Source organism: Macaca fascicularis, chromosome 5 (genome assembly GCF_037993035.2).
Source record: "Macaca fascicularis isolate 582-1 chromosome 5, T2T-MFA8v1.1".
Lineage (NCBI taxonomy): Eukaryota > Metazoa > Chordata > Mammalia > Primates > Cercopithecidae > Macaca > Macaca fascicularis.
The window spans coordinates 168,073,067-168,145,155 of NC_088379.1; the positions used below are offsets into that span (position 1 = coordinate 168,073,067).

The window sequence follows — 72,089 nt, forward strand, 5'->3', positions numbered from 1 at the left end:
ATTCGATATTCTTTGCCCCAAAACAATGGAGAACTGTACACAGGCACCATGGTAATTACTTACATCTTCCCTATGTCCCACTAATACATACTAATAATTTAGTTTCTATTACTAGTCACTTACCTACACGAAGAAATTGATACATTTTGGAATTTATATGACTTAGCTACATGGCTTTTAAGAAGTATCCTACTATGGTTTGACAGTCCCCTCCAGAACTCATGTTGCAATTTAGCTGCCACTGTAACAATATTAAGGGAAGGGACCTTTAACAGGTGAGTAGACCATGAGGGCTCCACCCTCACTGGGGACTTGTATTATAAGGGTGAGTTCAGCCACTCTTGTCCTCTCTTACCCTCTTGCCTTCACCATGTGATGACACAGCAAGAAGGCCCTCACAAGATGCCATGCCTTGATATTGGACTTCCCAGACTCCAGAACTGTGAGCCAATAAATTTCTGTTCATTATACATTACCCAGTCTGTGATATTCTGTTATAACAGCACAAAACAGAACATGTCCTTTGGTAAGTTATGAAATTGCACTCTATTCCAGGTTTCCCCTAGCCAGTCTGTAACAGTCTGTTTTATATTGCTATAAAGAAATGCCTGAAGCTGAGTACTTCATTAAGAAAAGAGGTTTATTTAGCTCACAGTTCTACAGATTGTAAAAGAAACAAGACACCAACATCTGCTTCTGGTTAGAGCCTCAGGAAGCTTTCAATCACAGGGAAGTTGAACTGGCAGCACTTATGTCACATGGTGAGTGTGAGCAAGAGAGGTGCCATGCTCTTTTAAACAGCAGCTCTTGTGTGAACTAATAGAGTGAGAACTCACACATTACCATGAGGACAGCACCAAACCATTCATGAGGGTTCCATCCCATGACTGAAACACCTCCACCAGGATCACATTTCAACACAAGATTTGGAGGGGACAAAGGTCCAAACTATATCATAGTCTCAACCCAGTTATTTCAATTGTCTACTTCTAATAAGTAAACAAGCCATCCAGTTTCCATGGTGTGATCACAGCTCATTGGAGCCTCAACCTCCTGGGTTCAAGTGATCTTTCTGCCTCAGTCACTTGACTAGTTGAAACTACAGGCATGTGGAACCATGCCTGGCTAATTTTTGTATTTTTTGTAGATGAGGTTTCACCATGTTGCCCAGGTTGGTGGTCTTGAACTCCTGGGCTCTAGCAATCTTCCTGCCTCAGCATCCCAAAGTGTTGGGATTACAAGTGTGAGCCACCCTACCCAGCCTACAGCTACTCACCTTAATAAAACAAATATATTCGCTTAGGCAATGATTTTAATTTAATTCTATATTTGCAACTGTAGACATGCAAAGGGGTTACCCATACACAATCATGTGAATGTCAGCCTACCTTATTATATAGTAAAAGGTTAATACAAAGAATTCTCCATGGAAACTGAGAAACTGTCAGTAGAACATCTTAAGTCTTTGCATTTACATCAGTTTAAAGATCTAGGGACACAATTTTAAAGATGCGCTGTAAGATTAAGGTGAGGATGACGACAACTGCATTATTTCTCTCTTCCAAATAAGAGACAGTTGGTGACTTAGTCCTTTTGTGCTGCTGTAACAAAATACCACAGGCTGAGAAATTTATAAAAACAACAGAAATTTATGCTGGGCATGGTGGCTTGTACCTGTAATCTCAGCTACTCAAAAGGCTGAGACAAAGGGATTGCTTGAGGCCAGGTGTTCGAGACCAGCTAAGACAACATAGCAAGACCCTGTCTCTAAAATAAATAAGTATGCCTTACAGTTCTGGATGCTGGAGAAGTAAAGATGAAGGCATTAGTAGGTTTGGTGTCTGGTGAGGGTTGCTCTCTGCTTACAAGACGGCACCCTGTTGCCACATTCTCCGGAGGGAAGAATACTGAGTCTTCTTCACATGGTGGATGAGACTGGGGAGCAAAATGGATCTAAGCCGGTTCCTTCCAGCCCTTTTTATAAGGCACTAATCCATACATAAGTGCAAAGCCCTCATGACTTAATCATTTCCCAATACTTTAAACAATTTCTCTAGATTATTTTATAATGCCTAATACAATGTAAAAACTTTATATAGTTATACTCTATTGTTTAGGGAATAATCACAAGAAAAAAAAGTCTACCATGTTCAGTACAGTTGCAACCATACATTTTATTTTTTTCTATATATTTGTGATTCACAATTGGTTGAACCCACAGATGCTGAACCCACAGACAGAGAGGGCCGATTTGTATAGAGAGGAAGGCAATTGGACCTAAGTGGTTAAGATATCAACTTAATTTAAAGCAAAGATCAAATGGTACAATTCAGATGTTTCTGTAGATAGTAAATATCCACTGTCAGATAATACTATAGGCACACACTGTTTTATTGTACTTCATTGTACTATACTTCATATACATTGCACTTTTTACAAATCGAAGGTTTGTAGCAATCCCACACCTAGCAAGTGTATCAACTCCATTTTTCCCAACAGCCTATGCTCACTTCATGTATACTGTCACATTCTGGTAATTCTCCCAATATTCTGAACTTTTTCATAATTGTTATTTGTGTTATAGTGATCTCAATCAGTGATCTTTGATGTTACTATTGTTTTGGAGGCACCACGAACTATGCCCATATAATATAGTGAACTTAATGGATACATGTGTATGTTCTGACTGCTCCACACATCTGCTGTTTCCTTTTCTCTCTCCTCAGGCCTTCCTATTTCGTGAAACAACAACACTGGAATAAAACCAATTACTGGCCATAAAATGACCTCTAAGTGTTCAAGTGAAAGGAAGAGTTGTACGTCTCTCACTTTACAACAAAAGTTAGAAATGATTAAGCTTCCTGAGGACAGCATGTTGAAAGCTGAGGCAAACTAAAAGCTAGGCCTCTTGTGCCAAACAGCCAAATTGTGAATGCGAAGAAAAAGTTCTTAAAAGAAACTAAAAGTACTACTCCAGTGAACACAGGAGTAAGAAAGCAAAACAGCTTTACAGCAGATATGCAATAAGTTTAAGTGGTCTGGATAAAAGATCAAACCAGTTACAACATTCCCTTAAGCCAAAGCCTAATCCAGAGCGGGCCCTAACTCTCTTCAGTTCTATGAAGGCTGAGAAAAACTGCAGTTTCTCTCCCAGTGGGAAGCTAGCAGAGGTTGGCTCATGAGGTTTAAGGAAATAAGCCATCTCCATAACATAAAAGTACAAAATGAAGCTGCAAGTTATCCAGAAGATCTAGATAAGGATACACTAAACACCAAACAACAGATTTTTCAGTGTACATAAAATAGCCTTATATTCAAAGAAGATGCCATCTAGGATTTTCATAGCTGCAGAGCGGGAATCAATGCCTGGCTTCTAAACTTCAAAGGACAGGCTATCTTGTTAGGGGTATTGCAGCTGGTAATTTTAAGTTGAAGCCAATGCTCATTTACAATTCCAAAAATCCTAGGGTCCTTAAGAATTTTGCTACATCTACTCTGCCTGTGCTCTACAGATACAAAAACTATGCCTGGATGACAGCACATCTTTTAATATCATGGTTTACTAAAGATTTTCAGTCCACCATTCAGTAAAAGATTTCTTTCGAAATGTTGCTGATCATTAACAATGCACCTGGTCACCCAAGAACTCCAATGGAGATGTAAAAGGAGTTGAATTTTTTTAATGCCTGCTAACACATCTATTCCATAGCCCATGGATCAAGGAATAGTTTTGACTTTCAAGTCTTACTATATAAGCATATTTTTTGTAAGGCTATAGCTGTCATAGTGATTCCTCTGATGGATTTGGGCAAAGTAAACTGGAAATCTTCTTGAAAGGATTCACCATTTAAGATGTCATTAACTACATTGATGATTCATGAGGGGGGTCAAAATATCAATATTAACAGGAGTGTGGGAGAAGTTGATTCCAACCCTCATAAATAATTTTGAGGTGTTTAAGACTTCATGGGAGGAAGTAACTGAAGATGTGGTAGAAATAGGAAGAGAACTAGAATTAGAAGTGGAACCTAAAGACGTGACTGAATTGCTGCAATCTCATGAAAAAACTTGAACAGATGAGGAGTTACTTCTTATGCATGAATAAAAATGAGGTTTCTCAAGTAAAAGCTACTCATGGTGAAGATGCTATGAACACTGTTGAAATGATAACAAAGGACTTAGAATGTTACATAACCTTCTTAGTTGATAAGGCAGTAGCAGAGTTTGAGAGGACTTGATCCCAAATTTCAAAGTTTTACAGAGAATAAAATGCTATCAAGTAGCATCACATACTACACAGAAATCTTTGGTGAAAGGAAGAGCTAATTAACATAGCAAACTTCACTGCTGTCTATTAGGAGAAACTGCCACCTTTAGCAACCACTACCCTGATCAGTCAGCGGCCAACAACACTTGAGGCCAGACCCTCCACCAGCTAAAAGATTATGACTCACTGCAGGCTCAGAGGGTCATTATTATTTTTTGAGCAGTAAAGTACTCTTAAATTGAGATATGCACATTGGTTTTTTTAGGCACAATGCTATTGTATACTTAATAAACGACAGTAGCGTGTATACATAACTTTTATATGCATTTGGAAACCAAAAACTTTGTGTGACTTATTTGACCGCAGTGGTCTGGATCTGAGGCCACAGTATCTGTGAGATATACCTGTACCTGAGGTAAAGAAATGGACAGATTTTTACTTTGAGATGGAGTCTTGCTCTGCCACCCAGGCTGCAGTGCAATGGTGTGATCTCGGCTTACTGCAACCTCTGCCTCCCAGGTTCAAACAATTCTCCTGTCTCAGCCTCCCGAGTGCTGGGATTACAGGCATGTGCCACCAAGCCCGGCTGATTTTTGTATTTTTAGTAGAGGCGTGGTTTCACCATGTTGGCCAGGCTGGTCTCAAACTTCTGACCTCAGGTGATCCACCCACCTTGGCCTCCCGAAGTGCTGGGATTACAGGCATGAGCCACTGCACCCAGCCGAAATGGACAGGTTTTTAAATGCCATGATGATCAGAACAGCTTGATGACTAAAAATAACATGTTACTATTCCCATTCTTGTGGAAAAGGATTTGGGTTTTTCTTTTAGTGCTTTTAGATATAATCTCATAAACTCTTAACAATATTCTAACAATCATAAAAAGACTGTGCTATAACCTGCGAAGGTAACTCCTGAAGAGAAGTTGCAAAAATATTTTAAAAAATAATGAAGAAAGTATTCACATGACAAAGTTAATGTGTACCAAGGCAAAGCCTCTCAACTTGTGTACAAAGAATGCTGAAAGAGTCCCCTCAGCTCATGAGAAAGAAAAGTGGGGCCTCAGTGCAACCAGAGTGCATGGGCTTGTGTTAAGTGGTTTCCAGATTACTCCAATGTGCCATATCAACACTGTTTCCTAAGTGTGTAAAGGAATGTAAGATTGGGAAACATCTAATTAGTGGAAATTGCTAATCAGAAAACCAGAAGAACTAGGTTCAACTCCTTGTCAACTCACTAGCTGAGTGATCTTAAATTACTTTAACCTCTTTGGGACACTTAGACTCCTCATTTAGTAAATGAAAACTAGAGTATTTCAATGGTCTCTTCTAGTTCTAAAACCCGTAATTTCCCTTAAGTTGACACTTCATAATATAAAGCAGTAGTCATTACTCATTTAATTAAAAACTCTATATTCAGATATTCAATAAATATTTGTTATTTACTGAACCTAGTCTGCATGTGAGGATCTGGAAAACAAATATGGAAGACAAAATCCCTAAATAGATCTTATTGTGAATAATCTTTACATCCCTTTTAGGAGGTTAAATAGTAAAGTCTTCTGAATAGTGCCCAAATAAAGGAAATATTTTGCACAGATAATGGTAGCTTGCCTATGCATAATAAATATTTTTTACTTTAGCTATAATCAGAGCTTCTACCAATATATAAGAATTTTCTCCTCTATACCCTTCAACTGTTTTAAAAAGAAAAATTATGGTCATTTAAATTTACTCACAAATTACATTTGTAATTAAAATTGATTTCCAAAGTATAAATTTATAAAAATAGTTTAAAGACTCTCAAAAGGACTTCAACATCTTATATTCATATTACAGCAAGAAAATCAACGTGCTCCATATATTTTACCCATGATGAAACTTGTCCCATATCCATTACTATATACATAGTTTAATTGGGTGGGGTTGGGAGGGAGAGGCATGAATTCAAAATTTTAATTAAATATTACATAATTTAATGTTCCCCCAAGAATCTGAGCTGACATTTTCATATGAATACAATTTCACAAAGGTTACAAATATATATCAACTTACAATAGAAGGAATCATTTAGTATTTTACAGTTTTTCTAAAAATCTAGCTCCATAATCACTCTTTAAAAAAACAAAAAAATCCTTACCACATAATATGAAAAGTCCACATTTCTCTGGAAATGCATAGTCATCTAATAGTAAGGTCCAAAATGAGAATTACTATCTCCAGAGGAGGGTGGAGGAGCCAGCGGTGGAGGGGGAGGGGGTGGGGGTAGGGAGTATGGTAAGTTAAGTAATGGATGAGCTGCCATGTTTGGTGTAGCCCAACTCATGTTTACAGGTGGGGGTGGTGGTGGGGGTGGAGAGCGGAGTGGAAAATTATGCACATCAAACATTGGAAGAGGAAAGGGGTATTGTGGCATAATGGGATTATCTTGTCTCTGAGAAGGAAATCCTGAAGTCTCCTGAGATACCATATGTTCTGAATTATAGAAATGCTGAGGTGGAGGCCTGCCATGGCAAGATCGAGGGTATCTGCCCCTGGAAAATCCTCGTGTGAATTCTCTGTTACGATATCCTTTTGCATGCTCTGAAGTAGAGTGAGCATTCCAATTCTGATGTACTTCAGCAAAATCTTCACCTTTGAGTGAGGGGAGGGAAAACAAAACAACAAAAGTAAGTTTAATATATCAAAAAGCACTGTTTGAAATTTCAATTATGAATTTTCTTTATTATCCGGTATATCTTATGGCAGTTAAAAAAGTTTAAAACATAAAATGGTAAATTTTAAATGAATTTGAAAAGACAAAACCTAATGCCAAAGAAAGATAATCGAGCAAGTCAGAAAACACTTAGACGATAACCATTCTACTCCAGCCAAACACCACAGAAGAAAATGTGTCACCATCTCTACACACTCTCAAAGGCTGAGTATGGATCCTAGACTTCTATCCTTGACAGGCAGTAATGAGGTACTCCAACCCTTCCACCGCAGTAGCATCAGGAACAGGCTGAACAGGGTGCCAGTAACAAGCCTCCCCGCAGTGACCATGAACATCACATGGGGAACCTGAACTTCCACCTCCACTGGCAGCAACACAGTGTTCTTCCCTCTTTTACACTGTGACAACGTCAGAGAAGACTGAGTAGAGTTAGGATTTTTGTCCCCATCCAGTGATAATGAGGCCATCCTCCACTGGCGTCAGTGCATGCCATATGGGGAGGAATGACAAAGTACTCCTGTCCCTACCGGGCATAAGAAAATACCTCGTGGGGTGTCAGAACTTCTACCCTCATCCAGCACCCCTTGGCCAAAGGTGTCAACAGAGGCTAAGAGGAATACCTAGACTTCAATCTACCCCATTCTTCTTGCTGCCAGAGAAGCATTTTTAAAAAGACAAGGAAACAATTACAACAAACCCAGCTAAATCAGAAGATTTACATAAGATCCATGGTCTTGTAATATAATACTCAATATCCCAAGTTTCAATAAAAGAAAATTGCTCATCACAAAAAGAACCAGGAAGATTTAAAATTCAATGAAAAAAAAAATTAACCAAGGGTGTCACAAAGATGTTAGAATTATGAAAGGTATTAAAGCAGTCATAAAAATGCTTCAACAAGATATTATGAACATTCTAAAAAATTAAAATTACAAAGTTTTAGCAAAAAAAGGATATAAAATAAAGAATAAATTGAAATTTTAGAACTGAACATTACAATAACCAAAATAAAAAACTCAATGGAACAATATTGAAGGAGAAGAACAAAGGACGGAAACTACCCAACTTCAAGACGTATTATAAAGTTTAAGTAATCACAGCAGTGTGGTACTGGTGAAACAACGGACAAATAAATCAATGGGACAAAACAGAAGGTACAAAAATAGATCCCCATAAACATAATAAACTGATATTTAACAAAGGAGCAAAGGCAATACAACAGAGCAAAAGTAGTGTTTTTAACAAATGGGGCTGGAAAACCTGGACACCCATAGGCAAAAAAATAAATAAATAAATCTAGACAATAATCTTACACCGTTCACAATAATTAATTCAAAATGGATCACAGACCTCAATGTAAAATGCGGAATTATAAAATTCCTAAAAGATAACATAGAAGAAAATTTAGATGACCTTGGGTTGATACTGACTTTTCTTTAGAGATGGAGTCTCGCTCTGCAGGCCTGGCTGGAGTGCAGTGGCACAATCTCAGCTCACTGCAACCTCCACCGCCCGGGTCCCGGCTCAAGCAATTATCCAGACTCAGCCTCCCAAGTAGGAATGCGCCACCATGCCCAGCTAATTTTTGTATTTTTAGTAGAGACGGGGTTTCACCATGTTGGCCAGGCTGGTCTTGAACTCCTGACCTCCTGATCTGCCCACCTTGGCCTCCCCACGTGCTGGGATTACAGGTATGAGCCACTGTGCTCGGCCAATAATGACTTTTTAGATAATGACTTTTTAGATAGGACATCAAAGGCATGATCCATGAAAGAAATGATCAATATGCTGAATTTCATTAACTTAAAAATTTCTGCTCCATGAAAGATACTGTCAGGAGAATGAAAGAAAAAAAGCTCAGAAGTTCAAGGTTACAGTGAGCTATGATTGTAACACTGCATTCTAGCCTGGGCAACAGAGTAAGAAGATCTCAAAAAACAGACAAAGAAAAAAAAAAGAAAAAAAAACCCCTCAGCAAGACATTTGTTGATGTAGATAAGATTCTAAAATTTACACTGAAAGGTAAAGGACCTAGAATACCGATTATAATTTTGAAAAAGAAAAATAAAGTAGGAGTTATCACTCTACGCAATTTCAAGACTAACCTCACATTCCATACAAAATTTAATTCAAAATGAATCACAAGTGTACAATTTAAAACAGACTACAAAACTTTTAGGGAAAAAAAACAGAAGAAAATCATTAGGATCTAAAGCTAAGCAGGAAGTTATCAGATTCCATAAACAAAATTGATAGTTTTCCTCAAAACTAAAAAACTTTGGTCTTGCAAAAGGCCCTCTTAAAAGAGGGAAAAGACTACAGACTAGACAAATCATGAACAAACCACATATTTGACAGAAAGCGAGCATCTAAAATACACATTTTTAAATTCTCGTAACTAAACAGTAAAAATTCAGAAATACAATTTAAAAGTGGCAAAAGATAATGAACTGACATATCACTGAAGATAGAGACGGTAAATGAGCACATGGAAAGATGTTCAATGCCATTAGCCATTAGGAAAATGCAAATTAAAACCACAATTATATTTGCACTACAAACCTAGCAAAATGGCCAAAATTAAAAAGAGTGATAACACCAAATGCGGGAGAAAATGCAAAGAAATTGTCACTCATCCATTGCTGATAAAAATGTAAAATGGGGGCCGGGCGCGGTGGCTCACGCCTGTAATCCCAGCACTTTGGGAGGCCGAGGCGGGCGGATCACAAGGTCAGGAGATCAAGACCATCCTGGCGAACACGGTGAAACCCCGTCTCTACTAAAAATACAAAAAAATTAGCCGGGCGTGGTGGCGGGCACCTGTAGTCCCAGCTTCTAGGGAGGCTGAGGCAGGAGAATGGCGTGAACCTGGGAGGCAGTGGAGCTTGCAGCGAGCCAAGATCGCGCCACTGCACTCCAGCCTGGGCGACAAAGCGAGACTCTGTCTCAAAAAAAAAAAAAAAAAAAAAAAAAAAAAAAAAAAAAAAAAGTAAAATGGTACAGCCATGCTGAAAAACAATATGGCAATTTCTTAGGAAACTAAACATACAATGCAACTATTATACAACCAAGCTATTGTACTCTTGGGCATTTCTTCCAGAAAAATAAAAATCTGTTTTCACAAAAAAACTGTACATAAATATTTATAGCTGCTTTATTCCTAATAACCCCAAAATGGAAACAACCTAGATGTCCTTCAGTGGATGAATGGTTAGGTAATCTGGTAAATTCATGCCATGAAATGTTACTCTGTAATGAAGAGGAACAAACTATTATTGATACATGCAGTAATGTGGGTGGATGCACAGATTTTTTTTTTTTTTATACTTTAAGTTCTAGGGTACACATGCACAACGTGCAGGTTTGTTACATATGTATACATGTGCCATGTTGGTGTGCTGCACCCATTAACTCCTCATTTACATTAGGTATATCTCCTAATGCTATCCCTCCCCTGGTCCCCTCCCCACAATATAGGCCCCGGTGTGTGATGTTCCCCTTCCTGTGTCCAAGTGATCTCATTGTTCCATTCCCACTCATTGTTCTCACTATGAGTGAGAACATGCGGTGTTCGGTTTTCTGTTCTTGTGATAGTTTGCTGAGAATGATGGTTTCCAGCAGACGCACAGATATTATGCTCAGTGGCAAAAGCCTTTCCCTAAGCATACTATATTGTATAACTTCACTTATATAATTTTCTGGATATGACAAAATATATGAAAATGGAGAATGGATTAATGTTGCCATGAGTAAAGGAGGGGCTGAGTGGTAAGGACGTGGCTGTGACTATAAAAAGGCAACTGGGTAGCTCTCTGGTGATGGAAATGTTGTATAGCTTCATTGTATCCTGTCGATACCCTGGCTGGGATAGTGTTCCATATATAGTTATGCAAGATGTTGCAACTGGGGGAAATTGAATAAAGGGCATACAACAACACCTCTCCTATTATTTTTACAACTGTATGTGAATCTACGGTTATCTCAGAAAGTTTAACTTTTTAAAAAAGGTAAAGGGAATGCATGTTTATAAATAAGATACTGTGATTTAGGGGTTCATCAAGTACTTGATCATGGAAGCAAACAGGTATCTTAAGAAAAAAGTGCTGACAAGCACAAGTAACAAAGTTTAGTCTGTCTGTTACCTCAGGAAGCCATTTTTACTGCTTAAGTTCATAAAACTACCACACCTCCTGCTATGTAAGGGCTCTAAATGTTAGCAGGATGCTAGGAGGTAAACAGAGAAAACCTAGATGTTTCCCTTGGTTTTATTATTGATAAACTTATATAGATGCAAATGAAGATAAAAAAACGACTATATATATTGTATTCACTCACCTGGCTCATTAAATTCAGATTTGAGTTTTTTCCGGCCTTGAATCTGAGATTTTTTCCTCTGTTTGGCTTCTTTTTCTTTTTCATCATCACTGAAATCTAAGGCCTTGCAGAGAAAAGTATATAGTAAGTTTATGTTACATGGATTTGCCAATTCAATAGTACATACTTGGAGGTGAAGAAAACAAGCCTATTACTAATCATTGACTAAAAAAAGTTGCCTTTTTGATACTTAATATTTTCTATATCTGAATTAGACATGGTAGAAAAATATTTTTTGATAAATGCTTAATGACTCTTTAATTAACACAGGTCAGTAATCAACCTTCAGATATGAGTCTGACTTCCAGTTTAGACTTAAGATTCATCATAGTATCAGATGCAAAAGAGTGCCAAAGGTAAGAGTATCAAGGACTAAGTAAATTATATACATTATCAGAGCCAATAAAAAATGGAAGACAATGTTCCATAATTCATTCATTCAAAATACACATCCAAGCACTGTTCTAAACATTTCACAGGTTCATTCTTTACAGGTTTACCATCTTATTTTTTAAATATAATTTTAAGTATATAGCAAGAACTATAAATAAATGAGGGAAAATAAGGGTACACAAATCATGAGGAAGCTATTTAGATAGGACCATAGGCAAAGGCTTTTTTTTTTTTTTTTTTTTTTTGGCGCAGTGGCACGATCTCAGCTCACTGCAACCTCTGACTCCCAAGTTCAAGCGATTCTCCTGCCTCAGTCTCCTGAGTAGCTGGGGTTACAGACGCACGCCAACCTGACCAACATGGCAAAGGCTTTTATAAGCAGATACATGAATGATCCAACTCCTAAGAGGAAATTATTTAAAAATTAAAGGTGGTAAAACTCATATGCAACTAAGAATTAGGATTCATTCTTATAATCTACCGAGGAAACCAAGATTTATGAGCTATATATCTTATGACTGCCATGGTATCTACATTCCTACGTTCAGGCATTTTATTATTCTATTATTAACACCAGAAAACTTTTATTATGTTTCATACAAAAAATATATGAAAGCAGGCCCACTATGTATGGATGGATACACATTTAAAAAGAAGAAATAAAATGTATATGAAAGTCTTTGTATGTAATTTTCAGTATGGCTTCACTGGAATACATTCTAGATCAAATCCTCCATCAACAGGAATCCATACACTTCAGATTCTGAAATCTAATTTGAAAACATGAAATAATTGTATGCCTTCTAATGCACTATTTCTCATTACTGATCTTAAAGGGATAAAATTTTAAAACTCAGGTTAAATCTGGTATCTGACAGACACTAGAAAGTATGGAGATCAGATAGAAGACTCCTTTTTCTGAGAAAACAGATTAAATGTACAATGAACGAGTGCTACGACTTAATGCTATGTTATTATAGTGCTGGAAAAAGAGAAAAAAGGAAAAGGAAGACTTTCTTGATATGGGTAACCCAATAGAAACACCTGAATGAGTCAGCTATGAAAATAAAGAGAATTTTCAGGGAATGGAAACAACACACACAGAGGCATGAGAGAACATAGTATATACAAAAAAGAAAAATGGTTCTGAAAGGTAAAGTGAAAGCTGCTGCTTCTTACACAGCAAAACCAGAAAAGATAAAATTGGAGACACTAATAAGGAACCTTATTGTGCCATTTTAAATAATTGAACATCATCTTAAGAGCAGGAGGGAGGAACTAAGGATTTTAATTGGGAATAGTTTATTTCACAGAGATTACTTTGGTAGTATTTTGCTATCACTCCTAAAATCAGAGAAAAATTCACGTCTCTTATATGCAAATTAATTCATATTTCCATTCATTAAATACATTTATTCAACCATAAAGTATATGGTGGCATATTAAAAATGGCTATGAAGATGAATATGATACAACCCTAGGTAATTTTTAGTTTATTTACACAGTCCAACATTTCATAACACATAATTTCTCTTATTTTCCTTTATGCAAGCTTTCTATTTTCACATCACATGATGTTTCTCTTTTCTCTTTTTAAGTTTAAACTTCACGAATTTATAATTTTAATCTATGATCAACACCAGGCAATAATTCTATACTACAAAGTTTCATCAACAAATATTACATAATTAAATCCCAACATACTTAATGATCCAGTTCTAGGTACTTGGAAAAAACGAACACCATGAACTAGGTGAGATGTAATTTGGCAATTAACCTAGTCAAACCAATTTTACGAATAACTCACATTGCTGTAATTGGTAACTTCAATGGTTAGGTCAGAAACAACAGGGATTCATTAGAATATCTGGATTCTGGTCGGGTGCGGTGGCTCATGCCTATAATCTCAGCACTTTGGGAGGCAGAGTGGGGTGGATTACAGGAGGTCAGGAGTTCAAGACTAGCCTGGACCAACATTGTGAAACCCCGTCTCTAATAAAAATACAAAATTAGCTGGGCGTGGTGGCATGTGCCTGTAATCCCAGCTACTTGGGAGGCTGAGGCAGGAGAATCGCTTAAACCCGGAGGCAGAGGTTACAGTGAGCCGAGATTGTGCCACTGCACTCCAGCCTGGGCAAAAAGAGCAAAACTCCATCCCATACCCAAGAAAAGAAAAAAAGAAAATCTGGATTTTACAAGAAATATGTTTTGAGATATTTATGAATCTCTAAACATTTTAAAACATGTAATTCCAGTAATAAGATGCTCTAGATGCTCTAAACTTAATTCAGAACATTAAGTGAATATTCAGAGCCTTAATTGAAATCACATAAATACACAGACTTAGAAAACATAATTCCATTTTAATTCAGATACTGAGCAAGGATCATTCACTGGTTAAGTGATTAATACCTGTACAAAACCCTCTAAGTGGGTATAAACCTGATTCATACCTCAGTAAAATTAGAAACTAATACAGATCATGATTTAGCATTGCTTTAAACATCTAAAATGACCAAGGTTAAATCTGTAAATATCAAAAATCTGTAATACTGGCTGGGCAAGGTGGCTCATTCCTGTAATCCCAGCACTCTGGGGGGCTGAGGCAGGAAGATCGCTTGAGGGCAGGAGGATCACTTGAGGCCAAGAGCTTGAGACCAGCCTGGGCAACATAGTGAGACCCCCATGTCTATATTCGTTTAAAAAAAAACAAACTGTAATACTGAGAAAACTTCATAAGAACTGCCAAGAAAGTTTTAAAAACTCTCCTGTATGATTTTTACTTATAAAAATATTTATATACATTTTTATTTTATACTATATAAATACATGCTATTTTTAAGAAATGAATATATTCATTGTTGTAATTCAAAAAAAAAAAAAAACCCTCAAGATAATCTGCTTAAACACTTTCATGGAATGTTAACCAAGTAATCCTATTAAATCATTAACTCATTTATATATTATTCCTAAATTTACTACACATTTCTAGGAAGACTAGATTATCAAGTCACCTTGGGGCATAAAACTATTGTTTTACTGATGTAGATACAAAAAGAAAATCAAGGTCCCTTTTTAGAAAGTTAGTTATATCGTTAAAAAGTAGAGAGTTAGGTAGCTTCCAATCATCTGGTGCTTCCAATGATTTTGTACTTCCAAAAGAAGGGCAGCTTACTACTACTAAAAGCACCACGTCTTCATGTCCCATACGGTGGGTGTATTTACTAAACTGAATTAAATTTTTTAAAACTAACGACAGCCTGCCTTTATCACACATCAACAAAGTTAACAAAAATAGCAAATTACATTGTAAATAAGGTGATAATTATTAAAATACAACTAAATGTAACTGAAAAAAGTTTTTTTCCTAAATGACCAATCAAAACCTTTCATTGAAAGGTATAAAATAGTCATCTAGGAGGGTGAGAGAATACATGGGCTAGAACAGGAGAATGCAGTATGGCTGCTAGCCAGTACCAATGACTTCCCTAACAGCAAGGATGATAAAATTTATAAGACTAAGTCCTGCCCTACTTTATAAAATGTTGCATAAAAAAACTTATACTTACCTCTGGTGGTGGTTCCTGATCATTCTTCCACGATGCATCTGATCCCTTATCCCTGGGTGGGGTGGGGATGGGAGTCAAAAAAGTATTTATCACAATTCTGTTAAGTGCTTATAACTTAAAAGTACCAAAAATAATAAAGGACATGAGTTTAACCTTTAATTTTGCAATACACTTATGTGTCTTTTACCTTATTTCAAAAGATGTGGGAAGTTCCTAAGAAAAACACAAAAGTTGGGCAAATATAAATATTAGGATTAGGGAATTGGAATGAGAAGCCAAGGCTATGGTGTGCAGTGGAAAGCAGATGGACAGCGCTTTTGATTTTTGTTTTCATGATATTTGCAGTTTTCACAAAACTGAGTTTTAAAAAAACCCTTATTTCATGCCAACCGTAGATTGGAAGTTGTTCCACGTGTGAACTACACAAAACTGACTGAGCCATTCCCTTTTCAAAGATTTTACAGGTTTAATGGCAGAGATATCAATATGAATTATTTTCTCCTCAGTTTACCTGAGGAATGTCAGTAATCCTCTATGAGTAACCAAGGCTTATTCCAACACTGATTCTCAAAGCAGAGAGGGTCAAATGAAGGCTAACTATGAATAGTTTGAGGAAGAGGAAGAGGAGCTGCTTTAAAGATTCTGAAGGACAATATAACAACTGGCATGTGTGAAATGTGTAATTGCAGCTGAAAATCAACAACTTTTGGTGGAGAGTTTTATACTTTACAACCAACAGAAGTACAGAAATCTATTATGAGCAGTATAATTTGTGAAAGCTCATTTTTAATCTTTTTAATTTTGTTAATTTCATAGTTTCAAGTACTATTTTGTTATTCCATTATGTTAAAATATCACAAAGTAAAATATTACAAAGTATTAGGACTAGATGTCCTTATTGTTTTAAACTAGATCTCAAAAATAAGATTCCCAGGAATTAAGGCCATTAAAATCAATGTACAGATGTCAGTTTGCTGGCACAACATGAAAGTTGTTAAGTTTGCTTTAAATTTTTGATTCAGAACTTTGACATTATATATGAGTATCAATGACTTTTCCATCACTTAAAAGAAAAAAAGCATTTCCTCAATTGTCATTTCACACATGCGCCTTAAATATAGCTCTGGTATTCCTTTCTGCATACGTGACATCTCATGATCTGGACTGCTGTTAGCCTGGAATCACAGGCATAAATGGGAAAAATTCCCCAACTACTGCATCTATTACAAAAAATCAAAATCTACTAATGGAAAGATCAAGCAACATTTCAAAAAGCACTTTTAACAAGACAGTAAGTACATGAGAAACTAAGATCAAAATAACCTCATCAGAGAACAGTAAGCTTGAAAGGAGCTGAACTTCTCTACCTCAAAGACAAAGTCCTCCACCGAGTTCCCATGACAGACGCCAAAATGCAGTCTAGAATACAACAGTTTTCCTAGGGGAGGGAGGTTTCTGAAATATAGGTCTAATTTCCCACTTCATTGATTTACTACTACTTCTTAATAGAAGAACTGCAAATCAAAACCAAAGACTGAATCTATTATTTAAAATCTATTTAAAAACCATCTTCAGAAAACCTCTTCAAGTTTATCTGTTTTAAGCTAAAATACTCTATTTGTTAAAAAGCTGCATATGTGGCATATCCACAGCAGTATCTTTATATTCAAAACAGGATGAAATGCTAAATATTTAAAGCATTTTAGAATATATTAATATCTTGAAGGCTTTGTGTCTATTTAATACATCTTTCTTGTCAGCGTTATTTAGGAAAATAACCTTATGCAATCTGAAGAATAACTTAGGCAAAATATTCCTCCAGATTTTTATGTAGATTCTTAAACATGAGTTAAATCAATTATCAGGACTAAAATTTTCATCTCTGAAATAAATGAAATTTGGTGACTTGAGACTTTATTTAATATGTAAGTGGCATAAGTAATCTTCTTATGCCATGCAACTGGGGCTGGTACCTTTGACATAATATCGAAGTTACTCAGTGACCAAAGCTCCTTTGTTTTCCTGCAAAAACAGCATCTATAAAAATCTATCGCCTAGGTTTTAAGTTTCCAATAAAAGAAGAGCTAGAACTAAAAGGAACTTCTTTGTCAAACTGAGTGCAAAGTCTTTCTGGATTTAACCTTCCCCCAATCTTTGGCAGTCTTTTCTTCCACTCCCAATCTGAAAATATTTTTTGTGGCTCATATTCATTACATCATTCGAAAGCATTCAAGTTATTTTTATTAAAAAAAATCTATTCTACTTAAATTCATATGCTATCTGATGATATAAAAAATTAAATAACATAATTATAACAAGTTCAACTGATACAAACAGCTTTACGACTAACAGCTGGCAACAGCTAACATTTGAAAAATATTCAACCAATGGGAGCAAAAATATAAAAATTTGCTGGTCACATGCCACAGAAATCACTTAGCATTATTTGTAAAGAAAATGGAGAGCACTGGTTTGTTGGTTAGGTCAATTCCATACACCATGGCTTTCTACACAATTCTTCAGGGACACGTGTTAGTTGTCTCTCTACAAACTTACAATTTATAAGCAAAATAAAGAGATATACTCATTTTTTTTCTCTTGAAAATTAAGTTTTATTGAAGAGCAAGGTCTCTAAATAGAATCCCAAAAGAATTTTACTTAACTGAAAAAAAAGTTATTAAGAAATGATAGTAATATTAGTACTAATACTAAAATAGCAAGTACATTAAAGAAAGTATATAATGGAAAAAACACTGAACTAGAATCAGATAGTGTACAAGGCTCAAATGTGCTCGTAATGGCTGATTATTTCATTTTTTGCAAAAGATATGAGTTCTACGTACAAAATCTGAAAATAAATTGTAGGCTTCAAAGATATTGTTAGGAAGATAAATGAACTCTTTGCAAGGGAGACACAATATAACTATAAGAAACTAAATCACTGAGAATTATTCTTGAAATATAAGTTACGTAAGTGAAGAACAACATGGCAGTAAAGTACTTACTGTTTAAGTTTTTCTGTGAATATATATTGGGTGAAATCTTTCATTGATGGAGCAAAATACATAGTCTCCTTTATTTTAATACCTTTACTCTCAATGTGATCTGAAGAATTAAACCGTAACACATAAAATGGATGTGCAACAGGTCCAAATATCTCAAATATCTGTAATAGAAACACAAAGTCCTCTTTTAACATGTAAAATAACTATTTGAAAAGTTAGCAGTGTTTTCTTTTAAAAATCCCACTGATAATTGCTAGAACAAGGTAATTTTGTCAATGTTAGGGCAATAAAATAATTTTTATTTATATTTGTCATTTTTACATACTCAGTCTTCATGTATTGATTAAAATGCACTCGCTCATTCCAGATTTCCCTTCTATGAATGTAAAAACAACAGTAACAAGTTTGTTCCTCACCAAATTCAAATCATTTTGGTGGTACCAACTAGATGCAAATCATGATTTTTTAAAATTATTGTTCATTTAAGTTGTAAGGTACAAAGAAAAGGATTGTAACTGGTAACTTTTGAGAAATAACATGTATACATTTGGAATCATCAGATGGGAAATATAAAAGCAAGCTTCTAACTTCAATAGGTGTTAAATCGCTTTTGCTGTTTCCATAGTGTCAGGAATTTTGTAAAATTAAAGACTTTTTCTAATTTAACAAATAATAAAGTGGAAGTTATTTACGTTTAAAAAACACAAAGATGGTGCAGCCTTTAACATTTAACTAAAAGAACTGCTTTTAGCAGAACCACATATTTTACTTCTGAAAACGTTTTAAGAATAATGAAAGGAAACCTCTTGGTTTCAAACTGTATTTTCTTCTCAAAATACGTGAATTAAAAAATATATTTTCTGGCTGGGTGTGGTGTGGCTCACTCCTGTAATCCCAGCACTTTAGGAGGCGAGGCGGGTGGATCACCTGAGGTCAGGGATTCAAGACCAGCCTGGCCAACATAGTGAAACCCCATCTCTACTAAAAATACAAAAATTAGCCGGGTATGCTGGCAGGCACCTGTAATCCCAGCTACTCAGGGGGCTGATGGAAGAGAATCGCTTCAACCCAGGAGGCAGAGGCTGCAGTGAACCGCGATTGTGCCATCGCACTACAGCCTAGTGGACAAGAGCGAGATAATATATGTATATTATAGAGATAAGACCATGACCAATGCCAGTACAGATTTTTCCAGTCTTTTTTCTAATATGTTATTTTTTCTTTACGACCATACTGTAGTTTTGTATACCGTCCCTTTTTAAAAACCTAAAGTTGTTCCATGTTATATTCTTTGTAAGTATAATTTTAGCAATTATAAAACACCTCTTTACAGAATCAGAACAACTTATTTAACTTCTTTTTTTTTTTTTTTTTTTTTTTGAGACGGAGTCTCGCTCTGCCGCCCAGGCTGGAGTGCAGTGGCCAGATCTCGGCTCACTGCAAGCTCTGCCTCCCGGGTTCACGCCATTCTCCTGCCTCAGCCTCCTGAGTAGCTGGGACTACAGGCGCCCGCCACCTCGCCCGGCTAGTTTTTTGTATTTTTTAGTAGAGACGGGGTTTCACCGTGTCAGCCAGGATGTTCTCGATCTCCTGACCTCGTGATCCGCCCGTCTCGGCCTCCCAAAGTGCTGGGATTACAGGCTTGAGCCACCGCGCCCGGCCTAACTTCTTTCTTTTTGTAGGACATTTAGGCAGCTTACAATTTGTTCAACATAATACATGATACCATGATAAAAATCTTATATATAAATCTCTATACTTCAGATTTCCTAAAAATTGATTTGTAAGGAGGGGAAGTATTGAAGCTGAAAGTACGATAATTAACACTAAGGCATAAAAGTTTTAATGGAAATTACTAAATAGCTTTCTAAATAGCTTGGACCAATTTATACCAACAGCCTTGAACATAGTCGTTTTATCACATCCTCAGTTCTTAATTTTTGACAGCAAATGCTCTGCACATTTTATGATCTTTACTACAGCACTGAATCTTTTATTCGTTTTCACTAAGGCGTAAAACAGCTCACCTATCAGGGCACCACCATTCTGAAGATACGTGTACTCTAAAAAGAAGTAGTGACATTAAAAACTATTAAAATGCCAATGTATTATGAAATAACACTAACAGCATCACAAATTTAAAGCTTTAAAAAAGTGTAAAAGCAAAAAACTTTAAGAAAATAGCAAGACATTTGCTTTGAAAAGGTTTAGATAAATCCAGTAGACCTCATCCAGTAAGAACTGTGAAGGACGGAAGAGGTGTACTCAGCACCACTCTTACTGGCCTATCTGACATCTATTATTGTAGTCTTATTTTCACTTAAAATTGTTTTAAAAACAATTCACAAGTTTAATTCCCTCAAATACAGGCAAACCCAATTCTTCGTTTGGGCAGAGATTAAATGTCCCATCAACCAGGAAAAAACACTTCCTATAATAATGAATGTGAAGGCCATATTTAGAAAATTGTGAAACAAAATGAAATTTATTTATAATCTACTTCCTTTGTCTTATTTTATTTATTCCCTATTGACCAATCCACCAATCTCCATCAACAATTATAAATAAAACATGAAATTCACACATTCTAAAAAAAACAAAAAACAAAAAACAAAAAAACCTTTTAAGTTTCCTGTGTATTCATTAATATAAGGTAAAATAATCAGTATGCAACCTGGTACATAGACTGTTTCCCAGGTATTTGTTTCCTAGATAGCATGAATCCATTTCCTAAGAGTGAAAAATGATTTCAATGGAAAAATTCCTTGCAAACTTCAGGTCTATGCAGTATGGTTTGAACTAAAATATAAGTGACATTCAAAATTCTTGGACAAAATCAAAGCATAATATTTTAGTTGACTGTTCCTAGGTTCTGAAGTGTTTATGAGCCACAACTATAATGAAATCATTATAAAGTTTTAGGTGAAACAACATTACAGGCAGTAGATAACAGGAAGCCATACAATAGACAGTATGTGACATGAACCAATACTAATAGGTATGTTACAGGAAAACTTGACCAAGTTCACATAAGCAATTTAGCTAATCCAGAGTAGAAAACAGGAATTTAATAATATTTTAAATCACCATTAGCCTCTGAGTGTAGAGTTTAGATTGACTAATACCTAAGAGCTAAACTGTAAAGAGTAACTTAAGACACAGCAAAGCTCAGGCCAGCCCACTTCTCCTCATACAGCTCCATATGAGGCACCCATATTCCTTCTCGGTCATTCCACCCAACTTAGGGGATTTTGTAACTTCCATACTACCTGATTCAAGATAAAAGCAAAGGAAGTAAAAGATTGTAAGGAGAGTATAAGAAATTGAATTTGGAAAAGTAGCAGCTGAGACCTCTACTATGAGGTGGGCAGGCAGCTTTCTTTATATCTTTAAAAATGGTATATATTCTGTAGGTGTTCCTATAAAAATTTAATCCAACTGATGCTTTATACTTGCCCTGTCATTGAGAAGTGGTTTCTTAGGTATCCTTTCACATGGCTCTAGCTGATAATACTCACCATTTTTTACTCAAAGGCATCATATTTTTGCTACAAGATCTCCAAGGATTCCTATCACACATAGAGGTTAATACACACCATAACAACAACGTGGTACAGCTATAATGTACGGTCTGCTGGGAAAAGTAACTGACAAGCAGAGAAGATATAGAGTGCATGCAGCTCCCCAAATTCCATCCCAGCATAGGATGGGCTTAAATGTTCTGTGTGCACCATGGCAAAAGTTTCAGTGGCGTAGAAGGCCTGTTTGAGCCAGCAGGCTGGACGTGCACAGACAATACTGCAAAAGGGAGAATGAGCTGTACTCTCCTCCCCTTCTCCACACACACACCATGTCACAAACTTATAAGTTATCTAGAGGGGGCTAGGTAACTCCCAGTTTTTCTATTATCTAGGAGGGGACTAGGTAAATTCCAGTTTCTCTAAGTAACAGTAACTACATCAAGGAATCTCCAGGACTAGGAACAATGCTGGCAGACTGTGCCTGTGAAAGGCCAAGATTTGCATGCTGCCACCTGGGAACAGCCTTTAAAGAATGTCTCTCCAGGTAAGCCAGCTTTGGGCTAAACTGCCAAAGGAGAAAGGAAATGAGGAAATGAACCTTTACAACTATTCAACATTGTCTTTTATCAATCACTTTGTGCTTTTTTCAATTCCCATTAACAAAAATGAAGAAAATACAGATAAATGGAGTATTCTAATCCATTAGGTAAACTGATCATTTCAATCACTGTGTGTATTACTGTATCACAAGTTACCTTGAAATATATCATGAGAACTGAGGGGGTGGGGAACAACACTCCATCAATATAAAAGAGTCCTCTAGAAAATCATCATATCCTAGCAAACAAGACAGTAATATAATCTTTTAAAAAGGAATCAGTAAAAATTTCCTACCCACTGATATATGAGAAGGAAACAGATTTCACTAGTTATCAAGAGACCTAGCAGTTATTAGGATTAAAGGGCAAAGGTAAGAATAAAAATCTGAGACTGTCCTCCCTTAATCAGTGGGGAAGGTAAAGGGAGGTGGAAGGGAAATGAACCTGGGTTGTAATCTCATCCATTTCAGCTTTGTGACTTTTTAGCAAGGTTTCTCAAGTTTTAAAATAAAGGTAATTCTACTTCCTTGCAGGGTTTTAGTGAACTTAAAATGATAACATAAATATCACTGTAGCTGATTACTATTGTGTTACTGAAGAGGGAAAAGATGTTCAATGGCTTGCTACTGAAGGTAAAACTAATTTAGTATTTAGATAAGACACGCTAACAATCTAAAAGGTACTCAGTTTCATATTGTGCTTCTTGGTTTGTTTAACAAATACTTTCTAATCTCTACTTCCACTACTATTTTGGGGAATCAGTATTTTTCAAAGACTTGTCACAAAGTCTTTCAAAAGCATTTATAAGGCATTCTATGTAAAATTAGAAATAGATTTAATTTTTGTCAACAGGCTTATGCCATATAACTAAAGTTAGAGGTACAAATGTTATATTTTAACTGACTCCTTTCAAAGTTAAATAACAGGTGAATATTAATATTATTAGTCACATTTACATGTCTAGAAATTCAAATGTAGTGGAAAATACAAAAAAAATGCCGTTTAGAGGTTTTAATTTAGCAAAGTGTTGAGTATTTTCAGATTAAAATTGTCTTAAGTTAGGTACTAAGAAAAAAAGACAACCGTCATTAAAATCACAAATAGCTCCTTTCTTGTTTGTATTCAACTCAATACACATTTACTTGGCAAAAATAATTTCCAAAGAACTGTACTAGGTACAATGGGGGATATCAAGGTGAATAAAACTGTCCCTATTGCCAGGAAATAAATACTTACTTAGTATTTATATTCTTGATTTTAGAAAGTTATTATGTCTTCTGCCGACCAGTCAGAATTGCCTACTTGCTGGGTACAGTGCACAGTTTTCTATATTAAGGTGGACATGCAGGGTTGTTACATTAGAAAGATGTTAAAAGGGACCAAATCTTATAGTAATTACTCGAGTGCACATATTTGTAATTCCCCAGGATGTAAGATACAGTGACAATTCACTGCTGTCAGTGAAATATTTTTCTATTTGGAAAAGATTCCACACTGAGCTTCCACCTGAGGAAGTCAAAGTCTGAAAAGGCTGAGAGCCACTATTCAAAGGAGCTCACAAGACAAAAATGCTTAAGAGCTACTATACTATGGGAAGTCTTCTTCACTCAGCTGGGTATATGGAGGGTAGGAAACGATGTGCTATACATTATGTAGACTCACTGCCTAGCAAGTTATCTGACAAACACTAGGAAAGAATTCTATACATGTGTATTTAATAACTCATGCGGCAAAGAGTAATAATCAGTAGTAAACCAATTTACAGACAGATACGAAGTACTGAAGGAAATCAAGAATGTACTGAAACTAGAGAGCTCTAGATTGTCCATCAATTAAAATAAATAAACTCTTCTGAGAACTGATGGGGAAAGTCAGAAAAAAACAATAAATAAATAGAATAATTTGTAAGACTTGAAATGTTTTACAAACCTTTCCTGCTGCTTGTCGATCACTTTTAAAAATTACAGTCTCCTCATTAACTGGAGGTAGGTTAGTCATAGATTCAATTATTACTGAAAAATAAAATAGATTACTTCAAGATTTACTTAGAATGTAGAATTTTAATAAAAATCTTAGCTTTAATTCCAATATAATTTAAAATAAAATTGAAGGTGGGATTATTACCTCATTAACCATTTCTCTTCAGTAAACAAAGTCTACTTATTACCAAATATCACTGGGAAATGTTTTATACCTATTTTTAATATAAAAAGCTACAACTCTAAGGGAAAAAAATTAAAATGCAAATCCTACAGAAAATCTGAATCATCCATTAAAGAGTCAACAAATTCAAGCTATGCACATATTCTCAAGTAATTTTTACCAAAAATAGTGTAATCACATTTAGTTGTAAAACTGTTTTAAAAGAAATTAGTCTTCTTTCTTACTCTTAAAAATTCTTTTCTAAGAAGCACTGTTTAGTTAATGGTATACGAAAATGTTAAATAAAAGGCTTCACAAAAGCATCTTCCTATGAAAAGAAGAAGTAAAAGTGCTAGAGCTCACAGTAATTTTTATCATTACACAAAAATTCCCTTCTCAAAAAGCAAAAGCATAATCTCCAAATCTCCAGTTCTTTTAAATGACACAAGTGTTAAAGAACTGATCTACCATAACAAAGAGAAAACACACACACACACACACACACACACACACACACACACACACACACTCTCTCAATAAATTTTTAGAAAATCAGAGCCACAAGTAAGAACACCTTGTTATATTACATAGATAATACCATGTCCACTAAGGGAATAATCAGTCGTAAACCAATTTACAGACAGATATGAAGAACTGAAGGTACTTTGGGAGACTGATGAGGAAGGATGGCTTGAGCCCAGAGTTTGAGACCAGCCTGGGCAACACAGCAAGACCTCATCTCTATTAAAAAAACAGTTAGTACTTCCGAATTCCAAATATACACATAAGCAACAGATCAAGGGGCAACATGTTTTGAGTTAAATCTGCAACAGTAGTATGTACTGATTTTGACCCACTTACTCTTTATTCCCATTAGGTTGATAATTTTTTTAGTCTATGTTAGTCAAAATAGTATTGTTAAAAATGCAAAAATGACATGCATTATTCCATGTATGTCATAGAGTTTACATTTTTTTTTGAGAATCAACATTATGACCTAAAATTTTTCTGTATACATCAAGTCTAATAAATGTTTAAATCATACTAATCAAGAAATTAGTAGCTTGTTTATCTATACATATTATTAAATACCATAAGATAACTCTAAAACTAGTAAATGTAATGATTCCAGAATCATGGAATTTTAATTATTATTTTTGAAAAGAAGGTTCATTTTAATCTACATTTTTATTAATAAACTAAAAAAGTACAAAATCATGTATTAATTTTTTAAAATATCAATATAGACACTGTTAGAAAAAAGTCAAAAGAAAAAGTCCGATTTCTATCACTGACTCACTATACAACTGGTCCTAAGAGCAACTGACTTGAATTTTTCTGTTTCCTTAGGTCCTATGGAGGCTGGTGGGCAATTTAGGTCCTCTTCACAGTTCTAAAATCCTATTACTTTGTCAGTACTGAGTTCTACTCTCCGGCATATCCTACTATGAGTTAACAGTACCTGCATTAACAAGAATCTGTTCTCTTATAACTCAGCAGCTTCATATTTCATGCCAATAACAGTATTAAATCACAAAACTTTCTCATGTGTTTTTAAGACAAAATCAAAGGTGCTCCCCCAGAGATATCCACACTCTACTACCCGAATCTGTAAATACATTACCTTTTTTTTTTTTTTTTTTTGAGACGGAGTCTGGCTCTGTCGCACAGGCTGGAGTGCAGTGGCTGGATCTCAGCTCACTGCAAGCTCCGCCTCCCGGGTTTGCGCCATTCTCCTGCCTCAGCCTCCCGAGTAGCTGGGACTACAGGCACCCGCCACCTCGCCCGGCTAGTTTTTTTTTTTGTATTTTTTAGTAGAGACGGGGTTTCACTGTGTTAGCCAGGATGGTCTCGATCTCCTGACCTCGTGTTCCGCCCGTCTCGGCCTCCCAAAGTGCTGGGATTACAGGCTTGAGCCACCGCGCCCGGCCAATACATTACATTTTTAAGAACCTTTGCAGATGTGATTAAAGTTAAGGACCATGAGATAGGGGAGATTATCCTGGATTATGCAGGTAAACTCAATCTAAAAAGTCTTTAAAAGCAGAGAACCTGTCCACGTATGGTTAGAGGGAGGTGAGATAATGGAAGAAGGCTCAGAGACAGATGTTACATTACTGGCCTTCAGGATGAAGAAAGAGAGCCAAAAGTCAAGGAATGTGGGCAGGCTCTAGAACCCAGAAAGAGCGAGGAAATAAGATTCTCCCCTAGTACCTACAGAAAATAACTCAGCCCTGTTAACACTTTTGATTTTAAGCCCACTGAGACCCACATGAGAACTGTATGACAAAATTGTGCTGTTGTAAGTCACTAGGTCTGCAGTAATTTGGTATAGTAACGTTAGAAAACTAATAAACCAAATCAAAGGAAATTCTGGAGGAAGTATGTCAGTAAAAGCAGACATTTAAATTTCTATAAAGAAACTGTACTTACATATAATTTTAGTATAGGAAAACTGAATTTTATCTCTTCAAACTTAATGACTATAAAGTGTTAATTACGTATGTCTAAAATTTACTAGTCATAAAAGTCACTGATTCAATTATTAGTGTGTGTTTGGATATAATTTTTATTAATAAAATTCTTAACATACCTAGTTGTTCGATAATACTTGAAACCATCCCAAGAGGCTTTAACTCAATATCTTCAGGCAGAATAATAGTGAGTTCTTCAACAGAAGGCAGTTCCTATAATTAAAAAACAAAACAAAACAAAACATTAAACTTCCTCCAGCTTCAACAACTTAAAAGAAATAAATTTTCCATTTAAAGTGCTACACGTCTCTGAAAATACAACATTAAGTGCTTAGAGCATCTCTTTAATGTTATCCTTTTAGTGGTTGCAAAGACTTGTGATAGCACTTCTCTCCCTCCAACATTTGTCCACCTAAGTGACTCAACAGGTCTCAAGTATACACCCCAAATTCAGTTAGACTAAGAATAGACATAAGTACTATTCTAGATTCTTTCAGTCACACTTGAACAAGAGACTACCTACTTCCTGTAAAAAAGGCTATTATCAGCCAGAGACATTCCATTTGAAAAGAAATAATTCTACTGGTAACTATAATTTCTCCACAGAAGTTCTTTTAGCTGTCTTGTTAAATTGGTTAATTAATTAGTTTGACTGTGATTAAATAGAACACAGAAGCAGCAATCTTTTCTGGGACTGTGTCAAAAAGAGTTGAATGGCCTCTTCAGGAAAAAGGAAATGACACCTATGAGTGAAACATTGAAGTCCTGAAAAAAGAATGCAGGCTTTAGCCTATAAAAACTATGAAGGTGTTGCCTGATACCTTCTCTATCCAGGTTTAAAAAGTAAGTTTCTTTACACCTAAAGATTTCTCTTTTCTTACCCAGCTGCAAACTGCATCTCAGTTGCTATGGAAACTAGATATTGAAGTAGAGATGAATCTGAAGAGAAATCTAAGAATAAATCCGACCTTAGCCTTTAGATTAAAAACACAGCTTTCTGTTCTTGACCCTTGCCAAATGATATAACTCTCAGAAGGAAGCTTTTCCTCAAGATGGCTTGAAGTGCAAAGACCCTACCAATGGCATTTTAGGAGTTCAACTGGGAGAAGGATAACTTTTCGAGAAATGCTGGAAAAGATGTGAAAACCTACATAACACGTAGTATACTGCAGATGAATGCATCTTGCGTAATCATATTACCCTATGGAAACTTAAACTAGGTTGTTAAAATCATTCAACCAGAGTTGATAAGCAGACATGTAAAATACATTTTGTTTCTGGGATATGCTATTTTCTGATAAAGGATTACTTATGGATAGCAACACTACGGGTCTCAACCAACTGATGCAGAAGGAAGTCAGCAGCGTGCCTTTGTATGGTTAGTCTGCCTGGTGTTAGAGGAAATTATTTTGTTTTATCCATCAGAATTCTTATGAGTACTTTTAAAGAGAGAATAACCACTTGCCCTTTCATCATATTAAACATGGAAAGCCTTATCTTGGGAAGACTATGGTTTGAAAGTGGTTCATGTGTATATCAGAATGGAGAAGGGAGTTTAGTTGTTAGAACAAACTGTGACATTAAATAGCCTTTTTACAGAAGTTCTTAGCTAAAGAAATCTCACACCTTGTTAAATATAAGACTGGATAACTATAATTTTGGGGGATTGCAGAGAAGAGGACTTTAATGATATTTCAGAGGACAATTGTGAGAGGAGTTTCACATTGACTCTGGTTCTGGGAGTTGCTCCTTTTGTAAGTGGCAAATGTCATTTGCTAATCCAGAAGTACAGTGATAAAATCTGTCCCATTGCCTGGCCATATTATAAGAAATTTCAGTACTTTTGGATTGGGATAAAGCCTACTGGTTAAATATTCTCAAATAAATAAGTACTATTTATGAAAGGCCCCTGGTTTTGTATTTTCTATTATGAGGAATAAAGGCCCATGTAATATAATATTTATGCGTTGATATAAATCTAAACTGATACTGTTTTGCTTTTGTTGTTTGTTTAAAGTATAAAAGTAAAACATGTTCCTATTTTTACAAAAGGAAAAACTCAAGCAGTATGGAAGGATACAAAGTAAAAAGCAAAAATCCCCCTACTTTATTCCTTTCAACCACCCAGTGCCAAGCCCCATAGATAGCGAATGTTAACATGTATCTTTCAAATACATTTACAATGCAGATATAAACTTGAATTCTAACTTCAAAATAATTTTTACTTAAATAAAATATCCATATTTTAATACAAGGTATCCTTTTTACCGACCATACCCTGTACATCTCTCTATACCAAACAAAAACACATATCTAATTTTATTTAAACACTTAGGATATTCCACTGTATCAGTGGTACTATAATACACTAGCCGCTTGACACAACATATATCTGCCCTTTTAAAACTTTTGCCACTACACACAGTGATACAACATTCTTTTACATATATCTTTGTGTAACCCCTGTGATAGATTATTTTGAGTGGTCGTGATAAGACTAAAACATATGCATATTTAAAATTTTGACAGTTACTGCTAAATTTCTTCTTAAAAAGTCACATCAATTCACATTTCCACAATGTATGAGAGATTTCCCCACACCCTTGCCATTACTAGTAAGTAAATTTTAAATCTTTGCCAGTCTTACGAATATAAAATAGTATCTTGCTTTAATTTGAATTTCTTCATAAGGAAGAGTGAACATCCTTGGATGTATCCTGGCCATTTTAATGTGTGTTATGAATTGTTTTTTGTATAACTTTACATATTTATGAGGGGCTTATCTTTTTATTAATTCATTAAAAAAAAAAACAAAAACCTTTGGATGTTCAAGGACATTTGTCTTTTATCAAATATGTAGTAAATATCTACTCCCTTACCCCACAGCATGTTTGGTAGCTAAAGAACTTAAACTAAACTATTTCAGTTGTTTAGTCAACCTTTGGCATTTTAATTTTTATGTAGTCAAGTATGTATATATATATTTGGCTTTTGAAACTTGTGTCACATTTAGAAAGGTCCTCTGTATCCCAAAATCACTTAAAATTCACTATTGTTTTCTTTATTACTCTAGTTTCATTTTTTAAATATTTGCATATTTGGTCCATTCACAATTTTATTCTTGTATAAAAGTGCAGCAGTGATTGGCTTTATCTTCATCCAAACTACTAGCCAGTTATCCTGACATGCTGTAGAATAATCCATCTTTTCTCTCACTGATTTGAAAAACAAACTTTAACATATACTAAGTACACTTATATATTTGGGTTTTTTACTGAATCTCCATTCAATTTCTCTGATCTAGTTCAGTGTCAGCACTAAACTATTTTAACAACTGTTTTCATAAAACAATTCAGTATTTGAGATGATGAGCTGAGCTGACTCCTTTACCCACTCCATAAATATTTTTCCCCTTGGAATTTTTTTAACTGTTCTCACATGTTTATCTCGCTACATTTCGGAACTATTTCATATTAGTGTTATTGGTACTGATTGAGATCACACTTAGTTATAGTTGCCTTCATAAAGGGTCCTATATAAGTGCTTAGGCTCATTCCAAGCTATTTTATATATTACTCGCTATTATAAATTCCTATTTAACATATTTTATTACTATTACAAATAGACGCTTTATAGGGTATTGCTACATAAGAAAGCATCATGCTGAAATTTACTTTTAGTAATTTTCTTGTATATTTATTATACAACCATATTTTCAAAGAATAAGTTGTCCTTCTTTTCAATATTAGTACAACACAGCTTTCATTTTTCAGATGATACTGGTTGACAATTCCAGAATCTCAAATATGAAACAATTGTGATGACAGTGGACATCGCTAACAGGAATGTTCCAAATCCTAAGCATAATGATGCATTTTTATCGGAATTTCTTTTTAATGGGTTAAGAAAGTATCCATCTATTCTAATTTTAATGAAATTTTTAAAATCAGAAATAAGTATTGAGTTTCATCAAATACTCTTTCATCATTTTGAGATCATTATAATGTAATTTTCTATAAGTTGAGCAGTTCAGTCTACAGGGTCTGATGAAGTCCTGATGTTCTGCTCTAAAGAGTACCAGAAGACATCCAGTATGAGGAAGATAAGCGAAAATATATAAAGCCAGATTATTTGTAGTCAGTCATGGACTCACAATTTTGGTCAAAAACAGAGTCTGGCAGGCCCTCTTAGTTCCTGTTGCTGTTCCATGTTTCCAACCTATGTACTAGAAGAATGAAAAGTTTTGCCCACAAAGGTGAAGGTTCTCTGATTCTGTATAGAACCAAACTTTGGGGAAAACAGACACAGACACTGTTATCTGAAATCACCACCATATTTCCAATACCAGTTCAGTGATCCTAGTACTCTGTAATATAGGAATGTACAGTTTCATGGGCATTCCTAAAAAGGCCAATGATGGCATTAAGTTGCCTCTTGATAGTAATGAATCTACCTATAAAAGTGATGCACATGAAGTCTCACCCCAAATACTCCACAAAACATAAAAGGTATATAAAAACTAAATAGTATATACAAAATATGTAAGAGATAAGTGAAACCATCCTTGTACAATTCCAGGTTAAGAGCCTGTTATAGAGTCTGCCTTTGAAAGTCCAGTTAAATGAAGCAGTATATATTAATTTTGAGAAAGGCACATATTTGGAGGTCTGAATTAAGGGAAAACAGATCTATTTGTTTCTTTTAAATGAGCACGCTAAGTGAGGAGGACAGGCTGGGCACGGTGGCTCACGCCTGTAATCCCAGCACATTGGGAGGCCGAGGCAGGTGGATCCTGAGGTCAGGAGTCAGAGACCAGCCTGGCCAACATGGTGAAACCCCATCTTTACTAAAAATACAAAAATTAGTCGGGCATGGTGGCAGGCACCTGTAATACCAGCTACTCGGGAGGCTGAGGCAGGAGATTCACTTGAACCTGGGAGGTGGAGGTTGCAGTGAACCGAGATCGCATCACTGCACTCCAGCCTGGGTGACAGAGTGAAAGACTGTCTCAAAAAAAAAGAGAGAGAGAGAGGAGGACAAAGAGGAAAAAATAATCCAAACGCCAACAAGAAGGCACCCAAGAGATGTGCTTTCCATGAAAATGTCTGGCGGGTTCAGAGAGAACTTTAAAAGGTTCGAAGGGGATAGATTCCTGCAAGGTATAAAAAGCAATTTCCTTTGGCAGCCATGTCAGACAAGGTAAAGTAAAGATTTTTGTCTTGATCTATGAATGCCAAATGTCACCATCTCTTTCTCAACTAGCAAATTTAATCTACTGTATCACTACCAAGCCTAGTCATTCTTTATCAACTATCCTGCTGCTTTGCTTTTTTCTAAACATATTGTCGTCCAACATTTCTGTATTTACTTAATGTCTATTTCTCTAACTACACAATAAATCCAACCATAACTAGGACCTTTTTAGTCCCAATCATAACGAGGACCCAGTCTTGTTCATTGCTATAGCACCCAAAAAGATGGTTAGCGCACAGTAGGTATTTAGTATTAATATATATCTATTAAATGAACTAGCCTACCTCTTCAGTCCAAGCTTAACAAAAATCTCAAAAGTCAGTCTTAGTCTAAGCACAAATCAGATAATGAAAATATAACCCGATATAGAATCCTCAAAGAACGAAAAAGGCTTGAACCTAATCTTCTCAAAAATAAAATTTAAAAGCCAGGCTTCCAAGGAAGCTTAACTGCCTAGGATTGATGCATAGGTACCTCTGGGTTGCAGCAGCAAACATTATTACAATTATTAGATTAACATTTGGCTCCCAGATAACACAGCTGCTGCCCCTCCTATGATAATGAATAAATCTCCTGAGATACAAAATCTCCTTTAAGGAAACAAAAATCAATCACTTTGCTTTTCCACATTTCAGGGAAGCGTGTATATGTGTGACAGAGAAGAGAAACACAGACACACTCCAATAAAGGGGAAAATATGGCCAGAAAACATACTGTGGGACCATTCTGGCAGTGCACAAAAGGTATAAACAATCAGATGTAAAATGCATACAAGTAAACTGAAAAAACTGAAAGTAGAGGTGATAGGAGAGGCCTGGGATAGAAAGACCTTCTTCATCACCCATAAGCAACAACCAAGGGTACTAAAAATAAAAGACAAGGCGATTTACTGCAGATTAGAAAGATTAAAGTATCAGCCTGGATACCCCACAACCCTTGTTAGAAGAATGATGAGTAGACAGGAAAGACTTTTTATTTTATTTACACAATATTAGATAAAAATTTAAATTTAATTAAGATTAAATAAAATTTAAAATTCAGTCTTCAGTCACACTAGCCACATTTCAAGTAAGACAGCACAATATAGATATCTCCAACACTGTAGCTCTATTACACAGCACTGCTTTACATTCTCACATATCAAAAAAGCCCTCCATTACAAAACACATTCCCAGGTATTAATAATATCAATGTATTTCTGGCCATTAACACAGGTATAATTTTAAGACCACATTTTAACAGCATGCACCATATTACTAATGAAGTCTTAATGATAACCTGAATACTCTACTTGGGAAATGAAGATGTGTGATAAATCTATATTTAAATTTTATTGTTTCCCAAAATTAAAATGCAACTAAAAACCTGTTCTGGATGTACATTATCTGCGATTAGAAGTAACTATTTTATCATACAAATAAAATTATTATAAATGTTTACTAACAAAAAATCAAAGAACAGGAAAAAGTTTTTCTGGATCCATTTATTCAATACTTCTATACATAACAAAGAGTATGAAAGGAAAGGAAGAAAACTATTTCATTCACATCATTAGCAAATGAAAAGCCTGCATGGAAATAAACATCCCCAAACATCACAGCATTTGGGAAATGAACTACTAAAATTCAACATACTGAAGAAGCTCGACCATTTATTTCCTACACACTACACAGTTCCAAGTCAAAGGCTTTACTGAGAGGCAATATAATCCAAGCAAAAGCAATTTTAAAAACCTTACATTAGATGATTCATTCATCCTTCACTTTGAGAAAATATGTTACATGATTATTATTCAGAAACTAAATAATGAGAAAGTCCAAATGACCAGATTCCAATGTTGCTATGCAGGTCTCCACAAATACTAAAAACACAGCAGTTTGGAATGTATCTATCACCAGTTCAGAATCTGCTCCTCCCCACTAATATGACTTCAGACAAATCTCTTTCTGGTTTCATTTTTCTTACCTACAAATAGTAAGGAAACTGAACAAAAGTTCGAAACAGTTATACAAATGGCTAACAACAATTTAAATGTCCAACTGCATGGAATCAAAAAGATAACACATTAATACAGAAATTATAGACTAGATTCGAACAAAACAATTACTGTGCTTCTGTGATAACAGATATTCATAATGATGGCATTAAAGACATGCAAGATCCTAACCACACTTCTGGAAAATCCATGAAAGAGCAATTATTGTCTGTGTTGTAAGATTATTATATTTCAATTTTCTAACATCTGTATGGTCTACAAGGTTACTCAGTTAAGCAAAATATTCAAAAGAGTACCACATAACACTAAAAATCCATCCTATTAAAAATGAAGTTATAGACATACCATTCAAAAAATGGGTGCCTAGAACTTCCAATGCAAAAGTGGAAGGAGCTAATATGTCAAAAATGGCCCTCTGAGAAGGTAACATTTATAATTTACAACACTCTTGACCTTTCTAGCATTTGTGAAGGCTTATTGAGCAAAAAACAGTATCAGTAAATTGATGACTTTCTAAAGCAAAATTATATAAAGAAGCTTCAGTAGGATTTTCACTCACAAATATGGGAAAAGGACAGCAGAGATTGGTAGGAGAAGGAATCAAACATTCCAAATGAAAACTAAACCTTTTTGGTGTCAGTTTGGGGAGAATTGAGAAAAGCGAGGAAGGTGGAATGAAATTATCGAATCACTTTTCTCACATTACCCAACACAGGACATGCACGTGGCAGCCAATTACCTGATGCTATTAGGTGAGCCTTCACTTTTCAGATATGGTTGGAAAGTAGGATCCAATCACTGGAGTACTGAGAGCCATGACTGAATTTTTTTTTCTCTATAGCTGGTAAAACATATTGGAAAAAAAATGGATTAGGTCTGTAAACTCTGTGTCAACTATGACCATAGTTAACATGTAGTCTAATTCATTAACTTATTCAGGGGAAGTAATTTTACAAGTTTCCATGAAACTCAGCTATTTATCACCAGTAAGCATTAGTCCCCTCATTAATTACCCTATTATGTATGACACTAAACTTAAGACGCAGACAAGTCAATTAAAAAATGAGGGTCAACATTTCTTTGCAGTGTCTTGAGATATTTCTTTTTTAAACAAATACATTATTATCCTGTTTTTCTCTAAAATTACTGTTAAGAGAAACGAAATTCATAAGAATATCTTCAAAATTTAATTTGTTTAAATATAAAACTATAATCCATCTCAACAAGGAAAAAACCTCCAACAATGAATATAACTCTAAGCCTATCTTTTATGTTGAGTCCATAGTTCATCAACTTTAAGACACTGATTTTATATATCATGAAGATAAAAGGACTGCCAAATAATTGTAAAATGCCACAGAGTATTAGCCCAAATTTTTCAGAAATCCTTATTATCTCCCCTTCCACTCAATCCTATCACTTCTTATGTGCAGTACACCATTCATCTGACATTCAGCCATTAACTCCCTGGTGTTGTTTTACTTTCAGCTAAAGTGTGTATGCTCACTCTCTAGCTTCATTGTTCTTGAACAGACATTTTTCTTTATCTTCTAAAGCAATCAGTAGAATTCACTTATTAGAAACTACTGAGGAATGGGGGAATCTAAAAAATTGAAAGCTTCTTGTGTGATAATTATATATGTATATACACAGGACATAAATGGATACTCTACCGAATGAGACAGTATTTATTTAATGTTTATGGAATCATTCATGCCTCACATAAGCTTTACTGAAATATTCTGTAAAATATAAAACTTTAATTTAAAAAATCTATTAATTATTTTTGAAGAACACTATTGAATATTAATGAAAAATGATCTCCTTTAAGTATATAAACCACTGCTTAAATAACAAGCACTTTGGGAAGAATGTTAATAAGTGCTACCAAAGTGTATTCTAAAATAGAATTTAATAGTTCAAAATATACATATAGTAATAAAAGCCTAAGTTAAAAGAGGCCTGCATTCAGGACAAAACTTATAAACCAAGTTAGGTCTTGAAAACAATATATTCAATTGACAATTACTAAGTGTAGACCAAGATGCAATACAATTTCATATATGATGGGAGATCAAACAGGCATGAAATATTCTACTGCAACTTCTAACTGCTTGAGGTGGTCCAGATATTTCAATACACTCATGTTAGGACATTTTAGAATGTGTCCACACTGCCACAATCAGGAGAGTAGAGTGTACTCAACCTAACTACTAAATGTACTTATTTTATGAAATAAGCAGTCACCAAAGCATGACAGCTAAATTTCCCCCAAAATTGCCAAGAAGTATTAATTTTTTTTCTTGGTCATGCTACATTATATGCCTAAATACACATTATTATCCCTATTGAAGTATTATCCATTTCTTATCTCCATAAACATTGTGCTTATAATTTTAAAATGTTATGTGAAGATTTTCAGGTTTTCAGAAAACAATGGGCACTAATTTATAAAACTCATTTCTGTTTAAGACTTTAAAAATTATAATCCCAAATGTTTTTATGACCCTACATTTTTAATTACACTTGATACATTTGAATGAAGAGTTCAGGGCATAAACTGCTGAGAAAATTGTTTAAAAAGAACCTCAATTTTCCAATTCATCGAAACACTAAATATATCCTATGCGGCTCAACGTAGTTCCAAAGCTGTAATATGTATGCTGCTTACAGTGACTGTGTAGTTATATATAAACCTTCTGAGCATTAAAGAATTATTTATGTTTAAAAGAATAATTTTATCTAGTTAAACTTATTATTTGTGACATTATGAAGTCAGCCACTTAAGACTCTCCTTTTTCACTGCCACTATAGCTCACTAATTCCTCTTTTACTCTCTTCCCCCCTTACCACACCCTCACATTAAAAAAAAAAACTGGGTTATAACCACATCTTGGGATGGCAAGGTTTGGTTATGACCTAATTTTAAAAATTACATCTTTCTAAGGTTTAAGAACAATCATAAAGTTACTTCACTGTAGTTCTCATATACCTAAAGATCTGCATTGTACATAGATCACAGAGATCGAACAACCCACAATGGAAAGATTTAAAGGGATAGATCCAGAGAGGTGACATTCCTGCTTGAGGCACAGACTAAATGGAGGTAAAAATTAAGCTAAGCATGCCTAAGTGACAACAGGAAACTGTTAGAAAACACTTTAGAAAGTGGTTGGATGTAAAATTGGGTTAAACTGGGCTAAATTGGGCATGTCTATGTCCAGATCCCTGAAGGTCCAGCACAAATTCTAAAATTGGTTTTAACTATTTGGCACATTTTAATTTGTGTATACCTTTTAGCAGAAAAGTTCATTAATTTTCTTCAGAATTTTGTTAGATAGTTAAATTAATAGCCCACATAGAGCTTGACGCTGCATCTAGCTAAGATACACAACCTCCGCTGCCTAAAAGTCTAAGTGACATATCAGGAGGCCTGAACAAAATGGCACATACCACACCCGCTAGTACTAGTTGTGGAGAGGAGACACTTCCCAGAAAGAATGGATTGTCATTAAAAAAAAAAAAAAAAAACTAAGTTAAATAACAGAATTGTCCCAAAAGTAAGCAAGGAAATACAACACTAATAGCCAGTTCATGGGACACTGAAAGCAAAAGACGTCATTTTTAGAGCCAGAGATACTGAAATCCATGTATAAGCTAGAATTAAAAAGATAAATCTGGCCAGGCACAGTGGCTCACGCCTGAAATTCCAGCACTTTGGGAGGCCAAGGTGGGTGGATCACCTGAGGTCAGGAGCTCAAGACAAGCCTGGCCAACATGGTGAAACTCTGTCTCTACTAAAAATACAAAAATTAGCCGGACGTGGTGGTAGGCGCTTGTAATTCCAGTTAATTGGGAGGCTGAGGCAGGAGAATCGCTTGAGCCCGGGAGGTGAAGGTTACAGTGAGATCAGCCACTGGGCTCCAGCCTGGGTGACAAGAGCAAAACTCTGTCCGTCCTCCCATTCCCTCCCCCGACAAAAAAAATCTACAGATAAACAGAGGAAGCCAGTCAATAATGAAAGAATAAAATGACAGATAACTGTGAGACTATCCAGAGGCATGTAAAAGAGACAGTGTGACTAGCCTTCATAGCTGCCTTCGTTCCCAGATGCTTTCTAATAAACCTCCAGTTCTCCTGAGGTAATATGAGTCTCTGTTCCTCATAACAATGAGTCCAACATAAATCATACATGATAACCATTTCCAAGTATTTCCATTGCCCTCCATAGAGTATAACCCATTATTACTGTCTGTCTAGCATCCCCTTTTGGAATGGATATAAGCTCCCTTTCCTGTGAAAGATAAACCATTCCATGTGGTTTATATAGGGGCTGATATTACACCCAACATCCCACCCTCCTCACAATACATACACATTCACACTCCCTTTCTGTCAACTAGCTCTTACAGACTTCCACCCTCTCGCACTAGCGTATGTGCTTTCAAGTGTTCATTTTCCTACACATGCTCTCCTCACTCTCTCCTACACACTCGCCTACACAAACAGGAGTGACTACGTGACTCACAGCCAAGCAATCTGAAAATCCATTCCACTAGCCTCAATGATCTGTTCAAGGCTGTGTAACAGAGCATAGGCCAGCAAAAGTCATCTCCATGACTTTCATGCAAGAGTCTGTCAGTGGTCAAAATGCCAGCCCTGAGAAAGAGGCAGACTCTTAAAACACACTACATACCTGTAACTATACACTATCTTTTGTACTCAGGACAAAGCCATTCTTTTCCCCCAAACTTAAGATTTGAAACCCTGAAGAAGTCCTTATATCTTCTTTCAGACCTATAAGCCAGAGATTTAGTGCAGACTGGGAAACTAACTCATCAATTCCTCTACCTATCTCTAGTAGCACAGTGGTCTGAAGGACTTCTAATAAGTTTCCCAAATAAAGACTACAATTCCCTCTTCCATCATTCCCAAATATCCATTGAAATGGTCTCAGAAAGGAACAGACCAACCCATCATTCCAAGTTGGAAAATCTAACAACATTCAAATGGAATTTTGTCTTTTGAGGCAAACATAACACTCACACAATTCAATAGCACTTTTAGCAATTAAATTTGTTTGTCTCCACTTTATTTACTGTCTGTGTCCCTCCATTAGACACTACAAGAGCAGAAACTGGATTGGTCTTGTTTACAGCACCTGGCAAATGGCAGGTGTGCTATAATAATTTCTTAAAGAATTAATAAATATAAAATGCCTTACACTCATTCTATAATCATAAATTACTTTGGCCTGAGAACTCATTATCTGTAAAGCACTCCACTGGGTACTATGGGAGTTACAAGGATCACATATGAACTCAGTCCTCAAAGAACTTGTTCCTAGACTCCCTGTGGCCACAAATCCTTTGTGATTTCCTGATGAAAACAGGGACATTCTGTTCAGAAAAAAACACCTAAACAAATACGCTAAGACTTTGCATTAAATCTGAAGAAATTCCCAAGGTAAGAATTCCAAATCTAGTAAGATAAGACAACAATATGCATGCATTTACAGAAGTACTGTGGTCTTTTCTTTGTTGGTTATTATAGTCTAAAAGGAACTTATGTAGACAGGTGATCAAGAGACAAGCAAAAAAGACGAAACAAGTCTCCTACTTTCAGAAAATAGTTATGTTGGTAGCCTTTGTGTACAAAGACCACTAAGAAATATTAACGTATCTGTAGCACGAAAATATGAGCCACTGATGAAGCTGCATACAAATCCAAAGATTTTCAATGTATAAAGCATAAGCGAGATAAGAATTTCTTGTTATCAGTAGAGAAAAAGAGAAATAATTAAGACTGGTAGAATCCATTCATGAAAAAGGTTCCTGAGTGCCTGTAGGCTTTATTTTTTCAAATCTTGCATTAAACTATCTCATCAATGTAAATGTTATATAAGAATTATGATTAGTGACCATTAAATATTTTTAAAGCATTAATAATTAAAAGTATATGCAGAGGCGGAAAAAAAAAGTGGTAATATAGCCTACGTTCTGAAATTCTGAGACTTTCCTCCTGGGTTATAGGTTTCAATCAGACTAACATCATCCTCCTAAGGATGTTTACAGCGTAAGAGGAAATAACCTTGCAAGAGTTAACTTTGCAAACCAAACCTATCAAGTGCCAATAAACAACCATTCTAAAATTAACAAGTTTTCTCCAACTGTAATAATAAAAACACTCCAAAAACTTCAATAGGAATCCAAACAAGCTCAACCCTTTGAATTTCACCTTCTACTTCTCTAAATGCAGTCAATTAAAAAGAAAATTTCAATTGCTATTGGGCAAAATTTTCTGACTTGCAGACCCTAAAAAAAAAAAAAAAACCACCAGAAAGCAAATCGACATAAGAAATATCTTTTTCTAGGAAATGTAAGAAATGTAAAGTTCAAAGCTGAAGTTGAGCCACAATCGGAAAAATTATCAAATGTCAGCAGAGTTAGAGGTAACCTAAGAAATTATACAGATCACTACTCTTTTATATAAGAAAGCCAAGGCATGCCAAAAGCATGCCGGTTAGGCTGAGAATGAACTTCAAATTTATGGAGCAGATACAGGCAAAATTAGAACAATATCGGTACCAGAATATGTTTTAAAACATGCCAACTAAACTTAATACATCTAAGTACTTACATTAAGAAGTAATTCATCTTTTGTTTTAAGAGGAAAATTCTTATTTTCCTTCTCAACTTGTAAGTCATCATCTCCATCTGACAGCACTGGAGGAAGTGATATACAAGAGGAAGAAGATGACGATGAGGAAGAGGAGGAGGAAGACGATGAGCTTGAACTATCTGAATCTGTTTCACTGTAGAGAAGAAAACAGTTAAAAAAAAAAGTCCAGTATTATTATGTATTAAAATAAGATTATTCAATTAAGAAATATCAACTTTAATACATGTTTATTATTGCTTATTCTAACAATATTAAAATAAGATGATTCAATTAAAACATATCAACTTTACTACATGTTTACTACTGCTGTTCTAATTCAAAAGCTAGCACTTCAAAGCTGATATGGTATTGGGAAAGTAGTCTTTACATTTTCAAACCTCTGCTATAACCCAGTTTCTCTTATTACAATAGTCTCACATATCATACACGTGAGTATAAGCAAGCATGTGACAAATCACTAAAACAAGGGAATTCTGGGCATGGCACCTCTCTTAGACACCAATAACCAGATCGCTTAATTGCCAGATCGCTTGAGTTTCTTCTCAGTCTACAGACAACTTGGGAAATCCTCAGTTACTAAAGTATGTAGACCGTTCTACTTTCTGAAAACTCATTTGGTCCTTATCTTCCACAGAAATTATCGTTAACAGAAACCACTGTCTCAGTTTAAATTTTGTTTGTTGGCTCCTCACTTCAAGCCTTTTTATATATTATTTTTAAGGGTTCCATCCTCACTTTCTCTTCTTTCTGTACTACTTTCATGGATAATCCCGTACATGTTAATGATTTCAATCATCATCCATGTGACATTAACGCCTAAATTTTAGGCTATGACGTCTCTAAACTTCATGTCCAATCTCTGACGGCATATTGGCCACTTTTGTATGAACGGCCTATACACCCACACTCACAGCAAGTTAAAACAAGAAAAAGTGCATTATACTAACGAAACCTGCTTCTCCCCGTCAGTTTCCATTTGATTCCACTGCTGTTAACTGGCAAAAAGTTGTACCCCTTTTGACTTCTTCAAATATTTGGTATCCTCTGCCATCACCCACAAAGAGTCAGAAGCAGTATCCTGACACTAAGTTGGCCTATTATGAAGCCATATCCCTTCTGCTTTCAAAACGTATCCCCAAATCATCTACCATTTACTTTTCTTTGCTAGTACAATGAGCTCTGAAATCCCACAAGATGATTATACCGCAATCTTAGTACTGCCAAGAAATCCAACCTTGTCTACAGTTGTTACTTCCCCCTCCCAGTCCATTTCATACCCTTCTCCTACCTTCATGCCTTCTTCACTCCCACTCTGCTGACGACTTCCCTAAAAACTAAACTACTCACCTCCTCAACACGTGTCTATCTTGTTAACCTGTTCAGTACCCCACTCAACACACTCAACCATTTGTAGACAATGTTCAGTGTTGTTTAGTAACATCCCACATGCCGGAGTCCTCTCCAGCCCAGAGGTTTCATATTTAAAAGACAGAAGTGGGGGCAAGGGGGAAAGGCTCTCGCAAAACGTAAGAAGCATAAAATACTACTAAATAACACTGTTTAGCTACTTTCATAAACACGTGTTCCCTAAAACGATTCTACAAATTAACGTAATCGTCAAGAGCCAGCTCTGAAACACACAAAATAATCCTTTTCCTGATCCTCAATGTATGTGGTTCAAAAAACAAAGCCTACATGTGATGGGAAAAAAAAATCAGATCTGACACAAAACTCAATTATAACCACAAAAGTACAGCCTGAACTGAGTAGTTACGGAAACAACCTAAGATCCTCGGGTTTTCTAAAGTCTAACTAAAAATGATACGATCTATACATAGAACTCTTCAGGCTACCAAATTTAGGAAAGTAGTGAGTACTAAGTTCAGATTCACAACGCGACCTGCTCTGAGAGGCAGCGAATAAAGGGCAGTCGCAGCCAATACTTCAACACATGAGACCGGAGCACCAGCGACCTGCCCACCCTCCAGGGCCCACACGGGCAACCTCTAGGCTCCTAGGCCCCGGCCACCCCGCCCGTCATACAAGACCTTTCCCCACAGCTCCGGGTCCCTTAGGCACCCGACCTGTCCGAGTCCGAATCCGAATCCGAGTCCGAGGTCTCCAAGGAGTTCGGGGCCCCCGCAGGCTCTCTGGCTCCTGGAGAGGTGACCCAGCCTCCGCAGGCCGGCGATTCAGCTGGCGGCTGCGGCTGCGACGCTGGGGTCCCGGCCGCTACTGCGTTCAGAACGGCCTGCAGAGGCTGCTCACCGGCAGTCTTAACCTCCACGGTCTGCCCAGTGTCCGGGGACCCCTCAAACGACTGTAGCGGCGGCTGTGTCCCTGGCGCAGGGGCAGAGCCCGGAGACGTCGCCGCCGGACCTTCGCCAACTCCGAAATCGGTGCCATTGAATTTCAGAGTTTCCAGCTGAGCGACGGCGGCCTCCACTACCTCCATCACACCGCGCCAGGCACCGAGTCGGCCTCAGGATTTGAGACCCCACACAAGCTTACGGCTCTCTCCAGAAATAATAAAACAACTTAGGCAACCGAAGCAACAGTCCGTGGCCCCAACTTCCCGCGTTTCTCAGGTAACTACACGCGGAGGAGCCAAAAGACACGCCCCCGCCGTTTACGCAGCAACGCTTTCCGAATAGCGTGTGACGTATGTGGCGCGACGGCGCGACGGCTCGACGGCCCTCCCCGGGAACCGGACACATGCGTCATACCTTTGAAAATCAGGACTAGGAGGTGCGGAGTGGTGACTGACGCCTGTAATCCTAGCACTTTGGGAGGCCGAGGCGGGCGGATCATAAGGTCAGGAGTTCACAGACCAACCTGGCCAATATGGTCAAACCCCATCTCTACTAAAAATACAAAAATTAACTGGGCATGGTGGCGCGTGCCTGTAATCCCAGCTACTTGGGAGGGTGAGGCAGGAGAATCGCTTGAACCCAGCGGGCGGAGGTTGCAGTGAGCCAAGACCGCGCCACTGCACTCCAGCCTGGCAACAGAGCGAGACTCCGTCTCAAAAAAAAAAAAAAAAAAAAAGAAAGAAAGAAAGAAAAGAAAAAGTCAGGGCCGGGGGGTGGGGGTGCGGGGGAGGTTCTAAATCGACCGTTTTCACTGCCTCATGTGAACCATTCAAGGCCCGAATGTCGGATTTTCATATTGCTGAACGTGAACCAATTCTGCTTGAAGCGCCAAAATAAAGCAGGGATTATACAACAGGGGAGATGCCTGAAGAGTGGTAGGTCCTGTACATGAGAAACTTGAGTCAGGAAGCCTTGAAGTTAAATGAAGTTTATCCATCAATAGATCCATCTGTCAATAAATAGAACTTTAACCATTTTTTCAAAAAGGTAACTACAACTATTCCATTTTCCTTTCTCCAAGGTACCCTCAAAGAGAGTAGTAATGGTCAAAATTTTGCTGTCTTGTTCATGTTATGGTGATGTCTATATCATACCTGGCACTGTTTCGTGGTAGAGAGATGAGACTATGAGACTGAAATGTACTCACTTCATATTGGAAACCACTAGTCTAAATTGTGGAGAGAGCCAGTAGAGTTCTTAGGACTGAGGAAGAGATCAGAATTTTCTGGTTTCCTATTAGGTCTTCAATGTGATGCATCAGTCCCTGCGTAATAATAATAATCATTGGTACCATTTGTTAAACAGGCATATGTGCCAAGGACTGTGCTAAAGATTTTATAAATTATTCACTGAGAATTTAGTGTGCCATCTACAACAGTAGATCTTCATAGAAATGCAAGGCAAGTGTAATAAGAGTAAGGTTTTAAGAAGCTTACAATCTACTTGAAGTAGAGAAGGGCAATGCACAGGAGATAACTAGAAAAATATTTGAAATATGAAATAGAAAATCCAAGTGTAGCAGAAATGGGAAGTAGGATTGATAGGCTATATCATGGAAATCCTCCAAAGTGAAGAAGGATTTTAAACTTGGTATACTAACTTACTAGCATAATGATTAAGCAGAGCTCAGAGTTTTCAACTAAAAAGACCTGTGTTCAGGTCTCAGCTCTACCATTGTGTGATTGGTGTAACTGACTTTGGGCAGGTAACTTAAATCTTAATTTCCTTTTCAGTAAAACAGATAAAAATACGAACTACCATTTTGTGATTGGTGTAACTGTGACTTTGGGCAGTTAACCTAAATCCTAATTTACTTATCTGTAAAATGGAGATAAAAATACTCTCATTTAGTTCATGTGAGCATTAAGTAAGGTTTTGTATAAGGGAATGGCATGTCATACACTCGGTGTGCAAAAATACTTGGAAAATGGAACAGTGCGTGAACTCATGAATAAAATATTTCGTTAGCAATGATCTTGCAAAGACATGCAGTACAGATTTGAGAAGGGAAGACATTTGAGCCAGAATTTTCCCCAGCCAGCCACTTTGTTGCATTTTTCCAGGAATTAGGTGATAAAAATCTGAACTAGGGTTACAGTCAATGAAATAGAGTAAAGGAAATCCCCAGTATCAGGGGAAGAATAATAGTACTCTAAAATTTCTGGTTAAGGAAATTAGAAAGAAGTTGGTATTACCAATAAAAATGGAGAAGTTGGCCAGGTGCAGGGCCTCACGCTTGTACTTCCAGCACTTTGGGAGGCTGAGGTGGGCAGATCACCTGAGGCCAGGAGTTTGAGACCAGTCTGGGCAACATGGCGAAACCCCATCTCTACTAAAAATACAAAAACTTAGCTGGGCGTGGTGGCAGGCACCTGTAATCCCAGCTACTTGGGAGGCTGAGGCAGGAGAATGGCTTAAACTCAGGAGGCAGAGGCTGCAGTGAGCTGAGATTGCGCTGTTGCACTCCAGCCTAGGCAACAAGAGGGAAACTCCCTATAAACAAATAAATAAAATGGAGAAGTTGGAAAGAGATGTGGGTATGTGAAGTTGAGTCTGAAGAAAAACTAGACAATTAAAAATGTCAGTAGGCATTTAAAAATAAGAAACTGGAATTTGACAGAAATGTTAAGACCAGAAGCATAAGTTATGGGATAACTGAAATACTCATTTGTTCGTTCAGTAGTCATTTTCTTAACATTAGTATATGCTGTGCACTGCATTATGAACTATGCATTCAGGAAGATAAACACAGTCCCTACCCTTATGGAGTTAACAGTTCAGTAGAAAAGACAAGTTGAAAACAAGCAGAAGGTACTATAGTAGAGAAATGTACCATGTAAATGCAAGGATGTATGAAATAGGAAAACTAAAGACAGAAGATACTTGGAAAATTAAGGAAAATATACTATAAGAGATATATCATGGCTTTAAGATTAATTATAGCCATAAGGCTCACTCAGGTGCCTTGAGGGGCTGATACTAAATGTATTTATCAATGTAATACAAACTGGCCCTGGAGATTTCCAGTGATTTCCAGGAGACAGGGCCACTTCAGCACAGATGCAACTTTCATGAACCTTAAAGCTTACCCTTGTAAGAGTAGCTTCGACTCCATTTATGAGAGAAACATCTGATAACTGACCAACCGAATACAGGTTTTAAAAAGGGGAAAGAAACCCCCAACACTGAGAACAGTCTCTAATTGCAGTCTCTTGATCATCTGAGCCCTGACTATCTGGTTTATGCCCCCAAACTCTTCCCACTATCTTTTAAGAGCGATGCCAGAATAAACTACCAAAGCACGAGACAATCTCTAAGACCCATCTTTGACTTGAATAGAACTGAATGGGAGAAGTCACCTCTAGGAAAGCTGGTTAAACAGGACCACCCAACCACTGCCCCACTGACAATAACAGAAGGCTTTAAAATGCGTGTGATACTTGAGCTGGACTTTTCAAAGAGAACCATGAATTTGTTAATCTGAGAAAATAGGAGAGCTTCACAGGGGATAATAAATAAGATCATTGTAATTTCCTGCTTAAAACTCTAAATATTTGTAAGCACACTTAGAATAAAATTCAGACTCCCTGCTTTGGCTTTCAACACCCTACCTGATCTGGCCACTACTTACCTCTCCAGTTTCTATCTCCTACTGTCTTCCCCACCCTTGTACCACGTGATCACTGGTCCTGATCTCCCTTCAACTCACCAAGTTAATTCTTCACGTGTGACATTTTCACTTTTCTGTTCTCTCTTCTCTTCATATTAAGGTGGCCTTTTTACTCATTTTTGTTTCTACTCACTACACCTAAGAGAGAGCTTTCCAGATCACCCAATGTAAGTGTACCTCTCAATACCAATCACTTCCTAGCTTATTGCTTATTGGTTTTATTTAAATAGTATTTATCTTGACATGAAATTATATTTATTTACTTCTTTATTGTCTGTTTTTTCATAAAATTAAGTCTCGGGTGCCCAGGATCTTTGTCTAATTCACAGCTGTTTCTCTAAGTGCCTGGAAACATAATAAATCCTATAAGGATTTTTGAATGGATGAATGAAAGAAAGAAAGAATAAAGCCCAATGGGACAATCAGAGTAAGGAATATGACTTAACAGATAATATCTGTTATTCTTTCAATTTAAATTAATCTGATGATATCTAAGAAAGGCTACTGTTTTTAAATAAAAATCTTTTGTTTGTGTGGTGGAAATATTTCTGTGTTTCAACATAATGATAGTGGTACCTATGCCTAGCTTTGAAGTAGGTCAGTGTTTCACAGATGGTAATTTTTCTAAGTGCTTGTTTCAGAATGTCCTGAATTTACCTACTTCCACAGCCTTCCTCTCAACTGCATTATTTTTGACAGCTGCTAAACTTAGCCTGAAGTCTTTAACCTAAGACTAAATCCAGAAAAACTCCTTGGAAGACTGTGTAGCTTACAGCATCACTATTAACAGTATGAGAGAATTTACCTTGAATTAAATTACAATTTAAATGGCATATTACATTTCAAAGGGAGCATGTAAAACTTAAATTATTTCTATAAATGTCACTGATTGATCTTAGTCTATTTCGATGTTTAAAAAGACATGAATAGACACATTTACATTTCAAGAAACCTACAATGCACTTGCTAGATAAAAATGATGAGATTTTTCTAATATATGTCACAAAATGATTAAAAGCAGGTTATGTGACTGTTTAGGTGAGTTGCTATTCCTATTTATATATTGTAGCACTAATTTAAGTCAAGGTCATATGTTTGCATTGCAAACTAATGTAGTAGGGAAAAGAGAGGTATAAGTGCTATTTTAGCCCAAAATGGACTGACATTGTACTGGACTCATTTGAGAGTATGGACAGAAATTAGAGACTAGAGACCAGGCACCTCTTGCCACTAGTCTCCTCTCACACTCAGCTTGTAAGAGAGTGACTTATCAGATAAGAGAGTGTCTTATCTGACTGTTGATCTTGGGAAAAGGAACTGAGTATACTTGTTCCAGTATCTTTGTGTTATAGGTGATAGAAATTATTTAGGTAGAGAGTTAGGGTGAGTCCCTCGCAGAAAACTTTCCTTCTAACAAAAAGCAGCCCAGAAATAGCTCCCTTTTTAACCTCAAGCAGTTCAAAGAAATCACTTCCTTTCTAACAAAGCAGCCTGGAAGATCAGGCTGTAAAACAGATATAAGCAACTCAGGCACAGTGTGGGGAGTTTCCTGGGTAACCATCAAACTTCACATACATACGATGGGCCCCAGTAAAAACAGTGGGCCTTCATATCTCTTTCCCTTTCTTTAGGCATACTAAGATAGGGAAGCTAGAAGTATGCACAGGGGAGATACCTGCAGCTGCAAGAAGGTGCCTGGGAATAGGGGAACAGACACTCTTCCCTCCCTTTTAGCACACACAGACAAACAGCACAGAGCAGCATAAACTAAGAGTGTACCTACATGATCAAAGAATGGGGTGGGGGCTGATAGAGACCCTGCTCCTCTATGCAGATAGCACACCTGGTCCTAACCAGTTCTTCCAACCCTAGGAAGATAAGACACACTCTCCTCACTAGCCCATTTATAAAACACTGACATTTTTTACTACAACTTGGCAACCCGTTTGGGATCCCTCTCTGTGACAGAGCTGTTCTTCTCTTTTGCCTAATAAACTCCTGCTCCAGTCTCACTCTCTGTGTGTATGCGTCCATGCTCTTGATTTCCTTAGCTGTGAGACTAAGAACCTTGGTATTTGCCCCAGACAATGAGGCCATATTATACTTGGGGAGCCATCCGGGATTGAAGGTAAATTTATTGGAAGGGTGAATATAGGAGCGGACTCTATACTTTGATTTCCCTGGCTTCTCAGCCTCAGTTTTTATTCTCTCAACTATCAAAATCCCACACATTTGACAGCTGATTAAGGAGCCACCAGGGCAAGTTGCTGGTCTTGAAGACTCCCAGGAGAGGCTTGTTGGGGAGGAGATAGTCATTCTCCCAGTGTCCTCCAGGTGCTGGGTATGTTGGCTCTGTTCCAAACCAGTTTCCTTTCATGGAGAACCTGGCCATCGTGTGGGGCTGGGAGAGGTCCTGGAGCAACTGAAAATTTCTGGTCAGGGCTATACCCTGGTACAATCTAAAGGCTTCTGGACTGACCCCAGCCCCCAACTGCCCAATCAGGTGTCGGCCACAGGATCTCCAAGCTTTCCTACTGCAAATCATACTTTCCTCCTTTCCTTTCTGCTGTTACCACGTCTCCCATTCCCTCTCTGTATGCAACGCAGCAGGAGTTTTTACAGCCCTGGAAAATAATTCAATTAGGCAGGCTTAGCAACCACCTTAGAAACCAGGAACGTAGATCAAGGGATTGCTGGTTTTGTGATTTTCTACAGACAGGAAGATTTTCCAGTTCTTCTCCGTTTTGTGTCCCTCTGCTGGAGACCAAACTTTATGCCCCCCTCTGCAGGGGGGAGAACTCTGCTTTCAGTAGTGAGGGGAAAAATGTCCTCCAAAACGAAATTTTAATCTCAATACTCTCTCCATTAGCAGGAGGGCCACCATTTGACCCTTATGTTCTCTTAAGACACCTATTCTGCCTACAACTAGAATGGCATCTAAACAGAAAGGGGATTTTGTGTCTCAAAGTTAACTGGAACCACTACCTAAAAACAAATTCTCTAATCTGGTCCTTAACAGCAGATTATAAAGCTCAATCCAGTATACTCCCTCCATTAAGGGGCCATGCCCAAATGCAGTTGTTACATAGTCTCTCTCAAGACCCATCCATCAAGAAGTCGGGCAGACCACACAAGTCTAGGAGGTCAAAGGGTAATCACCAAGTAGAGGACTAAGGTCACATGGGATAGTAGCATGACTAGCCCCATTGTTTAGCTCCTCTGGTACCATGGTTTGAGGGTCATACCTGCAACCACGGCTGGCACATACAGTGCCAAGACCCAGGAACCAAGGAAGGAGAACAGTTGGGGTGATGCTCCCCCTGTCTTTCCCCTCCACCCTGAGTCACACTGAAAAGAACAAGCAGACTAAGGGATGCCTCTTCTCTTGTCTCTTTTCTAAATGGGTAACAAGCCATCTTTGGCCTGCACCCTCTGGAGTACATTCTGAAGCACTGGAACTCCTTTGACCTTGAGACTTTGAAGAAAAAGTGGCTCATTTGATGGAAATCTTGGAAATAAACGGACCTGGCCGGCTGAAGGAGCCTTGGTTTTAATCTTATCCAACAATTAGATCTTGTTTGTAGATGGGAGGGCAAGTGGCCCAAGCTCCTCTATGTACAGGCTTTCTTTGCCCTGCGAGACAACTCAGACCTTTGCAAGCATTGCATAATCGACTAAGCCCTCTTGGTAGCCATACTGGGCAAGTCTGTAGCAAGTAGTTCCCCTAAGTCAAAAAAGCAAGTTTTTAAGGAGCCACTGGAGGCAACTTTTTTTTTTTTTTTTTTTTTGAGACGGAGTCTTGCTCTGTGCCCCAGGCTGGAGTGCAGTAGCGCGATCTTGGCTCACTGCAAGCTCCGCCCCCCTGGGTTCCCGCCATTCTCCTGCCTCAGCCTCCCGAGTAGCTGGGACTACAGGCGCCCGCCACCTCGCCCGGCTAATTTTCTTGTATTTTTAGTAGAGACGGGGTTTCACCGTGTTAGCCAGGATGGCCTCGATCTCCTGACCTCGTGATCCGCCCGTCTCGGCCTCCCAAAGTGCTGGGATTACAGGCTTGAGCCACCGCGCCCCCACCAGTTCTTCCTGTCCCCCTTATCCCGGGTGCCCTGTGACTGTGCCATTGGCTCCTCTGGCTCCTCCAGCTCCCCCATCTCCAAAGCTCTCCACTGCCCCATCTGCACTTTGACCCCTACAAAAAAGTGCCAGATGGAAGGGGCACAAGTAGGGTGCAAGTTCCCTTCTCATTACAGGACGTTAGGCAAATAAAGGGAGACTTGGGCCAATTTTCTGATGAGCCTGTTGGTATATAGAGGCCTTCCAAAATTTAGCTCAAGTGTTTGACCTCACATGGAAGGATGTTATGCTGTTTCTAAGCCAAACCCTCACTGCAGCTGAGAAAGAGGCAGCGCTGCAGGCAGCAGAGAAGTTCGGAGATGAACAACATATCTCTTATAGTAGCCCACAAAGGAAAAGGGGAGATATAGAAGGAGAGGAAATAACAGAACAACCATTCCCCATATGAAGAGAGGCTATACCTCTTGACAATCCTGATTGGAATCCCTGTGACCCCATAGATTAATGGAAAAGGAAACACCTTTTAATGTGCATAGTAGAGGGCATTAGAAGAACTAGAGCCAAACCACTGAATTACTCTAAGTTGTCCACAATAGACCACAAGCCAGATGACAGTCCCTCAGCCCCCATGGAAAGGCTGAGAGAGGCACTAGTAAAACACACCTCTTTGTCCCCTGATTCAGTTGAGGGACAACTCATTCTAAAGGACAAGTTTATTACCCAGGCAGCTCCTGATATTAGAAGAAAACTACAGAAGCTGCCATTACTGCTCAGAAGCCCTGGGTGATTCTGGAAATTGAAGGGAGGAGGGTGGACCTCCTCCAAGACACTGGAGCCAGTCTTTCTGTTCTCCTCTCCAATCTAGGCCTCCCCTCTTCCCATAGCAAAACCATGGTGGGTGTTACAGGAAAGACTCTAACATGATTTTTTCTCTCAACCCCTTAGTTGTAGTTGGGGGAGCGTGTTATTTACACATGCTTTTTTTTTATCATGCCTGAAAGTCACACTCCTTTATTAGGTAGAGACATTTTAGCCTGCATAGGGACCAGCATCCTCATGGCCCCAGGACAGACTTTTTGTCTTCCCCTAATGGAAGCCAATATTAATCCAGAAGTGTGGGCAACTCAAGAAAGAACAGGTCGAGCTAAAACTGCTAGGCCAGTTTAGATCCACCTTAAAAAATCCACTTCTTTTCCTAACCAGAGACAATATCCCCTAACCCCAGAGGCTAGGAAAGGGCTAGAAATCATAATAATAACATGAAAAGGCAAAGCCTGTAACAGTCCTTGAAATTCCCCGATACTAAGAGTGCAAAAACCCAATGGGGAATGGAGACTAGTTCAGGACCTCTGCCTCATTAATGAAGCCATACTCCCAATTCATCTGGTAATTCCTAATCCCTACACCTTGGTAACCCAAATACCTGAGGGAACAAAATGGTTTACAGTCCTAGATTTAAAGGATGCCTTTTTCTGCACACTGTTACATCCTGACTCTCAATACCTGTTTGCCTTTGAGGATCCCTCTGACCAAACTTCCCAGTGAACGTGGATGGTGCTGCCTCAGGAATTTCAAGACAATCCTCACTTGTTTGGACAGACACTGTCAAAGGACCTCTCTGAGTTTTCCTGTCCTCAGGCCAGGGTCTTGTAATATGTAGATGACCTTCTGCTCTGTGCCCCAAGTGAGGAAGATTCCCAGGAAGGCACTGGAGCTCTCCTTAATTTCTTAGCTGACAGAGGATACAAGATTTCAAAATCTAAGGCCCAGCTTTGCCAGACTTTAGTAAAGTACCTGAGTTTAGTGCTGTCTGAGGAAACCAGGGCATTAGAGAAAGAAAGGGTTAAACCCATTTCTTCCTTCCCCCTCCCCAAGACCCTCAGGCAACTAAGGGGATTTTTAAGCATTACATGATATTGCAGACTACGGATACCTGGCTATGGTGAGATAGCCTGACCTCTATGTCAGCTCATGAAAGAAACTCAAGCAGCTACAACTCACTTCCTGACCTTGGAAACTGAAGCCCCAAAGGGCTTTAACCAATTGAAGCAAGCTCTACTTAAGGCACCAGCCCTCAGCCTTCCCTGAGGAGGGCCCTCAATCTTTTACGTATCAGAGAGGAAGGGAATGGCCCTGGGAGATTTAGCTCCAGCCCGGGACCACCAGCTCAATAGCCAGTGGACTACCTGAGTAAGGAGCTTGATTTGATAGCCAAGGGATAGCCAGCATGTCTTTGAGCAGACACAGCAGTGGCCCTACTGGTAGCAGAAGCCACCAAATTAACCCTGGGAAATGGCTTAACAGTTTACACCCCACATAATGTAGAAGGATTGCTGTCCTCTAGGGGAAGCCTTTGGGTAACAGACAGCCGGCTCCTTAAATATCAGGCTCTGCTGTTAGCAGGGTCAGCAGTTCAGCTAAGAACCTGCTGTCACCTAAATCCAGCCATTTTCCTCCCCGAGGAAACTGGGGAATCTGAACATGATGGTGAACAAATTATGGTACAGACCTACGCAGCCAGTGAGGATCTCACGGAGACTCCCCTAGAAAATCCAGACTGAACCCTCTTCATGGATGAGAGTTTCTTTGTGGAACAAGGAGAGAGTAGGCAGGATATGCAGTAGTCACTCTGAATAATGTTATTGAAAGTGCACCTCTCTCTCCAGGCAAAAGTGCTCAACTAGCTGAGCTGACAGCTCTTACAAGAGCACTTGAATTAAGCAAGGGAAATGTAACTAAGGTTTACACTGATTCTAAGTTCTCCACGCTCATGCTGCCATCTGGAAGGACAGGCACTTTCTAACTGCTAATAGGTACCCTATAAAATACAATCAGGAAGTTAACAGGTTATTATCCTCGGTTTTCCTTTCTCTAGAGGTAGCAGTGATGCATTGTAAAGGCCATTAGCAGGAAACTGATGAAACAGCTGAAGGAAACAAGTTAGCTGATCAGGCAGCCAAGTCAGCAGCAAGAAAGCTTCAAGGCATCAACACTCTTAAAGCCCCCTAGTCTGGGAAGGCTCCATAACAGCAATTAAGCCTCAGTACTCCTCTGAAGAGACAGAGTGGGCCACTTCTCGGAGGTACATTTTCCAGCCTTCAGGATGGCGACAGCGAGAGAATGGCAAACTCCACTCGTCACCTCCTAGACAATGGAAAGTCCTTAAAATTCTTCACCAAACTTTTCACTTGGTAAAGGATAAAACTTATCAGTGTGCCCAGAGATTGCTTTCAGGAGATAATGAGAGGTGACAACGTGCTAGCAGCCCTCGCTCGCTCTCAGCGCCTCCTCAGCCTTGGCGTCCACTCTGGAGGCGCTTCAGGAGCCCTTCAGCCCGCCACTGCACTGTGGTAGCCTCTCTCTGGGTTGGCCGAGACCTGGAGCTGGCTCCCTCTGCTTGCTTGCAGGGAGGTGTACAGGGAGAGGTGCGGGCGGTAACTGGGGCTGCCTGCGCGCTCGCTGGCGAGTGTGAGTTCCAGGTGGGTGCGGGCTGGCGGCGGGGCGGGGGGAGGGGGGGGGCCTGCACTTGGAGTGGCCAGCCAGCATCGCCAGCCCCAGGCAGTGAGGGGCTTAGCACCCAGGCCAGCAGCTGCGGAGGGTGCGCTGGGTCCCCCAGCACTGCCGGCCGCCTGTGCTGTGCTCGAGTTCTCCCTGGCGTCAGCTGCCTCCCCGCAGGGCAGGGCTCAGGACCTGCGAGAACACCCCTTGCCCTGCTCAGCAGCGCCCAGTTCCATCCACTGCCCAAGTGCTGAGAAGTGCCCGCGTGCAGCGCAGGACTGATGGGCAGCTCCATCTGTAGCCCTGGGGCGGGATCTACTAGGTGAAGCCAGCTGGGCTCCTGAGTCCCGTGGGGACTTGGAGAACTTTTATGTCTAGCTGGAGGTTTGTATATGCACCAATCAGCACTCTGTGTCTAGCTCAGGGTTTGTGGATGCACCAATCAGCACTCTGTATCTAGCTAATCTGGCGGGGACTTGGAGAACTTTTATGTCTAGCTAGAGGATTCTATATGCACCAATTAGCACTCTGTGCCTAGCTCGGGGTTTGTGGATGCACCAATCAGCACTCTGTCAAAACGGACCAATCAGCTCGCTGTGAAGTGGACCAATCAGCAGGATTTGGGTGGAGTCAGATAAGGGAATAAAAGCAGGCTGCCCCAGCCAGCAGTGGAAAGCTGCTCAGGTCCACTTCCCTGTTGTGGAAGCTTTGTTCTTTCTCTGTTTGTAATCTTGCTGCTCACTCTGGCTCTGCCCTGCCTTTAAGAGCTGTAACACTCACCAGGAAGGTCTGCAGCTTCACTTGTGAAGCCAGCGAGCATGAACCCACTGGAAAAAATGAACACCTCCAGAGGTACTGCCTTTGAGAGCTGTAACACTCACCGCAAAGGTCTGCAGCTTCACTCCTGAAGTCGGCGAAACCACAAACCCACCAGAAGGAAGAAACTCCAGACACATCTGAACATCTGAAGGAATAAACTCCGGACGCACCATCTTTAAGAACTGTAACACTCACTGCGAGCGTCCACGGCTTCATTTTTGAAGTCGGCGAGACCAAGAACCCACCAATTCCGGACACGGTAACTTAACTAAAAAGAGTCAAATAGTGTGGCTTAAAAATAATTCCATTAAGAAACAGTTCCTCCCTCCTGAAACGCAAAGAATAGAAAAGTATCCAGGACAGGACTCGTAAACAGACTTCACCCATATGCCAAAGGCAAAGGGCATCCGATACCTCCTGGTGTGGGTAAATTCTTTCACTAATTGGGTAGAAGCATTTCCATGCTGTAGAGAAAAAACCTCTGAGGTAATAAAAGGTCTAGTTAATGAAATAACTGCCTGCTTTGGCCTACCTAAGCATCTCCAAACTGACAACGGCCCCTCATTTAAAACAACTGTCACCCAGAGGGGCCAAAGGCTCTAGGCATACAGTATCATCTCCATTGTGCTTGGATGCTCCAGTCCTCAGGGAAGGTAGAGAAAAAAACATTATCAAAAGATAACTCAGAAACTGTCCCAGGAAACTCCCCTTCCTTGAGTCACTCTTCTTCCCATAACTTTACTACAGGTAAGAAATACCCCTTCAAAGTTAGGCTTGAGCCCTTTTGAAATGCTGTATGGACGGCCTTTCCTTACAAATGACTTCCTTTTAGACCAAGAAACCTCTGAATTGGTTAAGCATGTAACCTCCCTAGCTCACTTCCAACAGGAATTAATCAACTAGTGCAAGTGGCCCAGCACCAGGAAACAGGACCACCTTTATTTAACCCAGGAGATTCAGTACTGGTGAAGGCTCATTCCTCTCTCTCTCCATCTTTAAGCCCAAGTTGGGAGGGACCTTACACTTTTCTTGTCTCCACCCCCTTGGCAGTAAAAGTTACAGGAATCAACTCCTGGATACATCACAATCAAGTCAAGGTTTGGAGAACTGAAGGAGAAGTCCCTGACAGCTCAGAACACCCTCAATATCACTGTGAAGAAACAGAGAATCTCAAGCTGAGAATCACGAAAGATAAGTAAATGAGTGACGACTACTCATTCTTAGTCCCACCTTCATCCTACCAGATACTCTCAGTTATTTCCACCTTTCCCTTTGAGATTTGCCACCAGATATTAGAACTCCTCTTTGACGCATACTTGCAGGGGCATTTCGACTATCTGTGGGGTTACATTTGTAGCTTCATAGCCTCACGGGGAAATTCTATATCATGGTGAATAAAATTGTAAATAATTTACTGCATTACAATTGCAGAAACTGCTATGCTCACTCCACTGTTTGCAGTGGGACTATATACTGTGGCACCTGCACAGTGGAATTCTGGACAAATAATTCTAGTTGCTCTAATATTGTGCCTGATTATCACCTTTGTAGCAGGGCTAATAATTACAGGAAAAAGACAAATATGAGGGCCTTGTTGCTCAAACTTTTCTTCCTCCTCTTAATAGTGCAGGTTAATCTCCTGAACCTGATAGCCCAACAGATCTAGCGCCTAGCCTTGGCAGTCAGTCTTACTTCATGTTATATCTGTACTTCAGATTCGCCATCAGTTGAAGTATTACCACTATCATTAGAAGATTTAGCCAACGTTAACACTGAAGTTACACTAGTAGTCACTCAGTCCGAGGCAACTTATCCTGATGAGCAAGTAAAAAATGTATGCCTCCCAATCACATCACAGACCTGAATTTTACAGAAACTGCACCTCTTGTAAGAGTCTTTTGCACAGTACTTCCGAGGTACACAATACCCATTTGTTTCATGTCCTTGAGAACAAAGGGAACTTACCTGGGAACCTTGTCCAACTGCTCATAGGAAGTCTTTCTTAGTTGGACAACTCAGGAAAGGTAATACAGCTCTTCAAAAAAGAGAGGCAAATGATATCTTAAAGTAAGAAAGCAACACCAGTTCCTTCTCCTTAATACCCAAATTCAAGGTGACCTCAGTTTACTGTAACACCAACACTTCCTGCATTTCTACGGGTTGGTACTCAGTGTTAATCGATAACTCACCTTTACCCTTAGTGCAAACGTTAGCCTGGGGAATACAAAGACTGTTATTAAAATTCCACCCCAATCATGTGTTCATCTCCAACATTCGGGCAGAATTTGCCTCAATATGGGAGGACCTCACTGAAAACTACCTAAGTGCATGGGACACCCCCAACCTCCCCCGAAATTAGAGCTGGCCTTCTGGGGATATCAAGTGTCCTTAGATCCCACACAGGAACTATACTTCATATGAAGAAACGTGGGATATGTGAGCTTGCCAAGTCAGTGGAGGGAGCCTGTGGTGTTGCAGCAATACTTCCAAAAGTATCCTATGCCAATGCCTCTACACAATTCCCATTCCTTATAAAACATATCCACGCTGTAGCAAAAAGGGCAGCTCATGTAATTCTACTCCTTTTAGCACCATTGTAACTGGTGCCAAGTCAATGGAGGGAGCCTGTGGTGTTGCAGCAATACTTCCAAAAGTATCCTATGCCAATGCCTCTACACAATTCCCATTCCTTATAAAACATACCCACGCTGTAGCAAAAAGGGCAGCTCATGTAATTCTACTCCCTTTAGCACCATTGTAACTGGACTCCTGGGAACCACCCTCAGGTCTATCTGTCTACATTTAACCTCTTAGCAAACCCAGGCGCTAGCTGAAATTATGGCCGCCACTCAGAAACAACAACGGCAAATAGACTCACTCACAGGTGTCACCTTGCAAAATTGAAGAGGACTGGACCTCCTAATGGCAAGTCAGGGAGGAAAGTGTTTTTCTTAAGAAAGAGTATTGCTTCTATATTAATGCTTCTGGTAAAGTACAGCAACATCTAGCAGAGGCAACCAATATTATCACCCACTTGCAGCAGTACAACCCGTCTAAATGGCTCACAGGTATCAGACAAACTCTGCTGTCAAGGTTATGTCCTGTAGTGCCCCCACTGATAATGGTAGTCTTCATACTCATATTCGGACCCTATCTTCTAAACCTCCTTGTAAAGTTTATCTCTTCTCGCCTAGAAACCATCAAGTTTCAGATGGTGCTGCAAATGGAGCCAAAAATGAAACCACCCTTCTACAGGGAACACTTAGATCCACCCGGAAGGAACCCTGGCTGCTGTTCCCATACAATGCCCCTCTCCAGCAGGAAGTAGCCAGAAGAAGTCGTCACCCAATTCCCCCTAACAGCAGTTAGGGATTTCATTCCTGAGGGGAGGGAATACGTTATAGGAGATAGAAAGAAATGATTTAGGTAGATAGAGAGGGTAGAGAGAGTTCCCAGCAGAAAACTTTCCTTCTAACAAAAAGCAGGTCAGAAATAGCTCCCTTTCTAACCTCAAGTAGTTCAAAGAAATCACTCCTCTTCTAACAAAGAACAGCCTAGAAGATCAGGCTGTAAAACACAGATAAGCAATTCGGGTACAGAGCGGGGTTTTCTGGGTAATCACCAAAATTCACATATGTACAATGGGCCCCAGTAAAACAAGTGGGCCCTAATGAGCACATTTGTTTACTACAACTTGGCAACCCATTCAGGACCTCTCTCTGTGACAGATAGCTGTTCTTTCCTTTTGCCCGTTAAACTCCCACTCCAATCTCAGCATGTGTGTGCATCCACTTCCTTGATTTCCTCAGCTGTGAGGCCAAGAACGTTGGTATTTATTCTCAGACAACAAAGCCATTTTATTTGAGTTCTCCTTAAGCTCTACCTATCAGCAGAGAGGATGCACTTTGAGTTATTTTCCATTATGCATTAATAATGATAAATCCAAACATATAAATAGAATTTACTGTGTCCCTGGGACTGTTCTAAGCACCATATACATAAATTTACTTCTTTCCACAAACCCTTGAGGTAGATATAATTATTCCCATTTTACAGATAAAGAAACTGAGACTCAAAGAGATTTAGTGAATTCCCTGAGGTCAAACAGTTGATAAATGTTTCCAAATGCTCCTTCAGGGGAGGGCTGAAGATTCTAGCTAACATAGTGACTGGGTGGTCAAGTCTGTCTCGTTTTAAAAGTCCATTTTGCTGTAGATCTAAAACTATTAATATGTTGTCTAATCGGTTTTATCACTCATTAAAGCAATATTGTTATTTTCCAAATAATTGTCTCTTGAGTCTTATGTCTAAATTGCTCTATACTCGGAAGTACAGAGCCACAATAAGCCAGGCTTATTGACCACCCAAGTCTAACATTTAGAGGCCAGAGCTCAGGAAGAACAACACACATAGAAAATGAGTTTTCAGTGCTTAGTAGCAACACCTCACCCCTCCGGAAACAAAAGACCCACACAAATGTTACACTTTCCGAAGAGGACATTTTAAACCAGTTATGTCCTATTGAAATATCTGCAGTGGGCCGGGCGCGGTGGCTCAAGCCTGTAATCCCAGCATTTTGGGAGGCCGAGACGGGTGGATCACGAGGCCAGGAGATCGAGAGACGATCCCGGCTAACACGGTGAAACCCCGTCTCTACTAAAAAATACAAAAAAACTAGCCGGGCGAGGTGGCGGGCGCCTGTAGTCCCAGCTACTCGGGAGGCTGAGGCAGGAGAACGGCGTAAACCCGGGAGGCGGAGCTTGCAGTGAGCTGAGATCCGGCCACTGCACTCCAGCCTGGGTGACAGAGCAAGACTCCGTCTCAAAAAAAAAAAAAAAAAAAAAAGAAATATCTGCAGTGATAGACATGTTCTACATCTGTGCTGTCTAATGCAGCAGCCACTAGCCACGTTTAGCTACTGAGCACATAAAATGTTGTTAAGGCAATTGAGAAGCTAATTTTTACTTCAATTCAATGTTAATTAATTTAAATGTGAATGTTCCTCCTGAAGGGGCCTGAAGATACCAGCTAATACAGTGACTGGATGAACAAGTCTGTCTAGACCCAAAAGTTCATTTTGCTGCAGTGCTACTATATTGAACAGTGCCATTTTGTACCTTCATCATATTTCTCAAACTACTTTTGATAATCCTTTTACTCTCATCAAATACACATTAGATTAGAATTCCCTCATCTTTTTTCCTAGAGATTGATAAACCTCATTCATACCCATTTTTACTACCATCACTTTGATCTCAAAAACCAAGGGATCTTTTCTAGTCTAAATCTAATTTTTCAGCTGTGCTATGGATTTCATGTTTTTGTGCCTTCTCAGAGACCTTCCTCATATTTTTTCTCTCTCTCATCTCTGTGTTAGAGAAGATTTTAGCCAAAGGATAGAGACAGGAAAATGTTGGGCTAATTTGTCTTTTTGGGGGCTGGAAATATTGTGATTTCTACATTCAACATACTGTTCTCAGGTATATTAAGATGCATATATATGGGATGTTATCTAATACTATGGGCTTTTGTTAAAAAACAAGTATGTGGGATGTTATCTAATACTGTGGGCTCTTGAGAGGTAGAGTCATAGACTTTATCTTAAAATGACCCGAAAACTCCATGTACGTTATTGCTGATCCTTAAACATTATGATCTATCCATTGTTTTAGATCATCCTCTGTTCCCACCGGTAGAATCTGTTTTTATGGCAGATATTTTAAGGAGCCTCTAGCCACATCGAGTCTGAATTAAATGGTCAGCCAGTTGGTGTCAGTCTTTCAGGAGTCTTCAGTGCTCTTTTAGGGCAGATACATATTTCCACTGCCCACAATTACTAGAGCAAAAACCAGATACATCATATGAACCAGATCCTTGAAGAATATGTCCACGAAAACAAATCCTCCAGGGAGGATTACAGAGTTACTTCTTTCTCTGGGGCCAGAATTTATATATGACCAACACCCCATGGGCATGGTTGTAGCCGGATATTAAATGGACACTTTTGAACAAAGCAACAGAATATATGAGGTGCTACGGTGAAGGAAGTTCTAGACCATATGCAGAATTCCATAGAAAACAGCCAAAACTCATTTATAAAAACCTCAAACTCCCATACTCACATCAGGGTTATGAAAAAGTAGAAGAATGGAGAGTCAGAGGATTTTGTGAAGAAGTTCTTGGGAGACAATTTGGTGGATTGTGGTGACCCTCACACCTACCCTCAATCCCCCTTACCTCTTTCTCTGCCCTCTCCCCTGCACACAGGAAAGACTGAAAACCGCAGAATAACAAGCTGGAAAAGCAGGAAACAACAGGGCAAAGGAAAAGGAAGACCACATTTCCCTTCCCTCCGTCAGTAGCCAGCTAGATGAAGGCTTCCACTGATGGAGGTGACATGATTCTATGTTGAAGTCAAATTTCGAGCTGAGATTATTATCTAGGGCATATTACATGTCTGGCATAAGACTTTGTTTGCCACTTTAAAAGGTCAGAGAACTGCCCAGGCACAGTGGCTCATGCCTGTAATCTTAACACTTAGAGAGGCCGAGATGGGAGGATCAAGTGAGCCCAGGAGTTTGAGGCCATCCTGGTCAACATTGTGAGACCCCTTCTTTATAAAGGGAAAAAAATATTTTTAAATAGAAAAAAAGAAAAGAAAATCAAAGTGATAAAACTTAAAAATAAAATAAGATAAAAGATGTGAAGATTTTTCTTTTAGAACGAGACAGATGGTGTCATGAAAGCTGGGTTTCATCCAAACACTGTCAGATGTTTCCATTAAGGTAAGTGCCCTTCAGAGTTAGCTGTGGACAGTTCTGTGGTCTACGATTACTATGTCTGTGGTCTCAGTCCAATCATGGATAGCTCTGCCTTTCATTCTCAAGAGTATGTCATGTTGGACAATAAATTTTATAGTCAGTCTCTTTTGGGCGTATGTCTTGTGGAAGTCGGTGAATTTACAAAATGGCAGATTCATTGGAAACCCAATGGCCAAATCACCAATTTATCTTTTCCTTTTAATATTTCACTGGCTTTAATTCTATTTTCAAAACAGCATTATGTTTTGCTTGCCAAAGTAAGTAAGAGGAATTAAATTTCTACAGACAGGGGTAGGATTACTCCCACTGGGCTGATTTAATAGGACAGCAGAAGACCAAAGTAAAGCTGTTTTTTAGATTATATGGTATGAATCCTCCATATTCAAAGTACCAGTTATATAGTCATAGTCCCCAGGCTTTCCCAGACACCTTCCTGTCAGACCTTGCCAAGTTCCCTGCTGCAGCATACTCTAGGCAAAAACCCAGCATCCAATAAAGCCTCACAGAAAAACATGCCTCTCTGAGAGCAGAAGATAATTCAGGCGAAGGCACAAAGTGCTACACAGTAGAAGACAACGTTCATGATCTACACCAAATGTGTGATATTATTGATCTCATCACTTTCTTGCCTAAATTCACCTACTTTGTATGTTAACCTTGTTTTTCTTCACTGTTATCCTGTTTTGAATACCAGCTCCTGTGTTCTGTAATGGACACACAACTTCAGTGCCTGGCTAGATTATGGGCTTGAGAAGCATGACAAGGGCCTGCTTCCCTCCTCAGACACACTCAAGATCAGTCACATTATGGTGGAGAGAACAAGGGCAAGAGAGCGATTGTGTCCTTCCTGGCAAGCCAGTCTCCTGGAGGCTCTGGGCTGTAGGTTAAAAGGGGTCTGTGAGATGTGTTAAACTGCTAGATTCAAATAATCTTTACAGCCATCTTTGTTTAACTCTTTATTCTTCTGGTAACCTCTTTGTAATAATTTTCCAATCCAATCTCATCAGATTTTGCATTCATTATGTATCTATTTACAATTTTGGCCCTATGAAATGTTGTTTTTTCATCCCACCTATGGATCTCAGAACTACCTTGGCTAATACTGCTTCAGAATCTCTACTTACTCTCAAATAACCTATAACCCAGAGGTGCATTCCCATGATCAGGGCTGTCACACACTTTTCTCACCTATGCCTCAAAGACAAGATCTGAGCTGAGTCAGGGAGGCACAGCAGGCAGAGAGACGTAAGAGAAGACAGCTTCAAGAAATGTGAGCATTTTTGGAACTGCTGTAACATAGGGTGGATGCAAAGGTAATGCATTCGATACATTTTCCTCACTTGAATTTTGTTTATTTTCAGTTCTGTCTGAAGCCAGGATTTATGTTCCCCTTTTTCTAAATTGTAGCTTACAGGCCAGCTTTCAGTGGCCTTTCTGTTTGTTGGCTATAATTCAATCTTGAAGTTACTAAAATTGATTTTCCTTTTCCAAGAAAAATATATTCTTTTTAATAAAGCAATATGAAAGTTAAACAAAGGTCAACCAGTAATTGAATGGCTTTCTGAAATAACCAGTTAGAATGTAATGGCTGGCATCCTTTCCAATTTGTGAAAGAAGCAATGAAAACTGATGTTTTGTGGTTTGTTTGCTGGATGAGAGAAAATTATGTTTACACTGCTTTGTTAAGAGTAATGATTGAGGGAAAGCACTTATAGGAAGTACTTTATTTTCCTCTAGATTCCAATTTCAAAGATATCAAGGTCATTCCTAGTTCAATTCTCTGAATTAAATGATGATGGTAATCAGTGGATTATTTATTGCTTGTATCATTGGAGATGTAATACTTGACTGCTGGAGTGAGGAAGATGCTTTGGCCTCATTGGCCTGGAGTCTTTTTGTCAAAGACAATCTGGTGCTCTGATGGAATTAAACAAGAGCATTTCAGTATTTCTCAGGGATCACATGATCAACTCACTTTCCAGCAACAACAACAAAACTGAATTTGTTGAATGAATCTTGTCTACAGATAAAAATGGTGGTCCTGCTACCTCTATCCATTCTTTACCTGTCTCCTGGGAAGTGTCAATTTAAGGAAGGGTTGCTGATTTGTTTGTGTATTGAAAGCAGCACAATTCGACTATGTAGCCAGCTTTTTCCTGAGTTGGTGAATTTAAAACCATACTAGAATCTTTCTTCCTTCCTTCCTTCCTTCCTTCCTTCCTTCCTTCCTTCCTTCCTTCCTTCCTTCCTTTCTTCCTTCCTTTCTCTCTCTCTCTCTCTCTTTCTTTCTTTCTTTCTTTCTCTCTTTTTATGAATTTTCACTCTTGTTGCCCAGGCTGGAGTGCAATGGTGCAACCTTGGCTCACCGCAACCTCCGCCTCCCAGGTTAAAGCAATTCTCCTGCCTCAGCCTCCTGAGTAGCCAGGATTACAGGCATGTACCACCATGCCCAGCTAATTTTGCATTTTTAGTAGAGACAGGGTTTCTCTATGTTGGTCAGGCTGGTTGTGAACTCCCGACCTCAGGTGATCCGCCCACCTCTGCCTCCGAAAGTGCTGTGACTACAGACATGAGCCACCACACCCAGCCTAGAGTATTGTAAGCAGAGGATTAGATTATTTTTATCATGCCGTACAACTGTCAAAAGAAACAGAGATGGAAACAGAGATGTTCAGCTCAGCTGTCTTGTTGCCTGCTTGCTTTGCTGGTATCATTGTCAAACCTCAGTTTCTTTGGAGTAATCTTTTAAAGCTATTTGTACATATTGTGAGAACTATTTTAGTTAAAACCTGGTTGTCAAAGCCTTAAATCCACTTGAGTCACCCTTAAACTTTAGTGTGTTGAAATATACTTCTGTGCCCTCTGTGCTGTGGAACCATCATTTTTCCCTCTAGAATACTTCTCTTATGGTAGGAAAGCCTTAATGAACCTCATGGCAGAATTAGGGTACAGATTCAATCCATGTATTTATTGTTAGTAAATCTTCCCTCCTCCAAAAAAATCCTAATTAAAATATAAATATAAATATAAATGGAAGTTCTAAAATTTCGTCTTACTCAGTGGCTTGTCACTGAGTGGATGTGTTTATTTGGATGAACATACCCAAAGTGTTTGTGTTCTCTGAGCTTTCTGCTTTGTATCTACAATTTGCTATCGGTACTTTTGGGAAGTTCTTGACCATTATTACTTCAGCTATTTTTTCTGTTCTTTCTTACTTCTTCATTTGATATTCCAATTACATATATGTTGTACCTTTTGAAATTATTCCACAATTCTCGAATACTCTATTCCTTTTTTGTGTGGCATTCTTTTTTCATTCTTTCTTCACTTTGCATTTTATTTGTGGAAATTTCTATCAATAGCTCTTCCGTTTATCTTTCTTCTACTATCTAGTCTACTGATAAGGCTATCAAATACTTTTCATTTCTGTTACAGTGCTTTTTATTTCTAGCATATCTTTTATATTCTTTCTTAGAGCTTCCATCTTTCTTTTTACATTACCCATCTGTTCTTGCACGTTGCCTACTTTTTCCACTAGAGCATTTAATATGTTAATCATAGTATTTTAAATTCCCTGTCTCATACTTTGAACAACTTTGTAATCTTCTTTGTAATCTCTAAATCTAGTCTGATGCTTGCTTTGTTTTTTCAGACTTTTTTTCTTGACTTTTAGCATGCTTTGTAATTTGTTGCTGCTGTTGTTAAAAACCAGATAGACCTAAAGAAGACCTATTTTCCTGTCTTACTGTTTGACACATTATCTGATACATAGTAAGACAGGTAAATAGGTCTTCAGGGTGAAGTTTTGTGTTAATTTGACTAGGAATTTGGCTGTGTTTAATGTCTTCTGTAGCTGTAAGTGCTAGAGCCTTCACATTAGTCTCGTATCCTCTTTTTTGTTTCCCACGTTGGCTTTGGGGCTCTGTAAGGGTACTACCAAAATGGCCTCATTGTCTAGGGTAAATACCAAGGTTCCTGGTCTCATGGCCAAGAAAATCAAGGATGCGGATGCACACATACAGTGAGATTGGAGCAGTCATTTCATAGGCAAAAGGAAAGAACAGCTCTCTGTCACAGAGAAGGGTCCTGAATGGGTTGCCAAGTTCTAAAAATGTCAGAGTTTTTATAAATGGGTTCGTGAGGAGGAGGTGTCTTATCTTCCTAGGGCCGAAGAACTGGTTAGGGCCAGATGTGCTATCTGCATAGAGTAGAGTCTCTATCAGCCCCCACTCCATTCTTTGATCATTTAGGCAGACTCTTAGTTTATGCTGCTCTGCACCGCTTATCTGCATGTGCTAAAAAGTGAGGGAGAGTTTCTGTGCCTATTCCCAGGCACCTTCTTGCAGCTGCAGTTATCTATCCCTTGCATGCTTCCACCTTTCCTATCTTAGTATGTCTACAGAAAGGGAAAGGGATGTGCTTATGAAGGCCCACTGTTTTTTCTGGGGCCCATCATATGTATAGTGAAGTTTAGTGATTACCCAGGAGACACCCCACTCTGTGTCTGAATTGCTCATCTGTGTTTTACAGCCTGATCTTCCAGGCTGCTCTTTGTTAGAAAAGAAGTGATTTCTCAAGGTCAAGAGATCAAGACCATCCTGGCCTTTATTTCACATGGTGAAAGGCTGTCTCTACTAAAAATACAAAAATTAGCTGGGCATAGTGGCACATGCCTGTAATCCCAGCTACTCAGGAGGCTGAGGCAGGAGAATTGCTTGAACCCAGTAGACAAAGATTGCAGTGAGCTGAGATTGTGCCACTGCACTCCAGGCTGGAGACAGAGCGAGACTATATTAAAAAAGAGAGAGAGAGGGAGAGAGAGAGAAGTGGTTTCTTTGAACTGCGTGTGGTTAGAAAGGGAGCAATTTGTGAGCTGCTTTTTGTTAGAAGGGAGCTTTTCTGCCTGAGACTCTCTTCACCCTAATTATCTACCTAAATTATTTCTTTATATCTCATATCCTATATCATATTTCCTCCCTCAGGAATGGAATCCCTAACTGCTGTTAGGGGGAGTTGGGTGACGACTTCTGGCTACTTCCTGCTGGAGAGGGGCGTTGTGTTGCAACAGCAGCCAGGGCTACTCCTGGGGTTGATCTAAGGGTCCCTGGTAAAAAGGCATCTTCATTTTGGGCTCCATTTGTGGCACCATGTCAGGCTTGATGGTTTCTAGGTGAGAAGAAATAAACTATACAAGGAGGTTTAGAAGATAGGGTTTGAATATGAGTATGAAGACTACCATTATCAGTGGGGACACTATAGGCCATAACGATTACAGCAGAGTTTGTTTGATACCAGTGAGCCATTTAGATGTGTTGTACTGTTGTAAGTGGGTGATAATATTGGTTGCCTCAACTAGATGTTGCTGTACTTTACCAGAAGCATTAATATAAAAGGAACATTTTTCTTTGAGAAAACATACATTTTCCTTTGAACTTGTTACTAGGGAATAATTTTAGGTTTAGGTCATTTTTTATAATTTCTCATATGATTGGGAGAAATACATTATTGGGTGGATAAAATAATTTTAGTGTTAATCTTGGCAATCCCTTTTCTTTAATTATTAAATTCTTTTATGACTTCCACAGACCGTTTTAAAACATCCTTAAACTTTCTGACTTGTCTTAAGCATTCTTCCTTTAAACAAGCAGTCTTTTCCTTTTAGGACAAGAATTTGCCATAAGAGATCCTTCCTTATATAAAATCTCTTTCTTTATAACCTTCTTTTCATACCTAGACTACATCATATTAACAATTTTCAATAGCAAGGGCTTCATGTCTAAAACACCAAAAGCAACAGCAACAAAAGCCAAAATTGACAAATGGGATCTAATTAAACTAAAGAGCTTCTGCACAGCAAAAGAAACTACCATCAGAGTGAACAGGCAACCTACAGAATGGGAGAAACTTTTTGCAATCTACTCATCTGACAAAGGGCTAATATCCAGAACCTACAAAGAACTCAAACAAATTTACAAGAAAAAAACAACCCCATCAAAAAGTGGGCAAAGGATATGAACATACATTTCTCAAAAGAAGACATTCATACAGCCAACAGACACATGAAAAAATGCTCGTCATCACTGGCCATCAGAGAAATGCAAATCAAAACCACAATGAGATACCATCTCACACCGGTTAGAATGGCAATCATTAAAAAGTCAGGAAACAACAGGTGCTGGAGAGGATGTGGAGAAATAGGAACACTTTTACACTGTTGGTGGGACTGTAAACTAGTTGAACCATTGTGGAAAACAGTATGGCGATTCCTCAAGGATCTAGAACTAGAAATACCATATGACCCAGCCATCACATTACTGGGTATATACCCAAAGGATTATAAATCATGCTGCTATAAAGACACATGCACACGTATGTTTATTGCGGCATTATTCACAATAGCAAAGACTTGGAATCAACCCAAATGTCCATCAGTGACAGACTGGATTAAGAAAATGTGGCACATATATGCCATGGAATACTATGCAGTCATAAAAAGGGATGAGTTTGTGTCCTTTGTAGGGACATGGATGCAGCTGTAAACCATCATTCTCAGCAAACTATCGCAAGAACAGAAAACCAAACACCGCATGTTCTCACTCATAGGTGGGAATTGAACAATGAGATCACTTGGACTCGGGAAGGGGAACAACACACACCAGTGCCTATTATGGGGAAGGGGGAGGGGGGAGGGATGGCATTGGGAGTTATACCTGATGTAAATAACGAGTTGATGGGTGCTGACAAGTTGATGGGTGCAGCACAGCAACATGGCACAAGTATACATATGTAACAAACCTGCACGTTGTGCACATGTACCCTAGAACTTAAAGTATAATAAAAAAAAAAAAAGAAGAAGTCATATCAAGGTTAGTGATAGTAATGTTTCCCTTTTTGTCTATAACTATTGCCCCTGCTATAAGGATAATAATTAAATAAAACAACCTTGACTAAATCTTTCCTGCAATTATTAATCCTGTAATAAAGATGACAATTAGACAAAATATTATAGCCATTAGAGTTTGACAACCAGAATTCCATATTGTGGATGCCACAGTGTATAGTTCTATTGCAAATAGTAGAGTGAGTATAACAATTCTTGCACGAGTGGCGTGATAGATAATTTCCATTTAAAATTTTACTTGCTGAGATATAGAGTTTCCCTCTGGGGTCCTATGAAGTTATAAATGCAATTCTATGAGTAATTAAAATTTCCTTGCAAATATCTGTTACAAAGAAGTTCTAATATTTGGTGGCGAATTTTGAGACGGAAGGTAGAAACAATAAAAAGGATTTAGTGAGGTAAAGATGGGTCTGAGTAAGGTGAGTAGCCTTCAGTTACTTGTCTTGTATGATTTTCAGCTTAATATCTTCTATTTCTTCACATTGATATTCAGGGTGTTCTCTGGGCTGTCAGGGGTTGCTCCCTCAGATTTTCAGGCTTTTACTTCAGTGTGATGTATTCAGAAGTTGATACCTGTAACTTTTATTGCCAAGTGGGAGAGAGCATTGAAAGAACAGTGTAGGGTCCTTCCCAGCTTGGGCTCAGGGAAGGAGAGTGAGGAAGAGAGAGTTTTTACTAAAATCAAATCTCCTGGGTTAAAAAACAGGTGGTTCTATTTCTTGGTGTTGGGCCTTTGCTAGTTGTGTTAATTCCTGTTGGAAATGAGTTAGAGAGGTTACATGCTTAACTAATTTAGAAGTTTCTGATCTAGTAGGAAGTCATTTGTAAGGAAAGGCCGTCCATACGGCATCTCGAAAGGGCTCAGGCTTCGCTTTGAAGGGTTAATTTTTTTCCATAGTAAGGCCATAGTAGTAAGGGAAGAAGAGTGACCCAAGCAAGGTGAGTTTCCTGGGAGTTTTCTGAGGTGTATTTTGGTAATGTCATTTGTTTTCTATACCTTCCCTGAGGACTGGGACCTCCAAGCACAATGGAGATGATACTGTATGCCTAGTGCCTTTGAGACTCCCTGGATGACAGCTACTTTGAATGAGGGGCCATTGTCACTTTGGAGATACTTGGGTGGACCAAAGCCAGGGGTTATTTCATTAACTAGCACTTTTATTACCTCACAGGATTTTTCTGTACAGCATTGAAATGCTTCTCTCCAGTTAGTGAAATAACCTACCCACACCAGGAGGTATTGAATGCCTTTTGTCTTTGGAATGTGGGTGAAGTCTATTTGCCAGTCTTCCCCTGAATAGCTTTCCATTCTTTGGGTTTGAGGAGGAAAGACCCGTTTGTTGAAGGAATTATTTTTAAGACAGCCTTTTCAAGCATTAACAACCTATTTGACTTTTTTAAAGCAAATAATCTCCTGAAAACAATCTCTGGGCACACTGATAAGTTTTATCCTTTCCCAGGTGAAAAATTTGGTTAAGGATTTTAAGGACTTTCCATCGTCTAGAGGCTGACAAGTGGAGTCTGCCATTCTCTGACTGTAGCTGTCCTGAAGGCTGGAAAGTGTACCCTCAAGAAGTGGCCCACTCCATTTCTGCAGGGGAATACTGAGGCTTAATTGTTGTTATGGAGCCTTCCCAGACTAGAGGGCCTTTAAGTGTGTTGAGGCCCTGAGGCTTTCCTGCTGTTGTCTTAGTTTCCTCATCAGCTAACTTGTTTCCTTCAGCTATTTCATGTGTTTCCTTTTGATGCTCCTTACAATGCATCACTGCTACTTCTTGTGGAAGGAAAACTGAGGACAATAGCCTGTTAACTTCCTGGTGATATTTTATAGTAGATCCATTAGTAGTAAGAAATATCTTTCCTTTTAAATGGCAGCATGGGCATGGAGAACTAAGAAAGCATACTTGGAGTCAATGTAAATGTTACTTACATTTCCCTTGCTTAATTCAAGTATTCTTGTAAGAGCTGTTAGTTCAGCTAATTGACTGCTTGTGTGTCGGGAGAGATGTAATTTAGAGTGACCGCTGCTTATCCTGCATTATGTAGCACTTGCTTTACTGGCTGTTTGTTAGCTAAAGGCTCCCTCTAGAGGACAGTAATTCTGCCACATTATGTGGGGGTAAAAACAGTGAAGTTATTTTCCACGGTTAATCTGGAGGCTTCTTTGACTAGTAGAGCCAATGTGGCAGTGGTTTGGAGACATGTGTAAATAACAGGTCCTCCTAACTGCAACTAAGGGGTTGAGAAAGATACTGGATTAGAATTTTTCCTGAGATGCCCTTTATGGTTGTGCCTTGGGAAGAAGGGAGGCCTGGATTAGAGAGGAGAGGAGAGATACTGACTGCAGTGTTTAGAATGTCTATCTTCCTTCTTTCAATTGCTAGAATCATGTGAGGCTCTTGTGCTATAATGGTAGTTTGACCTGCTAGAGCCGGAGGTTTGAGCCTCAGGACCCATTAATCTTACTGGACCATTTGTGAGACTGCTTCTGAACCCAGTGGCCTCTGTCTCTGGGGGCAGTTTGATCTCCAGTGGTCTCCACCACAGGCTGGACAGGGTTGAGATGGCTTCTTTTTGCTGTTTGGGAACTCCTTTTTAAAGTGCCCTGGCTTGCCATACCTATAGCAATGAGCAGATGCACCTCAGGGATCCTGGACTTTGCAAGCCTGCAAACAGGTACTGGAGCCTCAGTCTTTCTTTTGTGCTTTCTCTCTCTCTCGGGCCTCCTCGTGTTCCCTATTATAAAAGACCAAAGTGGCCACCTTCAGGAGGTTCTTTAAGGTGTTGTTTGATCCTATAGCTTGCTTTTGTAGTCCTTTTAATATTGGGAGTTGCCTCGTTCTTTAGAATGAGCTGTCCCTCAACTGAATCAGGGGATAAGGAAGTGTGCTTTATTAGTGCCTCTCCACCTTTCCATAAAGGCTGTGGGAGTCTCATTTGGCTTTTGG

The 72,089-nt window shown here is 38.6% G+C and overlaps 1 protein-coding gene across 1 annotated transcript; it reads right to left on the minus strand.

Annotated features, from left to right (window-relative positions):
- Positions 1-2,154: 2,154 nt before the first annotated feature.
- NAF1 (nuclear assembly factor 1 ribonucleoprotein) lies at positions 2,155-43,587 on the minus strand. Its single transcript, XM_005556207.5, has 8 exons — positions 43,074-43,587; positions 40,948-41,122; positions 27,179-27,272; positions 24,373-24,455; positions 18,324-18,484; positions 15,319-15,370; positions 11,318-11,420; positions 2,155-6,900 (listed from the first exon to the last, which is right to left on the minus strand). Exons 1-8 carry the CDS (start codon positions 43,442-43,444, stop codon positions 6,452-6,454), a joined length of 1,488 nt encoding a protein of 495 aa, XP_005556264.2. The 5' UTR covers positions 43,445-43,587; the 3' UTR covers positions 2,155-6,451.
- Between the last annotated feature and the right edge of the window lie 28,502 nt (positions 43,588-72,089).

What these genes read in the sequence shown, in the direction of transcription:
- NAF1 (XM_005556207.5), bottom strand. Translation starts at nt 43,444, where the DNA reads ATGGAGGTAGTGGAGGCCGCCGTCGCTCAGCTGGAAACTCTGAAATTC. An exon ending in TCGGATTCGGACTCGGACAG is followed by an intron (nt 41,123 to 43,073) that starts GTCGGGTGCCTA and finishes TCTTCTCTACAG; the next exon opens with TGAAACAGATTCAGATAGTT. An exon ending in ATCTGAATTTAATGAGCCAG is followed by an intron (nt 6,901 to 11,317) that starts GTGAGTGAATAC and finishes CCTCACTCAAAG; the next exon opens with GTGAAGATTTTGCTGAAGTA.